The 72,089-nt window shown below is 35.9% G+C and overlaps 5 protein-coding genes and 1 pseudogene across 6 annotated transcripts in view; 2 read left to right on the forward strand and 4 right to left on the reverse strand.

The window, feature by feature from the left end:
* Positions 1-19,825: 19,825 nt before the first annotated feature.
* Positions 19,826-20,778, reverse strand: LOC143609194 (pathogenesis-related genes transcriptional activator PTI6-like). Its single transcript, XM_077084020.1, has one exon. It carries the CDS (start codon positions 20,619-20,621, stop codon positions 19,959-19,961), a length of 663 nt encoding a protein of 220 aa, XP_076940135.1. The 5' UTR covers positions 20,622-20,778; the 3' UTR covers positions 19,826-19,958.
* A 3,414-nt stretch (positions 20,779-24,192) lies between these two features.
* Positions 24,193-26,401, reverse strand: LOC143609195 (ubiquitin-conjugating enzyme E2 28-like). The gene is made up of 5 exons (XM_077084021.1): positions 26,234-26,401; positions 25,962-26,045; positions 24,780-24,907; positions 24,581-24,685; positions 24,193-24,495 (listed from the first exon to the last, which is right to left on the reverse strand). Exons 2-5 carry the CDS (start codon positions 26,029-26,031, stop codon positions 24,352-24,354), a joined length of 447 nt encoding a protein of 148 aa, XP_076940136.1. The 5' UTR covers positions 26,032-26,045; positions 26,234-26,401; the 3' UTR covers positions 24,193-24,351.
* Positions 26,402-29,555: 3,154 nt separating this feature from the next.
* Positions 29,556-33,304, reverse strand: LOC143609164 (26S proteasome regulatory subunit 6B homolog; annotated as a pseudogene). The gene is made up of 5 exons (XR_013149378.1): positions 32,852-33,304; positions 31,452-31,711; positions 31,224-31,376; positions 29,848-29,931; positions 29,556-29,736 (listed from the first exon to the last, which is right to left on the reverse strand). The product of XR_013149378.1 is annotated as a 26S proteasome regulatory subunit 6B homolog (transcript).
* A 7,013-nt stretch (positions 33,305-40,317) lies between these two features.
* Positions 40,318-45,470, reverse strand: LOC143609165 (root phototropism protein 2-like). The gene is made up of 5 exons (XM_077083995.1): positions 45,296-45,470; positions 45,073-45,142; positions 43,885-44,262; positions 41,940-42,677; positions 40,318-40,970 (listed from the first exon to the last, which is right to left on the reverse strand). Exons 1-5 carry the CDS (start codon positions 45,355-45,357, stop codon positions 40,482-40,484), a joined length of 1,737 nt encoding a protein of 578 aa, XP_076940110.1. The 5' UTR covers positions 45,358-45,470; the 3' UTR covers positions 40,318-40,481.
* A 13,823-nt stretch (positions 45,471-59,293) lies between these two features.
* LOC143609196 (putative LRR receptor-like serine/threonine-protein kinase At1g06840) lies at positions 59,294-67,666 on the forward strand. The gene is made up of 20 exons (XM_077084022.1): positions 59,294-59,600; positions 59,812-59,962; positions 60,059-60,130; positions 60,217-60,288; positions 60,376-60,519; positions 60,618-60,689; positions 60,780-60,851; positions 61,074-61,145; positions 61,869-61,937; positions 62,026-62,094; positions 62,186-62,257; positions 62,404-62,490; positions 62,792-62,860; positions 63,250-63,755; positions 64,613-64,774; positions 64,893-65,176; positions 65,313-65,364; positions 65,983-66,233; positions 66,609-66,743; positions 66,961-67,666. Exons 1-20 carry the CDS (start codon positions 59,522-59,524, stop codon positions 67,306-67,308), a joined length of 2,838 nt encoding a protein of 945 aa, XP_076940137.1. The 5' UTR covers positions 59,294-59,521; the 3' UTR covers positions 67,309-67,666.
* Positions 67,667-69,884: 2,218 nt separating this feature from the next.
* The window catches only part of LOC143609170 (large ribosomal subunit protein uL16-like), a 2,249-nt gene continuing 44 nt past the window's right edge, over positions 69,885-72,089 (forward strand). Inside the window, exons 1-4 of the mRNA XM_077083999.1 lie at positions 69,885-69,971; positions 71,132-71,633; positions 71,729-71,810; positions 71,930-72,089. The exon at positions 71,930-72,089 is cut by the window's right edge and continues 44 nt beyond it. Of these exons, the coding sequence (XP_076940114.1) occupies positions 69,962-69,971; positions 71,132-71,633; positions 71,729-71,810; positions 71,930-71,998 (663 nt within the window). The 5' untranslated portion in view covers positions 69,885-69,961 and the 3' untranslated portion in view covers positions 71,999-72,089. The remainder of the gene's footprint in view (positions 69,972-71,131; positions 71,634-71,728; positions 71,811-71,929) is intronic.

Consider the following 72,089-nt stretch of genomic DNA (forward strand, 5'->3'; position numbering starts at 1 on the left):
CATTCACTTAATTTGAGAAAATAGTATATTACGTTCAGTGTTTATTGCGTTTAGGTCATTGCGTAAAGTGTATTTTCTAGGTGTTTTACGTTTTAGGTCATTGTATAATATGTATTCACTATTGTGTTTTATGTTTCAAGTTATTGTGTAATATTTATTCATCATTGCGTTTTGTGTATTTGATACTTTTTTTATCATTATATATACACAACAGTGTTATTAGTATTAAAAATACACAATAATGAGTAAATAGACACATTGATGAAAAAAGACACGATGATAAATAGTAAGACACAATGACACAATTTTTGTTTTAAATTTTATATAACAAAGTCATACTCGTATTAAAGATTAAAAAGCGTTTGTTATTAATTATTATGATGAAATTTTTAATTAAAAAATATATCATATTAAAAAGTTATAAACGTTTTAAAATGATGTGGTAATTAATCCAATTGAGATTCAAGAAGTTTCAAAACTCTTCGATTTAAAGTGGAATCCTTTCCGTTCAATTACTTGGGATTACTATTGGAAGCAAACATTAACTTTGTAAATAACTGAAAGCCCATCGTAGACAAATTTCAATGTAGCTATCGTCTCGGAAAGCCAAGACAATTTCACTTAAGAGGTAAAGTAACACTTATGAAAGTCGTCTTATTAGAATTCTTCCAACTTTTTTAAAATTCAATACAAGTCATTGACAATTCACTAAGTATTACTCATTTTAGCAAATAAACACTAACGAATTGACCCAAAGCACGACATGGAACACGACATCCAAAAATCTATAAACCCTTTAGGTATACTGACAAGATTGACACCCATAGGCATGTCACCGTTTGGTTATTAAAACCAAGTCCGATTGTTCCACTGGTAAGGCTGCCGCTTTAAGCATCAACCCTATTAATATCCATGTATTTCAAGTCTTTACATATAATAATAGTTATTGGTGGTAGACCCAACCTCAACACTTAAGAATAGTACACGAGAGTTGGGATATTGTGTCTTGTATCCAACCTTCAAATCCACCTACAGAAGCTTCTAAGAGTCCCAAAAATACTCCTTAATTTTTTATTATGAGAAATGAACTATTTTCACATAATTTGGTTTTGTGCAGATTTTTTAATCAAGATTGTCCATTTGATAGCTTTTAGTCTTGTCAACCTTACAAGTGTGAGGATCAAACATGTTTACACCAATTTTTATTCAATTTAGTTTCTTACATAACATCTCCAAAATACTTATATCATTCATGTTAAAGCGACATCAATTTACAAGATCAAAGATGTGATCGAGTTTAAAAATTAGGATTATTCTTTTAATTTTTTAAAAGCTGCGAAGGTTTTCATGATATCATATATACCGCAAGAACAACTCATATAAATTACAAATATCTTTCATAACACACAACTTAAGTTTAGACACCATATCATAAAATATGAATAACAACTATTTTTAAGTATATTAGTTACATGTCCAAACATTATTCTTTGATACACGAAAACTAGTCTGTAAGATTAATTATCGTGATATCAGTTTTCTTAAATTGACTTACTAACAATGATAAGAGTTTTGTTTTGATCTAATTTAAACTAGTTAATTAATAAACTTAGCACTATTTAGACAAACATTTATGCGTATATTGATAGAAACATGAAAGTAAATATATGAAGGTAGATTATAACATGTTTGTCTACTACATATAAAGAAATAATAAGAAAAAGGTATCGGCCTGAAGAGGTAGGTCCCAGCAGAGGTGGTTAGGACCCGCAAGACTTCCTTAAAAGGAGACGTCTGCGCAGTTGAACACGCAAGACTCCTTAAACGGACGTCTGCGCAGTTGAACCCGCAGACTTCACCATAGGGACGTCTGCGCCGCGACCTACCAAACCCGCAGGACCCACCACGCTCAGAGTTGTGACGACCTCATATGCGGTACGCAAGCTGGTCCCGCAGGAAATGCCTCCCTATGGTTTCCAAGTATCCCCTGTTCCCGCAGGTGCGGATACCCGCCATTAGGGACTGGCCACCCGCGCAGCATGGCTACACGCATAAGGCTCAGACTCGTAATAATTCAGTAGTCACCTGAAGAAGGAATGAGCAAAGCCGGGAACACTCCCGCATAAAGGCGGGAGGGGGAAAACTCCCGCCTAAATGAGCCAGTCCGTATAATAATGGAGGATCTTTTGTGTGATACCTGACGAGGTATGGACAAAAGATCTGACCAACGATACGACAGCTCACTGACAGCAGCATGGCAGACAACACGCCACAGCACTGTGACCAATAGCCGCCGCCTGCTCACAAGCTCCTGCCATACCACGTGCCTAGCCTGTAGTTGGTGGAAAAGGAAAAGTGAACAGCACGTCTGGTCACTGTCAGCCGCTGCCTATCCACCAAATACCAGCAGAGCACGTGCGTAGGCCACAGTTGGCAGAGTAGTAGGCCGGCTAAACCTCCTTGGAAACCCACCTTCGGCTATAAAAGACATCAAATGGTAATATCATTTCATCATCTAATATCTTGTATAATTTACCTGATAACTGCTCTAGTATTCTAAATATACTTTTATATTCAAAGAGTAATATAGACTGATTCTCACGCCGGAGGGTGGTCACAAGGAGGAACCCCCCCCCCTTTCTTAGTGACGAGCTCACGGTGTCTGTTTTGCAGGTTATCGGAAGAACCATCTTGCCGGAATTAACCCCTCGTGGGAAACGTCTATCTAACCCTCAGGTTACTCGTAATCTGTTGGGGTTCGACTGGTGTTTCTTCACGGCCGGAGACAAATGAATAGGCATGAGTGAACGACTTATTTGAGTGGCAGGCAATTCATTTGGTGGCATTTATTTATTTATTTGTATTAATTTTATTTTTAATTGACTTGTCATGAAAACCAATTTGATTATGGTGGAATATTCTTAAAACTAAAGACAAAAATTCAACACAAGATCTAGACAAATAGTATTCTCAAACAAAAGTTGGACTTTGTTTTCCTCCTTAAATGTTTGAATATGTCGAATAAAGTTGGAAGTGGTCGATTGTTGGAAACCTCACACTCAACTTTGGCTAAGTAATGAGAGAAAATTCAATTTATTTGAATATTATATTATAAATAAGTGTTGATCGATTACCAGTTTGTTAGGAAAAAAAATTGATGCGTTAGTAATACTGTTTTTACTTGATCTTTTTTCAATCCGAGTAATGGAAATTCATGGATCTGTGACATCTTTCAGTAAATACCACAAATAAAAAGGAAAAAGAAAACATAACCTCGTAATTTATACCATGCAACTTTTTTTTAATAGATGTACCATGTAATTGACGTATTTAAATAGTAAATAAAATTGTTTAGGACATGGTTAACATGTTTACTAATAATAAATTAGTTTTAGATAACATCAACATGGAACCAAAGGATCTATTGTCATTTGTCAGTCATCGTGCAATGTCGTATGGAGAGCTTGATAGTGTATGTCAATGATGAACGGAACTAATGTTGTAAAGAAGATGAGAAGTGAGTATGTTATATGAGAAGTAGATTTAGAACACAAGAGGGAGTGAGTGACTACGAGCATGGTGAAATATTATGAATGAGTTGTAAGCAATGTGAAGCGACTTATAAATAAAATAAGGTGTATCAGTTTTTATTAATTTCAACTATCATCTTTTGGTCGTTGTTGGTTCAAACTAACAAATTGACTGCTGACGGTCTCATCTTTTAACGTGTATGTTTCCAATGGTTCGTTACTAACAGAATTCTAACATCATTACTTTTAGGTCGCCGGAAAAACATTTTTGGCCAGAAAAGTCACATTTTTTTCCCGGAAAACTCAATATTTTCGTCATAAACATCTTTGAAACCTTGGATCGAACCTTTAGGAACATGTTTCTAGCAAAAGCCTCAATTATTGAGGTCGTCGAAATCCTAGAACCATCGTCTGAATCAATTGGTGGTGGTGGTTGGTGGTGTTCAGGTACTATTCAAGTTGAGTTTTTCGACAAAAAAAAAGTGATTTTATCGGCAAAACTTTTTTTTCCCGCGAAATGCAAGTAACGGCGTCGTTAGGATTCCGTTAGTCGCGGACCGTTAGGAACAAATACTTTAAAAGATGGGACCGTCACTCAATAGCCATTCATTAGTTGAGACCACCATCGATCAAAAGATGATAGTTGGTATTAATAAAAACCAATATACTATAAAACAAAAATACCCCCAACCCCCATCACCAACAAATGTTTTAAGATTATAAAGTTCAATGATAATATAACATTTTATGGAAAAATAATTGACTTTAGGTTTTATGATTACACACATTTAATATTGTTAGCCCAACCATATATGATAGTTTAACAATATAATTGGACCACCGATAACTTATGTTCGACAGAGAGCATATGTGCTTGTATATCTCTTGCATGTGATGCCTTCGGTCTATGTTCATGTTAACACCATTAATATGCAAAAACATTAATTCAATGCCTTAATAAAACAATAGTTATGTAATGATTGAAGGATTAATCTTGAATATTAATAAAGTTAAGGGTTTATTGTGTTATATTTATTTAGTTATTTGAATTGTAGTAGGTTTAGAAAAGGTATGTCTTGAAGAGCAAGCTTAATGAGTCTATATATAGGGTCTAGTTTATTAGTTTTATGAGAGAGAGTTGAGAGAGAGTTAAGATAGAGAGTCAAGGAGTCTCATCTCCATGTACGTTTGATAAGTTCGTGAAGTTCGTTTGGTATGTTCGTTTGATTATATGAAAAGAGTCGAGGGTTGTCACCCCAATATCTCGTGTTAGTTTGTTTAATAAGTTTGTTTGATCCGTCTGGGCCAACAATTGGTATCAAAGCTTAGGCTCGTTGTTCGTAGGAGTTCGTGGGTTTCCTATTTGAAAGATTCGAAGATAGCTGCCTATCATAACAAGAGTTTGATCGTAGCGAAAAAGTGAAGTTGATCGGATCTTGACGGAAAGATTTGTTTGAAGTAATTAGAGGTGGTTACTTTGAATTCAAGAAAAAAAAAGTAAAGTTACTTTTGTCTTTTGCGAAGGCAGTATAACCGCCAACAATTGTTTGTAATTGTTTGCTGTGTGTTCAAGATACATACTGTCCATTATTTGATTGAGTGGTGCATCAAAAGTCAAGCAAGAAACCAATAAGTTGATTAAATTTATTTCGTTTATAGTGGAGATAAATTAAAAGGATTCCCACACTTAGATTTGATAGAAAAAAAAAAGTTCTCACGTAACAAGCAAGTTTAGTTCGATTAAGTAACAAGAACCAAGCAGGTCTAGTGCAACTTCGTTGTTTGTAATCAGAAAATAAAAGTTTGTGGTGATTGGTTATTTATTGGAGATTGATTTCAGATCGGGTATCAATTCCAACTGAAATAGCAAATCGGAGAAGAAAGTAAAGATAGGAAAGAAACGATGATGACGGGAGGACTTCCATTATTGACGTAATCGAACTACAAAGTATGGGTGATCAAGATGGAGGGATTTTTGAAAGAGTATGGCTTTTGGGACATTATTGAACCTACAGTCGGCGTAGCTGTAGATGAAAGGAAGATGTATACAACGTTAGGGTTCATATGTCAAACCCTACCGGAAGACATCTTGGTACAAGTTGGCATACTTATGAATGCTAAGGAAGTATAGCGTGCTTTGAAAATTCGATTTCTAGGAATTGATTATGTACGAAAAGTAGAAGATGAAAAAATAGCTCAAGAAGCCGCTGAGAAAGAAAGATTGGATAAGACCGTTGAGAAGGAAAGATTGGATGCTATTGTTCAAGAAGAACAAGCACGTAATGATGAAGCTCAGGAAGCTACAGAAAATGAAGAAGCTATGCAAGCTGTTTTGAGAAGTGAAGGAAAAGAAATGTTGAATGAAGAAATAGAAAGAATTTCTTTAGAAGAAGAAGAAGAAAAGATCGAGAATCTTAAGGTATGTTTTTATGACTCAAACAACCTTGAAGATGAGAAAGTTGATAAGATAAGTGAGAAGAAAGGAAGCAAGAAATCTGCTACTGATGATGATGAGAGGAAGGATATTGTACTGAATGAAAGGAATGATGCAGCTAACAGGTCTGTATATTTAGAGTCGTGTGTGAAAGTCAACAATCAAGCAATTGTTGATGGAAGGTTAGAACCGAATGATAGGTTCAAAAGAATTTTTAGAATGAAAGACCCAATAGTGTTTGATACAAAAAGAATGAATGACTCATCTGCAAGTTTTGATGAGCAAAGAATGAAAAGAAAAGTGAAAAAGAAAAATGTGGAGAATGAAGTGGTATGTGAGATCAATGTGGATGGTTTGAACGATGAACTTGAAGAACTTGTTAACATGTTTGTTACAAACAACTGAAAAGAAAAGGTGAAGATGAACCACTGATTAAAATTGAAGAGTTGAGAGCGTTATTGGGAATTCAAGACCTTGGTGGTACAAAAGAGATGGACAATTCAAGATTAAGGGGGTGAATGAAGGATTCATTGTAGTAGGTTTAGGAAAGGTATGTCTTGAAGAGCAAGTTTAGTGAGTCTATATATAGGGTCTAGTTTATTAGTTTTATGAGAGAGAGTTGAGAGAGAGTTAAGAAAGAGAGTCAAGGAGTCTCATCTCCATGTACGTTTGATAAGTTTGTGAAGTTCGTTTGGTATGTTCGTTTGATTATATGAAAAGAGTCAAGGGTTGTCACCCCAATATCTCGTGTTAGTTTGTTTGATAAGTTTGTTTGATCCGTCTGGGCCAACAATGATGCTTTTGTAACAATTTACTAGGTATGCGAATATGAGATTCAATACATAACATTTGAATTATGATATAAGGTTATTGAAAGTAGTTGGTTATAGCCAGCTCGGTAAGATATTGGCGCATGTAACCACATTTTCAATAGACGAGTTTGTGAGAATTCGTTCATATTAGTTGTAAATTAACCAAAATTTGTTCAGATCGGGTGTTATGGGCTAACACTCTTGTCATGTCATCAACATAAGGTGTCAACTACCAAAACAAGTAGTGTGGATGGGCGCCATTGACTTGGCAAGCGTGAGGGAAAGGGATGTGGGGCCAGACTCATTTCTATCAATCACGCCACTTTCTCAAAATATTTATAAAAAACAAATAATAATTGTGATGTTAGTTAAACCATTACATGTTTATTTATGAAAAGGTTAGTAACGGCCCAATGTCTACATAGTAACAACGTGACAGTTCATATTTCATTTTTTAGTTAAACAACGTCACACATAGCCTTATAAAGGGTTAATTGTAACTATTTGCACATGACATGATCAATTTGATTATTTTAAGCCATCCGTTAATCAAATAGTTGGGACCTCAAGCATTAAAGTATGTGATCCGACACTAAATACATTAATACAGCCAACTTAAAAAGCAACCTTATATATAAAATGTTTTAAAACATGCATAACACACATCAACAAGGGTTCATGAACACATGTCATATCTATGGCACATGGGAGTTGCTAAGAAATAGGATGTCTTTACAACTCTTTACCAACCCTATCTTTATGGTTCGTGTCTAAACGGCTATTATATCACAACATTCGTGTCACGACTTGCTTAGGTTGGACCAGAAGGTTTGTTGGGGCGACTCAATGACTTTTGTAACATGTATTATAATCACACTCTCAATTAGCCTTAGATCACTTAAACCCTTGTTCATGATTGACTTAACAGTTAACACTAAAGCTTCTTCAAAGCTCGTCTATTGTCATAGACCTAGCCTCGGGACTTCATCCCACACTACTTTCGTACGATTACTTCTTCGCCCGTTTCTTTCCACCTTAGCTTTGGACGAGTGCATTAGTACAAAACGACCGTACACTAGGGATGACAATAAAACCCGAACTCGATGGGAAAACCCGACATAAATGGGACGGGTAATACCCGATCCGTTAGGGTTTGTGATTAGTTTTGAAATTTTTCGTGGGGTTGGGTTTTGAGACGGGTATACCCAACATGTATTTTATCAAAACCCGATAAGAATCTCGAAACCCGATAGGAAAACCCGGCGGGTAATTACCCGATTGGTTTTGAGACGGACTTTAATAATCGGGTATAAGTTTGCGAATACCTAAACCCGATCAAACCTGACCCATTATCATCCGTATCATACACATGACAAATCACGTTACTTTGATTGTTCATAAGAAGCCAATTTTTTCCTCCTTTTAGTGATTGAAAATAGTCCACCAAGTGTGGAATAGTGAGTGGTGGCTATGGTGTTGACAACCACAGTTAGCCATAAGCCAATTAGGCAACGGTTACCTTCATATCCGGTAGGTAACCAACCAACCAGTGGGACCCACACTTGTACAAAGCAGAAAAAGAAAAATAAAAAGTTAAAAAACAATAAATATTAGTTTGTTTTGTAGTCCTTTTACTTTCGTCATCATTCGCCGTTGGTCCTTTTGCTTTTTCAAGTTTGCCAATGCCTCTTGGCCGCCTGAAGTAGTCAAATAACATGATGTGACTTTTAATTTTCTATTTTTGAATTATTATGTTATATTTGAGTGCTTAGTTTTAGTTGATGATAATATATTTATTTGGTTTGTTTGCATGAAATGCTCGTCTTTTTGTTTCATCTCAACTTTTTTTATGTGACAAGACCTTGTGATTTATTTGGTCTATCATCTTATAGCTTGTAACAGTGTTTGAAAACAATATTGAATAAGAAGTCGGACCATCAACCGCTTCGATTCAATTAAATCGTATTCTTTCAGACCAGCCAGTTGGAAGGTTGAACTAGTAACTTGGTTAGCGAGTAAAATTAAAACATTTGAAATCTTTATTGATTTTTTAAAGGTAAAAATAGATTGGAACCGAAGTCCAGTTTTTTCTTTACAGTTGGAGGCTTCAACCGATTGAGATAACACTTAAACATTATTATTAGTGTGAGCCCACGTGTCCATTTTAAATATCTAAAGAATGCCAGTATTGAACTACATTATTATTAGTGTAAGCCCACGAGGGCACCTGAAGAAACACTAAGTGACCCCGGCAGATTACGGATAATCTTAGGGTCAAGGAGATGTTTCCCACGAGGGTTAGGTCCGGCAAAGATGGTTATTCTTCTGATGACCTGCAAAACAGACACCGTGAGCTCGTTACTGAGAAGGGGGGGTACCTCCTTGTGACCACCCTCCGGCGTGAGAATCAGACTAGATTGCTCTTGAATATAAGTGTATATTAAGAGAAATAACTAGAGAGAAGATAATGTGTTGATACCATTCCAAGGTGTTGGAGTATTTATAGCCGAAGGTAGGTGTCCAAGAAGGTACAGCCGGCTGTATTATATTCCTTTTCTACCAACTGTGGGCTACGCACGTGCCGTGCTGGTGGTTGGTGGGTAAGCAGCGGCTGATAGTGACATGGCCGGCTGTGTACTATTCCTTTTCCACCAACTGCAGGCTATGCACGTGCCACGACAAGGGTTGGTGAGTAGGCAGCGGCTGATAGTGACATTAAGTACTAGAGCGTGCTGCTCGTCGTACTGTTCTCAGTGAGCTGTCGCAGCTTTGGTCAGATCTTTTGTCCATACCTTGGCAGGTATAGTACAAAAGGTCCTCCAGTAGCGTACGGACTCGCTCATTTGGGCGGGAGAATTCCCGGCTTTGGGCGGGAGTATTCCCGGCTTGCTCATTCCCTCTTCAGGTGACATTACTGAATTATTTGAGAGTTAGTGCCTTGTGCGTGTAGCCTTGCTGTGCGGGTAGCCTTCCCTGATGGCTAGTATCCGTAGCTGCGGGAACAGGCGGAGTACGTCACCATTGGGAGGCTTTTCCTGCGGGAACAGCTTGCGTACTGCGCGTAAGGACGTCGCGTCTCTGAGCATGGTTGGTCCTGCGGATCCAGTTGGTCTTTGCGCAGACGTCCATCTTTAAGGTGAGTCTTGCGAGTTCAACTGCGCAGACGTCTCTTCGAGGTGAGTCTTGCGGGTCCAACTGCGCAGACGTCCCTGTTTAAGGTGAGTCTTGCGGGTCCAACCGCGCAGACATCCCTGTTCAAGGTGAGTCTTGCGGGTCCAACTGGGCTCTGCTGGGACCTACCTCTTCAAGTCCCCCCAGTCCAATGTTCTTCTCATGAATTGTTAATAAGTGAGGTGAACTTTTGGACTTAAGTAAGGGGTTTTGAAAAGGGTTTAGTTTTAAGGTTTTCCATGGGGATTCTTCCCGCGGAAGTCCTAATGTCACGTGCAGAAATTCCCGACTTTTCTGCTTGATCTTTGGGTATGATGCGGGTAGGTCTGTAACCTCCTCGCAAGTCAGGAGCGTTGAGTTCCACTTGTGTAGATTCTCCATGAGGTTTTGGTAGTTTTAAACATAGTGATCAATTATGTTAAACAACCAATTCCATCTTGGAGCTTCAAACAATCTAGTTCTCAACGTTCCCGCTATGCGGGGATGTTATTTCCGTTTCCGCAAACATGGCCCAGAAGATCCTTCTTGGTTTCAATTCCCTGCGAGTGCTAAGTATGTGAAGGGTTTTGCCTTGACACTGTACCCGCACTCGTCTTATAGTTACTTTACTTCCAAGGTATTGTTGGCTTCAATTCCCTGCAGGTGCAAAGTATGTGAAGGGTTTTGCCTTGACACTGTACCCGCACCTGTCTTATAGTTACTTGGTTGCCAATGTATTCTTGGCTTCAATTCCCTGCAGGTGCTAAGTATGTGAAGGGTTTTGCCTTGACACTGTACCCGCACATGTCTTATAGTTACTTGGTTGCCAAGGTAAGGGGGTATAGTCCCGCTTACTTTTGAATCTTTTTGAATTTTTTTGAAATTCGAAGAGTTGGTGAAAGGATAAGAACAGTCTAACCGTTGAAGGGACGTCAGCGTGGTCTGACGGTTTCTTCTGACAGTTTCAGGACGTGCATGAAGTTATGGTGACGTGACTGTATATGGTCATTCCAGACGCTTTTTCAGGCGCGTGGGCGCGAAGTTTACGGCGCGCGTCCTGTCAACAGCTGTTGCCAGCTTGCTTTTTCCACGTGTCATAGTTTCATTGCACCTGCGCTTTTCCGTCTCTCCCGCATTAAATTCATCGCATTCATTGCGATGAGTATATAAAGGGAGGAGAGGATGCATCTCAATTCACAGTTTCACTTCATCTTCTAAGCGATTTCCGGCGAATACTCTAACTTTTGTCGAGCATTCTCCTGAAATCGTTCCTTTCCGTCCTCCGAAACATGTCTTCCATTCGTGATCCTGAGGCTATTGCCGAGGAGTTCGACGTATACATCGAGAACCCGACGTCTGACAAGGACGATAAGAGTACTGCTGGGGAGTGCCAGTGTGCTCTTTCCGTCGACGTTTATCAGTACATCGTCAGGAAGTTCATGCTCGAGCCCTTCGAGCTTGAGTTTCCTGAGCCTCACCAGACGGTGTACGATACCCCCAAGGGCAAGATAGGGGTGTATGCTGCATTCTTCATCTATGGGAATCTCAGGTTCCCATTGACGAAGTTTGTGTACCGTGTTTTGGAGAGACACGGTGTACACCTAACGGAGGTGCACCCGATGGCGATTGCAAAGGTTCGCCATTTTGAATGGGTGTGCCATATTCTGGGCGTTGAGCCCCGCGTCGACCGCCTGATGACCTTCTACTCCTGGAGGTGCATCCAGGGCTGGTATACCTTGGTCAATCGGATCAAGGGTTTGAAGATCTGCGCTACCGAGCGCAGTCTTCGTTCTTGGAAGCGGGAGTTTTTCTATGTCTCCGCTCGCGTCGTTCCAATTGCGATGACGTTCAAGAACGGGAGGGCGCTCCCTAGCCTTCACGCCTCCAATTACCAAAATGCGGAATGGTTCGCTAAGATCTCTCAGATCCAGACTCCGGTTTACCGCTTTGCGGAGTCTGGGATGGTGATGCTTGGGATGAGCCGGGTATGGAAGGATGTTGTGGCAGAGGCGCCACAGATTCCCATCATCCTCGAATACGGTTTGAACTCTATCCCTTACGGTATGCTTCATATCTTTTTGCTGATTTAGGGTTTTTCTTCTAACTGCTTTTTTGTTTATTTTCAGAGGGGAACAATTTGCAGTCGCTTCTGCAACCGCGTGAGAGCGGTGGTCCCGCTCGGCTGGGTACTCGTGCTCTCGACGAGAACGAGTTGCCCATCTTGGAGCAAACGGCGGATAGGTTCGTGGAGGTCTACCAGCCGGGCCACGAGATTTTGAGCGCCAGGCGGCCAGGTAAGGGACTCTAACCCTCGCCCTCTCAATGCTCAAACCTCTGCTGGAATTCCTCTAATTTTGTCATCTTCTGATGAGGAATCCACAGATGGTCCTTTCTTCGTGAGGAAGAAGAAAGCTGCCGGCGTGAAGGGCAAGGCGAAGGTTGCTTCCACTGCCGATCAGGGGAACCGGTCTGAGTCGGAGACCGAAAGTGAGGAGGCGGCGGGGAACCCTGGTGGTGGTGAGACAACTGTCTCGGAGGTTGAGACAGCTGTCACCTTCGATCCGCCCAGTACGACGACGGTGACCGGCGTGAAGAGGCCGGCTCCATCGGGTTCGTCCCCGCCTGTCAGAACCTTCAAGCTCAAGAAAACTCGTAAGTGTAAATTAATCTTACCCGCAATTCTTTCCGCCATTATTTTTAATATTTTGTCTTCATGCAGGCGTGGATGCTACCGCATTCCAGAGTGGAGCGGGGAGGAGCGTCTCTCGACCCATGACGGTAGGTCTGGTCAACCTACCCGAGGCGATGACCCAGGCGGCCGCGCCTGTTTCAAGTGTTGGTTCAGTTGCTCACCCGGTTGAGGCAACTGTTCCAATTGTGACGTCATCTCCGCCGGCTGTCAGTGCCATCTTCACTGCATCCTTCACTGAGCCAGCGGTGATTTTTTCTGCAGGCTCCTCCGCAGCGGCGGCCACGGTTGTGAGTTCACCTCCCGTGAGTTCACCTCCGATGGTCTCTACCGCGGCGGCTTCAACCGTGCCTCCGGCACCGGTGACTACCTTCCCATCTGGCCGGTTCAGCAGGTATGTTTGGGGCTTCTAGCCAATCTCTGCCTCCTTCCCATCTGCCTGACCTCTTGGATGGATATCCCTTAGGTTCGGGTGATGGGTTCGGCGGCTACCGGCCTGTTGTCGACCCTACAGGTGCGTAGGGTTATTTTGGCCTCTTTTTTTTTTATATCATCTTTTCCTAACTGTTTTTTGTTTTTACAGTGTCGGATTCCAATGAGGTGTATGTTCCACGATGGAACATCCGCCGGGGAACAACCCTTCGGACGGCTGTTGACTGCGTCGAGTGGGCGCGTCACGCGGCCCCAAGTGGCGCGTTGGGGGAAGCCATGTCTAGCTACCAGGAGGGTAGGCTGAAAAATGAGCTTCAGATTCTCTATGCCCGGATTCAGCCGCGCGTCGAGTTGCTTTGTCGTGAAAACGACAAGTTAAAGGCGACGCGTATCCAAGAAGTGGCTCAGGCGCGGGCCATCCGGGAGAAGAACAGGAGACTTTTCGCCATTGCTGCGGAGAAGGAAAAGGCCTTCAAGGCCCTCGAGGTTGAAGTTCAGGCCCGTCTCGAGGCTCGTTCCAAGGCTACTCAAGCTGTTAACGAACAGCTTAGGTTGGCTAAGGAAACTGCGCGGAACGCGACCGAGAGGGCCACCAAAGCTGAAGCTGTTGCTGAGCCTCTGCGCTCTGAGAATGAGGAGCTTAAAGCCAAACTAGAGAGGCTCCAGCAGGCTCATGATGCCTTGGCCATGGAAGACGCCAAGAAGCTCCAAGAGATCTTGGATCAGAGGGGTATGCTTGACCACACTGAGCGTAAGCTAAAGGGCGTTGAAGAGGCTGCTGCTAAGGAAGTGTTGCTTGCCAACCTTAATAAAAATGAAGCCGAACGCGCCCGTAACCAAGCTCAAGCTGCCCTCCAGGAGGCTCTGATCACCAAGGAATGGCTTCTACGAGAAGCGTTGTTGCAGGTGCGTAGCTTCATAATATCTTTACGCTTTTCTTTGTACTTAGAAAAGGTTTTGATACTTTGTATTTTTCCTTGTAGGTTGTGCATCGGATCTTCACGAACACATCTTATGACGATGCCATGAGCGCAGCCCTCAACGCTTCCCATGAGGATGGGGAAAAGGCTGGTTTCTTGCTTGGTCTAGGGTTTGTTGAGAAGGGCATCCCGCCTTCCAACTTCCCTCTTTATGACGTAGACACTGAAGCTGCCTATGACCAAGCAGTGAACCAGTATGCTGCCTTCCCGCATCCGGTGGTGGAGAAGGTGAACGAAATTGCTGCTGCTGATGATGGGCTAACCATTCTCAAGACTTTCCTTGAACCGCCACAGCCAACTGATGGTGCGGGTACAAGTGGGTTTGGAGGGAGTGGTCCTGAAGTTTGAACCTTGAGATCCCTTCCCACCGTTAGGATAGATTTATATTTCTGTAGGCGGGTAGATACCCGGCCATTCTTGTAATGTTTGAATTTTTTATGAAATATAAATGTTTGTGCGGGTAGGACCGCCAATTTCACTGGATGACTTGCTTTATAAACGTTATATGACTTGCTCATGCATATTATAGCTTAATTTGGCACTTGTTTTGCCGCATAAACAATATATGATTCGCTCGTGCATACTTTAGTTTAACAGCAATTTTCCAAGTGTTTTGAATAAGTTAACCGTTCGACGCGTGGTTGTCAATAGGTTAGTGTTCAGTTTCCTCTATCATGATTGTGCGGGTAGGACCGTCACTTTCATTTAGTGGGATGACCAGTCTTCACCTATAACTGACCTGCGTGAAGGTTTGCCGTTTTTTGTGTTTATGCGGGTTTTGCCGCCGTCCACACGCAACGACGTCTCCACTTATTTATGCGGTGAATACCGGCATATCAGTGTTTTGAATAAGTTAACCGTTCGACGCGCGGTTGTCAATAGGTTAGTGTTCAGTTTCCTCTATCATGATTGTGCGGGTAGGACCGTCACTTTCATTTAGTGGGATGACCAAACTTTACCTATAACTGACCTGCGTGAAGGTTGTCCTCATCTCTTACAAATTTTTGCCGTTTTGTGTTTATGCGGGTTTTGCCGCCGTCCACACGCAACGACTTACTTCCCCTCATATTTATGCGGTGAATACCGGCATATCAGTCGGGAAAGTTCATAAGTATAAATGTAAGACCATCAGCGTCAATGTGGTAAGGAGAATCATTTCCATTAGAAGTGGCTCTGGGCCTTTTTTTACAAGTTTGGAATTGATCTACATGCAACCTGTGTAATTGAACTCCCTTCCATGTTCTTGGGATGGGGGTGTCATCGAGCCTTTCGAGCCGGTATTCACCTGGTTCGGAATCTCGTTGTTTACGCAGTATGTAGTCTCCAACATTGAAGCTGCAGTTTCATTCGTGTTTTCCCCAACTGGGGTTCAACACGCATTAGCCTGCTCAGCATTCATTACGCCACGAGGTGCGTGAGCTTCCCATCTCTGACAAATGCTTCGACGATGTCCTTCAAGTCTAAGCATTCCTCGGTGGTGTGGCCTCTTGTCCTGTGGAAGTCACAGAATTTGCTTTGATCAGCGTTTGGATGCTGTCGGATAATTGGAGCCTCTGGCCATGGGAGCCTCTCGGTGGCGAATATCTCGGTGACGCTTTTGGTGAGTGGCGTCCATCTGGAGTTCCAGTTCGACGACTGCATGTTATCCTTTCCGCCTAACCGAGGGCGAGAGCTGGATGAGGTGTCAAAGTTTACCCTTGACTGCCAAATGCCTAGTTTCCTCTTTTTGTTTAGTCGGGCGGTGAGGACGTTGTTTTCTCTTGTTTTCTGGGTGTAGAGGTTTGTGCTCTGGGGAAGATCTCTACCCAGTTGCTTTTCCGTTTCCGCGAAGCGTTTAGCTGCTGTCATGATGGCATCCCACGTGGATGGCATGCCGTCTTTACCCGTTAAGGTGCGGATGAGCTCTGGGTCCTTCGCGCCCTGGATGAAAGCAGCGCGAACAAGATCTTCGCTAATAGTGCCCAGACTTAGCTTCTTTGAATTGAAGCGCGTGATGAAGTCTAGTAAAGACTCATCTTCCTCTCGGATGCAGTTGAGGATCGTCCATTGCTCTTCGGTATACTTTCTTTGTTGACTGAAGTGTTGGCTGAACTTCTGCTGGAAGTCCGCCCAATCGTAGATGTGGTGGACCGGTAGACGGTCAAACCACGCTCTAGCCGCGCCAACCAGCGTCATCTGGAACATATAACACCACGTGGGTTCCGTCCAGTTGCTGACGGTTGCCCCCGCTATGAATCTGTTCAAATGATCGTCTGGGTCGGATATACCATCATAAGTGCCGATGTTGGACATCTGTTTGGCACTTCTCGGGGCGATTGCTTCCGCAATGTCCCTTGCAAACTTGGACGTTCCCGCATTTGCAGCAGTTGGTCTAAAGGTTTTGGAGAAGTCACGTGGGTTTCCCCCCGCGTTCCTTGGTTTGAAGGTTTCTTCGAAATTCCTTCTCGGTTGGAAGTCCGTTTCCTTACGCTTCCCTTTCGCCCTATGGCGAGGGTTTGCGTCGGTGTCGGATTCCTCCCGATCATCGTCCGAGTACTCGCACTCACTGCTCATGTTGAGCTGTTTTCGAGTGCTTCCAAATTCGTCAGCCTGTTGGAAGGAACGTAAGCGTTCGTCCAACTCAGCTTGGAATTCCTTCTGACGTGCTTCCGCCCACGCTTTAACTTGTTCAAGTGTTTGGCGGGGGAGCCTCGTCTGTTGTCTTTCCACCTGGGTATCAATGAATCCCAGGGGATGATTGTTTACTGCACTTGCCCCGGCTTGGGTAACCGGGGTAGTGTTCGTAAAATTTGTGTACTCACCGGTGTTCCCCCCAGTAGCTGGGGTTGTGGTTACCGGCGTTTCTTGGTCGCTCGTTGGCCTTGGAAACGGAGTAACCTTAACCATCTTTCCAGAAGTTTTGAAAAAACTGAAAAGGAATTAGTTCTAGCTTTTATGCATGGATGGCGCCAATGAAGAAACACTAATCGACCCCGGCAGATTACGGATAATCTGGGGGTTAAATAGATGTTTCCCACGAGGGTTAGGTCCGGCAAAGATGGTTATTCTTCTGATGACCTGCAAAACAGACACCGTGAGCTCGTCACTGAGAGGAGGGGTACCTCCTTGTGACCACCCTCCGGCGTGAGAATCAGACTAGATTGCTCTTGAATATAAGTGTATATTAAGAGAAATAACTAGAGAAAAGATAATGTGTTGATACCATTCCAAGGTGTTGGAGTATTTATAGCCGAAGGTAGGTGTCCAAGAAGGTACAGCCGGCTGTATTATATTCCTTTTCTACCAACTGTGGGCTACGCACGTGCCGTGCTGGTGGTTGGTGGGTAGGCAGCGGCTGATAGTGACATGGCCGGCTGTGTACTATTCCTTTTCCACCAACTGCAGGCTATGCACGTGCCACGACAAGGGTTGGTGAGTAGGCAGCGGCTGATAGTGACATTAAGTACTAGAGCGTGCTGCTCGTCGTACTGTTCTCAGTGAGCTGTCGCAGCTTTGGTCAGATCTTTTGTCCATACCTTGGCAGGTATAGTACAAAAGGTCCTCCAGTAGCGTACGGACTGGCTCATTTGGGCGGGAGAATTCCCGGCTTTGAGCGGGAGTATTCCCGGCTTGCTCATTCCCTCTTCAGGTGACATTACTGAATTATTTGAGAGTTAGTGCCTTGTGCGTGTAGCCTTGCTGTGCGGGTAGCCTTCCCTGATGGCTAGTATCCGTAGCTGCGGGAACATGCGGAGTACGTCACCATTGGGAGGCTTTTCCTGCGGGAACAGCTTGCTTACTGCGCGTAAGGACGTCGCGTCTCTGAGCATGGTTGGTCCTGCGGATCCAGTTGGTCTTTGCGCAGACGTCCCTCTTTAAGGTGAGTCTTGCGAGTTCAACTGCGCAGACGTCTCTTCGAGGTGAGTCTTGCGGGTCCAACTGCGCAGACGTCCCTGTTTAAGGTGAGTCTTGCGGGTCCAACCGCGCAGACGTCCCTGTTCAAGGTGAATCTTGCGGGTCCAACTGGGCTCTGCTGGGACCTACCTCTTCAGCACCCTAGATGTCTAAGGTGGGCTCATAGGCTCACACTAAAAAAATATTGCCATACTTATATGTTACTTACATTTTGATTCATTTATATAACCTTTTTTTTTTGTTGAACGTGCAACGCAATAGAAATAAAGATGAACAGGGTTACACGAGTAAACAACCGAGATGATAAAACTACGGTTGATGTAATCAAATGGTATGAAACAAGCATCACCTAAGAAAGAAATTTGTAGAAGCATCATACAACAAATAGTATAAGGAACTTGTGTTTAAAGTTGGTAAACGAATTACACGTGAACACCTTTTGAATTTACATACAAGAATTACATGTGAAATAAAAGTTTAATCCATAAAATCACATCGCATTTATACTATGTTTTCATTTTGAATATTCACATTCACACCTACATATATTCATATAATTTTTTTTTAAAAGTAAATAAAAGATAAAATAGGTCATATTAATCTTTTAGGATTATATCATTATAAAGTTTAAATATCACCTATATTATCATATCTAAAGTAATGTATATGAATCGAAATCGGTAATTATGGTGGTCCATGAGTCTAACATCGGTGGCACAAAGATACCCATCCAAGTGAAGGCCTACAAAAACCACCAAAATAAATGGAGTAATATATCTTTTCCCTTTTCAAAGATTCTAGGCTTCACTTCCAAGCAATGAAAATCCGTGGTACATTTCCATTACATATATATCATATACAATCTTTCTTGACCCCACTTCATCCTATATTCTTCCACAACACTACAACTAGTCAACGATTTATTTACAAGTCAACACATTTATATAAAATAAATAATAATAAGAATAATAGTTTTATTTGAATAACTATCTTGTTAATCATATTCAAATTAAACAAATAGCAATATTGATCTTCATCACGGGTTATAAAATTGAAATAGAAAAGCTTGTGGAAGAGTTTATTCAAAAAGTTTTAAGTATAAGAAGACAAGGAAAAGTCAATTTTCTTCCCTAAATTAATGGTGACTTTCAGGAACATAATAATATAATTGTTTATAAAAAAAATCAATAGTATTTGTACAAATATAGATGTACAAATATCCCACATAAACCCATCATAAAGTTTATAACTTCATATTTAAGCTAAATGAGTGAGCACGTTTTGCTAACCATGTGTTGCTTCGACCTAACATATTTACTTTTATAAACTTTTTAGAAACTTTAGTAACAATATTTTGCATTGGTTAAGTATTTATTTCAAAACTTCATTTGTTTAAACTCAATTAAAAATCCAAAATCTCTAAAACACTTTTATCTAAAAACTAATAGCCAAAAGTGAAAGTAATATCCCGTTAACACACACTTTATAATTTTATAAACATTTCAAGAAGTGACATGAAAACATTCAAAGTCTTTTTTAACTTAAACAGCTTGTTAATATTAAGACTTTTCGGTTTTCGTTAGGGCTGTTACAAATCTAGCTCAACTTTAAAGTTAAACGAGTATAAAATCGAGCCAACGAACCGAGCCGAGCTTGGGACAGGTTTGGCTCGGTTACAAAAATGAGCAAACTTGGCTTAAGTTGTTTCAAATCAAGTTACTTTAGCTAGTTTTATTCGAGCTTTTATCGAGCGAGCCATGAGGCACCAGTTAGTTTACATACATCATTGAACAAGGTCAACAAAAAACATGGCAAGAATGAAAAATATGAAGCCTTAAGACACAAAACTTATCATTAATAATAATAATAATAATAATAATAATAATAATAATAATAATAATAATATCCTAAACTAATTAAATATCACACAAAACTTGCTTATACGGATTCAGCTACCTTCTCACCCACTATAATACAATATACCGTTCTACAATATTACAATTACATTAAAATATTAAATAATAATAATATCATTTTTCAAAGCAGGTCAACGAGGAACTCATCAAAGTCAAAATCACAAAACCCCTCGCCGTAATAACTCGCCGGAGCCGCAAAATCCGGATTATCCATCGGCACATCAATATTAATATTAAAATCAATATCAAACACCGGAAACTCATCGTCAAACGGAAGCACTGACGTCGGCGAGTTAACTTCCACTTCCGTCAGTTTCTCACCGTCACCAGCTTCAGTTAACGGAAAATTCGTAACGGCGTTAGTTCCTTTCAACATAACCGCAGCGTTATCGTACACCGTGGCTGCTTCCTCCGGCGTATCGAACGTCCCGAGCCATAACCGCTTCCGTTTACTCGGATCACGGATCTCTGCTGCGTACCGGCCCCACGGACGCCGGCGGACGCCTCTGTACTTCTTCACGGACAGTCCGGTGCGTGCCACGTCACTCACGTGAGTCACGTGACGACGGTTTTGGATTCGTTTAGGCGGTTGAGATGATGAATCAACGTTGATTTGGAACACGTGCTTTTTAATCCGTTTCTTCGTTGCTTGTTGTTCGTCATCTGAAGATGAATCGGTGGCGTATGGATCGGTCATCGTGATCCGTACGACTTTCCGGTGAAACGACGTCGTTGTTGGAAGCTTGTTCGTTGTGATCACGTGCTCTGTAAACTTAACCGCCATAACATAAATTATTAGGTCTTTTTTTAAACGGAATTCGTATAAACTGAACAGAAACTGAAAACAGAATTAGGTGAAAATAAAGTGTTACGGAGGGTTTTTTTGGCGGGAAGGTGGTTATGTTTCCCGCGCTCTTCTGGTGTGAAGTAACCAGAAGGGGGAGTGGTTGAAAGGAAGAAGAATTGAGGGAGTGTGAAAGTGTGTGTGTGTGTGTGTGGGAATATAAAGGAAGCAAGAAGAGTAGAAACAAACGCAGTGGGATCCATGTATGTAGAGGTGTATAAATTGGGTATTTTCTGAAACCGAAACCGGATGGATAGGAACTGATTTCGGGTATTATTAACAAAAGCTAAAACCGGGGCAGGTAGGAATCGGTTCCGGGTATAGTCAGGTATTTGACCGGGTTTTTCGGGTTCCGGGTAGGGTTGGGTCAGGTATTGGTGAACTGCTCCCGCGGATCCGGGTCGGTTCTAGTTACGGGTGAGTTCCAGACAACGGCAAATGTTAGTTAGGGGGGGGGCTGTTTTTTTCCGTAGTAGTGTAAATTACATGTTTTCGTCTGAATAATTTTATACATGGTGTAAATTTATCCATTCTCAGTCCAAGCTTCGCCATTGGTTCCGGCTTAGATATTTACAAAGTCAAAACCGGGTCAGGTAGGAACCTGTTCTATAATAGTCGGGTATTTGACTGGGCTTTCCGGGTTTTGGGTAGGAACCGGTTCCAGCGAATTCGGGTCAGTTCCGGTTACAGGTACATTTCGAGGGTTACCCGCGGTTAGAGTAAGGTCGGGTCCAGTTACGGATAGGAACCGTCGGGTGGGGTCTGGAACCGTTTTTTTCCGTCTCTACATGTATGCATTAAAGAAGAAACGGTGAATATGTATTTTGGTCCTTGTGGTATTGTATTGGTTACTTTATTTTATGAAATATCGGTGGTGGTGGGTTATGGGTTTCTTTGCATTTTGGTTGGTTATCTTTAAAATAATGTAGGGTTGCTTTATGAAATATCAGGAATTGTGGTTTCTTTGCATACTATACCGAAAATACCGGTATCAAGTTCTTCAAATTCTTAGTGTCGGTACTCGTATTGAAATATTTGATTCAGTACCGGTATAGGTATGAGTACACTTCGGTACAATTTTAGTATGTAAGTCAAAATTCAGAAAATAATAGTATAAAAAATTCACAACTTGGAACCGAAACCGATGTCGGTGTCGCCGTGTCGGTGTCAATACTTGTTTTTTACTCGTCTCTGTTTGGTTGTCTTAAGTAATGGAGGGGGTAAAAATTACAAACTTTAGGCTAGGTTTAAGTTGATTGTTGTGTTATAAATTATAACGGATAAGAGTGTTTATAGATGGTTAAAACTGCTAGAAACATTTAAAATAAAACAAGTTGGTCGATTTAGTTAGTTCGAGATCTAAATATTCTTTTCAAGGTTTGACAGTTTAACAGTTCGGTCTGATTTGAAACTTGAAACTAACTGTGATAACTAATCTATCTGGCTGTTCAAGTTTTATTATTTGTGTATGGATTATAATCTAAGGCATCTATATAATTTATTAACTTGTGCATTTGATGGGAAAAAAATAAGAAGAATAGATGATTATAATCACCAAACCAACTGGGTTTACTGATTTCCTTAGCTCGACTGATTTGATTTGTAGTTAGTGGTTCGACCTAGAATATAGTTATGACGATAGAATCACATTACTAAACAAGTATGCGTTTGATTTTTTATTTTTTTCATTTTACGACTTAGGACTCCTCTTGGTACTGTTAAAATGCAATACCAGCTACTTTTACTTTCTTTTTGTTTTTTTTTTAATTGATTCAAGTGTCTTATTTTGTGTGTGGATACTATCCACACATACATGGCAAAGGTTTTAACAATATAGAAGATGCATATACTTCAAAATAGATACAAATTTGATTGTGTTAAAGTCGATTTGACCATACAAGACTTTATGTTTCCTAAGCCACCGGAGACTATAAATGACTCGTGAAGACCATGAAATGTCACTACATTACTACAATCATTTGATTACGATGGAAAGAAGACTAATTACCTTGTAAAGAATACACTTAATTTGACTGGAAAGTTTAATATTATATTTGATTTAGGTCATTTGAACTTTCAAATTTCACGTATTTTTTATCGTTCCAAATATGTTATTATTTTTGTCAATGTCTTACCACGTGTTATTACCTTTTGTTATATAAGTACAACGTAAATCGAAATCACCATAAATTATTTAAAATAAAACATAAATGTTTTGTCATGAGATGTGGAAGAGTTTGTAAAGTTGAATTGTCATGAGATGTGGAAGATAAGTCACATTAAGCAAATGACAAACACCTTGTGGTGCTTATTGTTGTGGGAAGTGGACCTTTTGGGAAACTTCAAGGGAAACACATACATGGCACAATCATGTTGATGTGTAGAATTTTGTTCTTATTAAACATATTTCCAAAAAGTTGTACAATTCAATGAAATTGCAAGGAAGGCACATAGTATTGAGTCCAAAAAAGTAGGGGGAGAAGTTCTAAAGGGTTGGTTGAATAAAAAATAGTAATTATTTTAAAGCTAAAATAAGCCCAAATTAACAAGTGGTGCTAGATAAGAAGAGAGAGTTTCCCCTTTGTAAATTAACAGATACAAAAGGATTGCGATATCTTCAAGTGGTTGAGGGTTCTAATCCATTATGAATTAGTATAGATTTAGAAGTAGGTTTAAATAGTGGAAGTTAGCCATTTAAAAAAAATAACCAATGTTATTTAAGATCCAATCCTTTACATCAATCAATATTGCATCATTAAGAGTTAAAAGTTGGTTTTCGATTTGCAGAAACTCATCTTGATAATACTCTTGCACAACAACAAACTTGTAAAATTTCAATGAAATTGCAGTTAAGCATACAGTATTAAATCCAAAAAAGTAGTGGGTAAAAATTCTCGGCTTGTCAAAAAAAATAATAATAATAACACGGTACTCTTAAGATAATATATTCCCAAGTGGTGCTAGCATTAGTTAGTTTTCCTTTTGTTAGCTAACTAAGAGATGACAAAAAGATTGTGATATCTTTAAGCGGTTGCGGGTTATGAACTTATGAGCATTAGTGTTTAGAAGCAGGTTTAAAAGCGTGAATTAACCATTCTAAAATTAAAATATATTTTGAAACCAAAGTTAGTTTCGATACTGGTTTGACAACCTCTCCACCAAAACCGACTTGAAACCCGTTTCTAGTAAAACCGACCCTTAAAAAGCGTATTCAAACCCAAACCTATTTCAAACCATACAAGCTTGAAGAAAGAAAAACTGAGTTGCGCCCAACTACTGCAATCCACAGCCAGATTACTTGTTTTAAGGTCAAAACATTCTAATTTATAGTGTATATCATGTACCTACTGTAAATGTTCAACTTAGAACCTAACAATGTTTACTTTAAGCTTGTAAATAAAAACGTTTTTAATCTTTGGATCATCAGCATTTAAGAATGTAATGTATTCTATGATTGTTATATTTAAAGAACACTAAATCAATTAGTTGGAACAGATAATAGCAAACATAAAAAAAATAGAAAACCAGATGGCAGCTAAAATCATTTCAATATTACACAAACTGAGTCAATCTTAATACCATTTCTTCATGAGACATCCATGAATAAAAAGTGAAAAACTTAACATTTTTTATTCTTCCAACAATCAATTCCTTCAGACAAGACACTCAATTAACCCATGGCGTACTTCTGCGTCCAGCTACGAGCAGTTGCCTCGTATTTGGACTTGTCAGTTTTGTACATATGGGCAATTTCGGGAACCAATGGGTCATCAGGGTTCGGGTCGGTTAACAGAGAGCAGATGGAAAGCAACACCTGCCAAACACAAACGCACTTTCAGAACAAAGTATTCAAGATTTAAAAAGCAACGATATTTATAAGAATGGCATATAGATCGGACCTTTGAGATTGTTAATGCTGGGCTCCATTGTTCCTTGAGGATATCTAAACATATGCTACCATTGCTGTTGATGTTTGGGTGAAACACCTTAGTCCTAAATGTGACCTGAATATTCATAGAATTATACTCAAATGTTAACAAATCACGCTAAATTATCGTCTTTTGAGCATGTTTTAACAGAGTGGCTGCAAGTAACTACCTTTGGGGGCTTGAAAGGATAATCTGGAGGAAAATGAATGTTAACGAGAAACACCCCACCAGAGTATGGGCTATCGGAAGGACCCATGATGGTTGCTTGCCAATGGAACATGTCCTCAGCAACAGGACCTGTTATTTAAACGCAAAACTTCAGCAATATAATATGAATTGATAACTTGAAATTTTAAACGCTTGAATTGAATTATTACTCAGTTTAAAGTAACAAACCAAACAATAATTCATGAACAATCTTGATAAAAGGGTACAAATGCACACACTCGTTTACTATATAGGCATACCACACAACTTGATAACAATATAACATGAATTGATGTCTAAAACAGTCAAAACAAAGGTTGTTAACAAATACTTTTGAATTTAAACACTGAATTAGTCAAAAACGCCAACCCGTAATTAACGGACAATGACAAACTTGACTACAAAAAACTTTAAACGAACACGCTGAATTATAAATAACAAATAGCAGTATAGCAAACAGCAAGCAGCACATCACCATGCCCCTACCTAAAATGCATCCTCGGCATCAAAATAATACAATGAGTTGAGATCAAGCATCTTTATTGTTCAATCATTAAAGCCAAACTATTAATAACAAATAGCACACAGCAGGCAGCACATAACCATACCCCTACCTAAAGTGCACCCTCGGCATCATAATAATACACACGTGTAAAGATCACATGAGAAATTTCACATTTAACCACATAAAAATTAGTCAAAACTTTCGTACAACACGGTATAAAAACCGTGACTTAATCTTATGTCAAAGATTCAATATTTAGACCACGTCCGCATTAAAAACATATATTTGTTCAACAAACACCACCTACAATACTACAATCACACCATAAAAATACCAACAAAAAATACACTAAACATCATGTTCAATTCATCAAAATTAGCTCATCAATACCAAGAATGTAAATCAATTATCTTCATCATCCAGCAACTATTCACTCACTTAACAACCTAAAGTTCAAAATTCTAAACATAATTAGCTCATTACGCACACTAATATCCTAATTATCACCATTTAAGTCCCAAACCATAACCTAGCTACTTCAATTTTCATCAATTAACCAAATCCAGCCTAATTAACACCCTAATTACTAATCTAAATTCAATCACCACAAATCATAACACAATTAACAAATTATTATACCAGCACTGCATGACGTAGGCGGATCCTTCTGCAAATCCTTGAGTTCCTTAATGATACGCTTCGACGCCATCAAATCACCAAACTCTAATAATTCCAATCAAACAAATCCAGGTCAACGACAACATAAACCACAATAATCAAGTCAACTATCACAGATCTACACTTCCTTAACCATATACACAAACAACATCATCATCTACACACATCTATACATATTATATTACAAAAAGACATATATTACACAATTAGTTTGTATAGATCACACACAGTACCTGATTGAAGAGATACAGAGCCAAATCAGAACAAAAGCGTTGAATTTGAGAGACAATTGAATGGAAATGAAATTGGGGAAGAAATTAGGGTTTTGATTGGTTTTGTTGATATTTGATTATATAGAGGAGGTTTGGGCTTCTAGAATTTTCGGTGTTATTGTTATTATTATTATTATTATTATTATTATTATTATTATTATTATTATTTGGAGTGTGGGGCCTGGCAACTTGGCGTGACATAAACGCCAGAAAGGCACAAACTGGACTGCGTCCGTCCGGCCCAACTTGGACAGATTTTTATTTATAAACTTTTTTTATAAAGTTAAAAGGTTGGTCTAAGTGAAATGTACTTTATGGAGATGATTGTTTGTTTTTGTATAATGTGATTTATTCTTTTGTTTTTGAAAGTAATGAAGGTATTATCAACGTGATGAAAGTGTTATGGATGACTATTGTTTATTTAATTTAACGAAAAAATTCTTAAAATAGCCTATTACGGAGTATAAGAGAGAATTCATATTTGGCTCAAAAATTTTGAAAAACCCCAGAAGTCTCACTCAAAATTTACGGGGACGTGACTTTTGGGTTCGTGTTGTGAGTCTACGCTATCCAATAAAATCGGTGGAGGTAAAAGAATGGTAAAATGTCACGGAGAATATTGTTTTTCATGGAGACGGTTTTGGATTCGAAATTCATGAATCCGACGGATTTAGTTTAAAATCTCACAGCCCATGTCAGACATTAGACACGTGACACTATTTTATTCAGAGGCGGATCTAGTACGTAAGTTGCGGGTTCACAGGAACCCACTGAATTTCGGATTTTTAATATAATACCTATATAAAAAAATTGGACTGAGCCCACAAATAAAATGTTAAGTGACCCCACACACAAGTTTAACAATGGTTAAATGGCAAAGGCTCCTTCCTTTCTTTGAAAGAACCCGAGTTCGATTCTCCATCAGAGTGTGTATTATGGATTTTTTTTGTTCTTTTTGCTCATATGAGCATTTCAATGGACTTATGGAATGAACATATCCTCTGATATTATCTTTCATTCAATAATATATGGTATTTATCTTTGTAAATAACATATGTTAGGTGATGAAAAAAGATACGAAAGAGGAGCATAAGAGGCCGATTCAAATCAAACACCAAAGACTATGCTGTAACTTTTTTTAATGTTATATTTGATTCAAGAAAAGTCTGTATCTTTGTACATCAAGTCTTTATGGTTAATAAAGTCTTGAGTGGGAGGGAACAAGAGATAAGTCTATCGGCTTGTTGTTGGGAAATTGTATGCAAGTGATTACATAAACAAGTCATGCTGGCAATCAACTAACTTAAAATTATAGAATTTAGGAATTGTTAAATCTGTACTTGAAAGTTAATGTGAGACGGAGCCAGTATCTATTTAGGCAGGTTACAAGCAAAAGATGATAAATATGAACACATCCAACGCATTCAACTACTAAAAAGCATACATTGTTAAAAATGTGTTTTCCTTGTTTCTAATATGCAGGTTCTATAGTTTCAGATGAATGATAATGTTGTGAAGATGGTTTGTTTTGACAACAATATGTTTAAGAGTGTGATTTGTTATGTTTTTTTTATGCAAGTTTTGTTGCTGCAAGTAAGTGTTGATGTCTACAATTTCTCTTCATGAGTCTTGTATTTGGATCATGAAGTTACAAGAATGTGGTGGCTTTTGGATTAAGCGTTAGATGTCTACAATTTATTTTTGGGCTGTAAACATTGTTTTCTACAACGATATAGTGTTATAATTTCCCAATTAGGATTACCCGATCCGAATCGTCGAACTGAACCCAAATTTTTATGTATGGTCTTTTATGAAATTGAGCATTTAAAAACAGTGAACCCACTGAAAAACATTTCTTAATCCGCCACTGATTTTATTGGATAGTGAAAGCTCACGGCACGAACCCAAATGTCACGGCTCCGTGAGTTTTGAGTGGGACTTTTCAAAATTCTTTGGTCAAATATGGTTTTTCTCTTTAAATTGACTATTTTGAGAATTTTCCATTATTCGTTGGCTATTTTACGAATGGATGCAATATGTATTGTTGTTAATAATCAAAATGTGACTATTGGGAACATTCATTAAAAAGATTTTCATGATTAAAAAGTGTCGTTTTTTTCTAAATGTTTATTAGAATTTTAATAATTTAAAATTCTAATAAAGTATTGATGTGTAAATTTACCCAATTTTTTTTTAATATCAAGCACGGGAACAAGTTACTCAACTTCCATTATGGCAAACGTAAATCTTCTTACGTAAAATACATAATGTAGTCTTTGCATAGAATGTATATGATTTGAAAAGGGCATGGGCCGTCTTTGCACCTATACATAATGTAGCCCGACACCCCGCTAGGCCCGAATTATTTTTTTTCAAAAAAAAAAATTATATGTATTTTTATTAAAAACATGTGTATAATCAATGTTTTAACACAATTACATAACCACTAGCTTTGTCTAATGGTAAATGAGTATGACATCTAATCAAAAAGTTGTGGGTTCTAGTCTTCTTTGAGACAATTTTAAGCATATTTTTATACAAAAGTATTTTACACAACTTAAATCATAGTCAAATAAGCCCATTTATAATTAAATTGTTTAAACCCAACAAAATGTTTCTTTTACTTGAGGCCAAAAAAAAAAGTTAGCATTTGGCCCAAAAATTTTTTCGTCTTTTCGGAGCCAGCACTGCATGCGCAAAAACACAAAGGTATATGATGCTTGGAAATGCAGGGGGGGGGGGAAATGATCAATGTAAACACGTTTATGTGGGTCAAAAACAGAGCTGAGTAACAGATCTGCAATGGTGTAGATAATAAAAATACCCCCTCTAGTCAGCATCCACCAACTGCACCCACAACAATACACATTGACACTCGATGGTTGCTTTGGCTGGGGATCTCGACTTTTTGGTTTCGTTTGATAGACAAAGAAAGGCATTATCGAGGCAATTATTTTCACAAGTTAATGGGTTACATGGAAGACGAGAAATGAAGCGACTTTCCAAACCAGTGACTTGAAGAGAGATCTTACTTTTGACTCGACTGTCAATTATTCTTTACTTTGAATAGTCAATAAGAACAAGTAAAATTGACTTTCTTTGTCGTTCAAATAAAATAAAAACAATACACATATATATCATCAGAGTCAATATTGGTTTTCTTTCAGCATGCCATTTCATAACAAGGATCATCTAGAAGCATCAAAAGCTCATAATATTTTATACTGTAACAACTGTTGGTCTATAACACAACAAAAGATCACATTAACATCCATAGTAATAACTTTAAACAAATTGAGCTCTTTTATCATGCTTCCAACCACTAGATATTACTTGTAGAAATCAAAATCCGTGTCGGGCTTCTTTACATTTGTTCTGTAGCCCTTCTCAAAGTCCTTTGGAAGAATAACATATCGGTTCTTGCGCATGGCGTGCATACCGGCTTCTTGGCAAATTGCTGTAATCTGGATTTAACAAGCCATTCAAGTTAATAATAAATGAGTTGACTTTGTCGTGCTTTGTCTAAAGCGTGTCAAATAATTTATAAAATCAAAAACTGCATGAAAACGACTTACTTCAGCAGCACTGATCTTGTCAGGCCGAGAGACGTAATCTTCCAAGTCAACTTCGTCACTTAAATTCATTTTAGCAGTGCAAACCTTCATGATAAAAGTTAAACCAAAATAAAGTCAAAATCAACAGCATAATCATGTAACTGGGAATAATATAAGGAGAAAAAATTACTCACTATCTAGATTGCCTAGTGCCCTAGCAGACTAGAATTACCTAAATTGCTTTAATTAATAAAGCTAAATTATTATATCGTAATAATGCAGTTTTGTAATCATATTCAACACGCTAATTATCCATATACTTTAAAAAAGGGATAAGAATGGTGTTCATAAACCATATTTAGGCCTGTAAACGAACCGGACGTTCGGTGACTGTTTGGCAGGTAGTTCGTTTATGTACATTTAAAAAAAGAACGAACATGAATAATTTTGATTATTCATTTAGTGGAACGAATACGCTCTGCTTGCGGTGCGCGCATATAATGTATATATGTGTGAACCCTCGGGTGGGCAAAAGTAAAATTGCACTAATTTTGACGTTATTTTACTAATCTCGTGAAAATAACGTTAAAAGTGGCGGAAGGTTAATCAGGCATCATGTGGTGGCGTTGATAGCCGAAAGACAAGGGCACATGCACCGATCAGCCGGTGTCCCGATGATTGAGTGCTATGTGCCTTATGTCCAAGGCTTGATGCAAAACTACTATCGAGCCGGGGGTCTCACCGGAAGCAGCCTCTCTATCCCTATGGGATAGAGGTAAGGCTGTCTACATCTTACCCTCCTCAGACCCTACCATAGCATTGCTATTGGTGGGATATACTGAGTAAAAAAAAAAAAAAATTTAGTGGAACGAATCAAGTCATCAACATGAACACATCTCGTTCGTACGTTTACGTTCGTTGGTTTGCGTGTGTTTAAGTTTGTTTGTTTAGATATTCAGTTTTTTTTTGGACCCGCTACATTTAGTTTAGTTTTATAATTTTTTAGGCTCGACAGACTGATGTTCACGTTTAATTTTGATTGGTATTCGCTTGATTATGTATGTTCATCTATGTTCAGTCATATTCGTTCGTTTACAACTTTACATTCGTGAACTGTTCACTTGTGATATTAACAAACGAACACAAACACACTCATTTTCTTATCAAACAAACACGAGCAAGAAAACCATCTTCGTTTAATTGTTTGTGTTAATTGTTTGTTCGGTTAAAGTTAACCAAATAAACACGAAAATGTCCCGTTCATGTTGTTCAATTCATTTAAAACTTACCTAGATCGACATGCTTCCAGTGATTGAACACTCAAAAACAGGCCAACTTATAACTATAAAAACCAATTTAAAAAATAAAGATATGATTATGATCAATATACAAGTAACCTGAAAAACAAGTCTTTTTTGTCTTCTATCAGGCAAAGGAAATTCAATCTTGCGGTCAAGTCTACCAGGGCGAAGAAGTGCAGGGTCCAATGTATCGGCTCGGTTAGTTGCCATTATAACCTTAACATTAACTGTCTGGTCAAATCCATCCATCTGCAGAAAACCGAATATATAAATAATTTATTTCATAATTGGTTAATTCAACGTTTAATTAGCCACTCAATTCACCTGATTCAACAGCTCCATTAGAATACGCTGCACCTCTCTATCGGCTCCCGTCTGAGCATCAAACCTAGCAGTTGCAATTGCATCCACCTCATCAATAAATATAATTGCAGGTGCGTTTTCTTTCGCTAGACGGAAAACATCACGAACCATTCTAGGACCCTATAGATAACATAAATCTGTTTGTATAACTCGTGGTGAGTCAAAGGTAACTCAACAGCTTCACGTATTTCCTGTTTTTGAATGTCACATCCTCCAATATCCTGGAAAATCACATTTGCGAGAAACAGTATCATTAGCTTTGCAGCAACCACATAAATATCAAAAGCATACAGATATTTAAGCTAACAGACAAGTTTTAGATCGATCAATAATAGTGACGCGGATCAAACAGTGTAGCAATTAGGCATGCCTAAGAGCACATCAACAAAGGCTGAGCAAACCTTAACTGTTAACCGAAATTAACCGTCAGCCAAGCCGCCACCAAACCAAATTAACCAATAACCGGCAGTTATGGCTAAGGTTATTTGATTAACGGATTTATTAATAACGGTTATGGTTAAGGGCGTCCCATAACCGAACGTTAACCAACCAAAAAAGAACTAAAACATGCTTATGTCGAGATGGATATATGATTACACGTAGATATGTGAATATATGGATTGGGTATATATGCCAATATGTTGTAACGAAAAACCTTGAAAATATCTGAAAGCGTGTATATGTATACATTAACCTTCATTCAATTTCAGTTTGATGTCACCTATTCTTTTTCCATGTTCATTTAGTTAAATTTAACTCAAACTTCACTCGATTAAATAACCTAGCTTCATAACCAACTAACCAAAACCCAAGTTCGGTTATAGTTATGCTTAAAAAAATCCCACAACCAAAGCTAGCAATTATGTTTAAGAGTAAAAACCGAACCAAACCGCAACTCAGTTTTGCACACCTGCCTACCATTAATCCATCACATAATAATGTCAAATAAATAAAAATTTCGAGCTACAATTTGAAACAAACTAGGCATGGATGACTCAAGCTCGTGTGCATACAAGCAATACCTTAAACAAGCCAAAGCTCAGCTTGAGCTCATTAAGAAGTTAAAACTTAAAAACACCCTACAAAGCCCGAGCTCATGTTCGATAACTAAAAAAGCTTTATTTCAGGCTCGGGCTCAATAAGGTTGAGCTCATTTATCTATCCAATCTCGAGTGGCTCGACTCATTTATTTTTTCACAAACAAATTCACTTCGTTAACAAACGAAATTTCCCTAGGTTATCAATCCGTGAACCGTTTAACGAACTCGTATAGTTCTAATACAACCTAAAGTTAACAGAACCCCTAAAGTAACAAAGATCAAAATATCTAATTGATAACAATAACAATCCACATCACTCACATTATAAGTAACATCCGGTTTCTCCGACTGACTCAACAGCGAAATACTCGAATCGGCCTCGGGCGGCAACACATCAACAAGCGCATTCGAATGCCGATGCAACGCAACCGAGGCCGAGGGTTTCAACATCTCCCTATTAATAGTACTCAATATCCTAACGTGCTAATTAGACCCCGTGGTGGACCCCACAATCCCGTAATTCTGGTCAATCATCTCCATGAACTGTCCGATTACTAACGGCACAGGTTGGATCCGTTTAACCTCTTCCTGTGATCGGATTTGTTCGCGTTTTAGGTTTTTTAATTCGTCTTTTACGTAGTCTTCTTTGATGTCGATGAACTCGATTTGACGGTGGTGGGATTTGAGCCGAGTGTAGAGGTCGTCTTCGGTGGTGTCCAGAACCATCGTCGCTGCCATTGCTGGTGGTTTGTGGTGGTGGTGACGGTGGGGTTATTATTATTATTATTGTTATACAGTAACGGTGTCGTGGGCAGCAATTTACTATAGGTTTTGTTGTTTACAGGTTTTGACACAAAACTTTTAATTTTTTTTGGTTTTGGGATTATACCATTTTACCGAGATGAAAAGCATGTTTGAGATTTAGTTTGAAAAATACTTATTGACTTTTTGATGTTTTTAAAAAGCTAATAAGTCAAAATGTGTTTCGCAGTCATAAAAATCCTTTTTATTTTAGCTTTTTGAAAGAGTTAAAAAACAGTTTTCTAAAAGCCTCAAAATCCAGGCTTTTTGAAAAAGCGAATAAGCTAATAAACATTTTTCAAACTCAATCCCAAACATGCCCGAAGTATAGGTGTGCATGAAACCAAAGAAGATGATACAAAATTAAAAACCGGAAAATTCCCAAAATAAGCGTTTATGAAATTTTCAGGTTTTAGGTGTCATTTGCAAGAAATTCCTAAAATAGGTATTCTAAACTAGTCGTGACGAGTAGTTTATGATTACACCCGAGTAGTTTGTAGAACAAGTTAAAATTTGCCATGTGCCCTTAAATTAACCGTAACGAGCAGGTTCACTAATCATTTTACTCGTCACGGCTAAATAAGTTTCATGAAGTCGTTAAGTGGCAACGACTAGTTTACCTGGTTTACATTCCCTACACGAGTAATGTATTAGTAGTTAACTCATTGAGATTAATTTAACCTTACAATCTACTCGCCGCGACTAAAGAACTTATGTATTACTCGTGGGCGTTGATTACGAGTCATAAAACTTATTTAGTCATGACAAGTAATGGTTAGCAAATATGCTCGTTACGGTTAGTTTAAAGACACATGTCAAGTTTTAATTGGTTATACAAACTATTCGTCACAACTAGATTATAATATTTGTTTTGGAAATTTCTTGCAAATGACACTTAAAACCTGAAAAACATTTTCATAAACGCTTATTTTGGGAATTTTCCCATTAAAAACGCGGAATAAAATAAAACGAAAAAACAAAACCGAAGTAAAAGCGACGTTTTAATTTTATGTTTTTGAAAAAACCAAACCGTTGACCCGTACCAAATCTAATCCATAGATTTTTTTTTTTGAACGGTGACTTTCATAGTGGTTGAATAATCAGCCACAGCTCTCGGAGAGAGCCCCAACCGCCCCACTCGGGCCAAGACTATGTTGTCTTAACCGGGCCCACGCTTGGCATCCGAGTTTGGCTAGGCGTTCCACGATAAAATTTCGAGCCCCCTGCCACTTGACAGGAGTTGTCCGTCCACAAGAGCAAGCTTTCTGGGAAGGGACACTCTAATAGAAAACTCGTGTCGCCATCAAAATTCGAACTTGAGAGGCCAACCGGCATCAAGCTTTTACCCATCATTTGACTGGCCACTTAATCCATAGATGTTTATATTTTTATTTTATGTAATTAGTTAAAAATAATAAGTATGTAACTCAATTACTATAGAATCTAACTTAAACGACAATTTTAGTGCAGGACGATTGATGGTGGTGAAGTCATGTTAAATAGTGTAGATAGTTAAGGTAAGTACTAACTGTACTATGTAGGGTATTTGTTTTGGGTTTTGTTAGTTAACTAGTTTTTTAACCGGTCTTTAACCGGTAAGTTGACGCGAATTCGATTGGTTTTGGTGACGTGTGTTATTGTACTATAATTGAAACCAAACATAAAACAAAAAAGTATAAAAGTTGAGGCGGATAAATAGGGTGGTGTTAGTTGGTAAAACACGAGCATTGGTAAAACCCGAACGTTGTTGATCCCGGAACTAAAACAAAAAAAACACACAAAAAATTGACGTTCGCTCGGTTTTCGTTACATTCATTGCGACGACTGAACTAAACAACAAAACAAACTTTGCGGACCAGTTCGGTGCCGCCAAGGGGCCCAACAAGGCACTTGCGGCACCAAACTTTTAATTTGTTATATATAATAATAATAGTTAAAAGAGTTTATTGATGATAATCGATAATAATGTTTAATATGGCTACATGTATATGGTTTATCTTGATTCTAAGATCACCATGAAAGACGATCCATGTACTATTTATTATATATGTTTTATTGATTACATAGACATGTCTTAAATTGATTGATTCATTGACTAACTTTAGCCACAACTCACAATAGACAGTATCAACAAAGCATATAATACACTTCTAAATTCTTTACAAAGTAAATCGCACCCATAGGAAAGTGATAGGGACCCGTTGAATGGGTTAAACTCCAAAATAGTTAATCTATGTATGTGTGCTACAAAAAAAAATAAGAACGTGACAAGTTTTTCAACAATTTTTCTCTATTTTTACATTACTATGAGTCAACCTTTACACCAAAAAATCTAAACATGCAACCACCAGGTGGAGAACATGGAAACGTAAATGCAAATAGCAAAATACTAGAACACTAGGGTATAGCCCGTGTTACACACGGGTGGAAAAACATGTCAATAAACATAATAAATTTAAACAACAAATTCAAGCAACACAATACTTCTTCAAACGTTTGGACCAAAACGTTTAACCATTTACTTGTTCTACATATTAAAAGTTAAAAGTTAGAATAAGTTAATGTACATCGAACAACCAAAAAAATCAACAAAAGACATAAACATGTTCTTTCATATTAAACCATCATCAACTTCTTTAAACATTCTACCAAAAGAAACTCATTTTGCTTCACTACCTGAAAATATAATAAAACAATAGCATCCAAATTAAATATATTTAATAATGAGTAACATTTGAACATTAGTAAATATGTTTTTATTAAATTGTTGTTTTTATTAAAACAAAATAACATACAACAACAAACAAAGCAAAATGACAACATAAAACATCTTTCTAACTTAAACCATTAAACCGAAAAGATATATCAATAAAAATCTTTTTGGCCGTAATTGTATAGATAACAAATTTGATTCTCTTTTAAATAACCCGTTTTGAAATATTTCAAAATAGTTACAAAATATTTAAAAAAATGGAATTAGTCAACTTCAAAAAATTATGATTTTTTTTTAATTTTTTACCAATCTTGCAACAAACTTTTAAATCAATGACATTAATATTTTGTTAAACTTGAAAAACATAAAAACGTTTTACAATAAATGAATTTTCAAATGAATTTGGAAATATTAAAAAACTTTATGTTGACTATAAAAATATTTAAAGGTGAAAATATATGATACAAAAATATATATACCATATATACACGTATTTTAATAAAAATATATTAAAAACATGGAAATTAATTGTTATATTTAAATGAGAATATTATTAAAGACATTACTAACGAACGTATATGGATATCCGTAAAAACAGAAAATGTAATAGACACGTATTTAAGAAATTGACATTTTATGTTGAGTATATATTAAAAAAATGAATTAAATTAGAATATATTAAATGACTATTTAAGTTATAAATCTGTTTACCAAAATTTCTGGAACTATCAAAACTAATAGTCGGTCAACAATATTAAATAAAGTTACTTTAAAAAAAATTAGAAAACACCGACCCACATTATAGTCAATTCCAAAAATAAATAAATAAATTATACTCAACTTATTTATTTGAAATTCGAATTATTAATTTGAATACATGTAAAAAATAATAATTATAAATAATGACTTTCAACTTTATTATATGATTTGATTAAATTATATAATAAATTGTTACTTAAGTAATAAATCTGTTTACCAAAATTGTTAAACGAAATTTGTTATAGTCAAAGATCCTAAATACAAAAAATATTACAAAAACCATGGCATAATGTAACCTTGAAATTATTATTTTTTTAGGCGATCCATAACTAATATTATGTTATTACAATCTTTGAAATTTGCATTCAGTTTTGTTACAAGCTCATTATCATTAATTGTGACATTTATGTCTAATTATAAATTGGTCAAACGTATAAGATAGGAAGATTGTGGATATTGGAAACTAATATTCATAATAATATTAACAATGGAAACAAAAATTTTCCATAACCAATTTTAATATATCTTTTTTTAGAATTCAAATTCAAATAATATTTCGAATTTTTATAGTGCATTAATTGTTAATCAATTTCCATAACCAAATGATGACACTCATTAGCATTAATTGTGACATTTATGTCTCATTATACATTAGTCAAACAAAAAAGATGGAAAGTGTGTGAAAATTAGGAAATACTCAAAACTTAATCTTACTAATGGAGATTGACAATAATATTGACATTTGAGAAATATTTTTTGGAAGTGCAGAAAATATACATAAATAATAACAAAAATGTACATCAATATTAAACAAAAATACATAAATACATGAATAATAACAAAAATATACATCAATATTAAACAAAAAATAAGAAATCTTATCAACAAATTTTCAATCCATGAAATTAACTATATCAAGTTGGAGAGATAACCCAAAATGAGAAAATTAAATATTAATATTAATATCACAAAATAAATAAATTTCCAATTATAGAAGATTTGAATTATGTAAAAAATATTCTAATTGATAACCGGAATATTTGAATCGCGTTACCGGAAAAACGAAATAGGGAAAATCTCCATTGTATCTTCGATTTTGATACAGAACCTAAAGAGATTAATAGAAAATTATATAATAATTAATATAAACACAAACAAAAACGGAAAACAAAAATCTTACCGGAAAACCGTTATAACTTCAAAATATCAATTCAATCTTGGATTTTGATATACAACCTAAAGAGATTATTACAAAATTATATAACAATTAAAATAAATATCAAACCATATCGGAAAACCTTAGCGGAAAAGGATATCACCTTGCCGAAAATCATATAACATTGTTGGCCATTAGAGTATAATATATAAACTTACCGGAAAACGTTGAATTTGTGACAAAAATCTTACCGGAAAACCTTACCGGAAAACCGTCATAACTTCAAAATATCAATTCAATCTTGAATTTTGATATACAACCTAAAGAGATCATTACAAAATCATATAACAATTAAAATAAATATAAAACCATATCGGAAAACCTTACCGGAAAAAGATATTACCTTGCCGGAAAATCATATAATATTGTTGGCCATTAGAGTATAATAATATATAACCTTACCGGAAAACGATTAATCCCGATCTATATTACCGGAATATAGAAGATGGTGGATGGTGGAGTTAGTAAGTCGAGAGAGAGAGAGAGAGAGATTAAAATGATTTGGGTGAGAAATATTAAGGTTTAAAATTTAAATAAGTTTTTTGAGTGTTTGGTCAACATGACACATGACAGAATATTAGGGCACATGAGAATGAAAACATGCTGACTGGATTGCACATGTGGACAACCTAGAAGAAGGGCATGTGCCCACATTGTATTACTTTAATAGTATTTAAAGATATAAGCATGGGCACTAAATAAAAGGAAGTAATATGCATGCATGAGAAACATGATGTCCGTTAACTTAAATGTGTGCTGCCGTTTGGTAACGGTCGCGGGTCGGTCATCTCCATGCGTTGGGTACGTAGCATAAATCAACAATAACTCGTCCTACGATTAAAACAGCTAAACAATATAACAAAATATATACAGATCCAAATTTGAATAATTCAAATCCGTCTACTTCCTTCTCGATTAGGGTTGTTCACGAGCATAGCCGAACCGAGCGAAGGCTTGCTCGTTGCTTGGCTCGTTTACAACCGAACCGAGCCGAACGGATGAAATTCGAACCGAGCAAAAACCGAAACGAGCCAAAATCGAATCGAGCATTTTTTGATCGAACATCAAGCGATTTCGAGCATTATTTATTTCTTTTCCACTTTAAATTTTTCAATAAGAAACTAGTTTTAAGGTTGTAAATTATATATTTTAAAAATAAATTAGTAGATTTTAGACAAACATGTAATAAATTGTAAATTTTTATTAAAAGTAAGTTTGAAGTGAGATAAAATAAACATGTAAACGAACTTCTAGTATTCTAAAAACTTGAAACGAAAAAATAAAACTATAAAATTGACGGAATAGGAAAAATTTAAAGGGGTTAAAAAAATTGTAAGCTTATAGTTATGTGTTTTGTCTATATATTTATATATTTGTTCATATATAATTATATATAATATAAATTAAAAATATTCGAGTCGAACCGAACCGAGCAGACCTTTACTCGTTGCTTGGCTCGTTTGCAAACCGAACCAAGCAGAGTGGCTCGTTTACAATCGAACGAAAAAACGAGCGAGCATTTTCTGAGCAAATTCCGAGCGAGCGGCGAGCGAGTTCGAGCGACGAACGGTTTAGACGGCCCTATTCTCGATACTTATTCCAAATTGTTCTTGCAATGGGCTGATCCAGGCGAACACCACTTAGTTCCAACTTCGAACCTTAAATTGTTTTGTGGGCTCTTTATAACGTAATTTCAGCCCAGTTGATTTAACTCAACTGGCTTGAATTTGAAGTTCAATATTTGTCACTTGTCAGACTTAAATGTCAAAACAATTGATTCTTGATTTCTTGTTGGGGATGTGCTTCCATTTTCTCAAAAAGACATTGAAAACCTTACTGGCGTGCATCCAGTAGGAATTGAACCTACGAATTCATGTTCTGAGCAAGATACGACTTATCTGAAACGAAGTGTACAATTCATAAAACGAAATCTTTCGACGAACTTATGTGCATTTCTAGTTACTTATCATGGGCCTTTCGATACAATCCAATAGAAAGTCCCAAGAGCGTCATATTCTAGCAGAACAAACTATAAAAGATATTCAATCCGTCAGAACAGAAGTCAAAGAGAGTATTTATGCTCGGCATGTCCTTTATAACCAATGACTCCCATCGTATGAAAACAGTACTTTAATTGTTGAGTTAAATAGGTCATTTATCTTTAGACAATTACATCAGGCATACCATTTGAATAGCTACAACGTTATCATACTACTTATATAATAAACTGTTACAAACATTGATACTTAATTTTTATGTTACCTAATAAAAGGATATATATACAAATTATGGCATGTTCACAACCATTCTTTGATTTTCTACAAAACACACTCTTGTATACTTAAATAGTTACATACACTTGCATGAACGATAAACAAAAGACAAATTAAATCACAATTAATTAAACAATAATATATATAAAAATTCACACTCACACAACTAACCTAGCAAGATTATTGAGTTCATGAGATAGAGAAACGTCTCCTTCTAGGCTTAGTAAGATCAACCTCATTGCCTTCTTCAATATGTGAAGTATCCTTGGACCCATGTTTAAAAGGATTCAACTTTCCTAACTTCTTCGACACCGACGAGAAGAAAGTAGGCTTCTTGGGGTTACTTATTCTCGTAGACGTTGATCCTGGATGATTCTTGGTCTGTATATCCGATATATAAGCCTTCATTTGTAGCAACTCGGTTCTTAAGGCTTCGTTCTCTTTTGCCAGTGACACGTCAGCTTGTACCTGAGACCTCATGCTTAGAGCATCGGGCGTGGTCCTATCGTTTGTGTCACTTCTTACTTGTAACTGATCAAAGTAAAGCGTGTGTAGAACAATTTGCACGGGTAATCTTTTGTTTTGGGACGCGTGTACCCTGGCTTCGTAAGATAGTTTTAACGCGTCCATCACACTACAAACTTTCTCTCGCTCGATTTCGTCCAAGTTCGGATGAGCCTAGATAATATAACGAGCCAAAAATGTTATTTAACAAAGATATTAAATACTCGACTAGTTTAGGTTAAATTTTACTATCAGCATATGTTATTTGGTTCGGATTTAAAGTATATTTATATTTTATATAATTTTGTTGAATCTTAAAACATTTTACTTTATGTATGAGATTTTATATAATTATATCAAACAACCGTTCACAAAACACTCAATCAACCGTTTTAATGGCAAACTTGCCAATTATTTCATTTAAACAATATTTGGACACTGCTCTCACTATTCCGGGTCAAAATTTGAAACTTATTGGTTAAAACACGGTCGTTTAGTCAATATCCGTATGACTGTTCTAACTAGGGGTGCACAAGAAAACAAAAAAATCCGCTCCAAAACCGGATAAACCGAAAAAATTTAAACCGATCAAAAACAAAACCGATGATTTGGTTTTTAATCTTTTATGTTTTTGTAAAAATCGAACTAACGTACACAGTTTGGTTTTGGTTTTGCATTCAATAAAAACCCAAAAACCCAAACCGAACCGAATTTCTAGATTTTTACTTTTATATATTTTATTTTAAGTAATTTATAAAAATTTAATAAATATGTAATTAAAATACTTTTGGCCAAATGTATAACAATCTGTTAATTAACAGTTAACAAAATTATTTACACCTAAATTTATTATATTCGGCCAACTTCCTTTTCGTTCTAAAATTTTGAAACTCAAATGGCAATAACCGAATAACCAAAACGAAAACCAAAAAACCAAAACCGAATGGTTTCAAAAATAAAAAAACCGAAGTTTTGGTTTTCGGTTTAGTTTTTAACCCAAAATCGCATCACTCACACCCCTAGTTCTAACCATAGCCAATCAACCTTCGAAAACTTTTGGTTAAATGACTAAATCTGTCATCTGACCTCTATCCGGACGTATAAGATGTCAGACGATGTGTGTATTTTAATTAGACTAATTACCTTAAGATATATATCAATGGCGCGATACAAATCATCATCAACTTTACGTGCATTCTTCGGTAACAAGTTCGCAATCCCATTAAACTTGGAAATACTCAACTCGGGTATCGTCGCAATCTCTCCAAGGTACGCATCCACTGTCTTCGCAACCCGAAGCATTGCAGTGGACGCCACGTCTCGAAAATCGCCCCCATTAAACACCGAAACACTCTTCTCTTTCTCCACAAATCCAGATATTATTCTTCTTACACTCTCCAAATCAAACAGCCTCTCTCCGTCAAACGTATACGACAACACGAGCAAATCATCAACAGTTACATGCTCCAAAATCGCCGATATTCGTTTTTCTAACTGTTTTTTACAAACGTCGTCGTTTTCAAGGAATATTGCTGCACGGAGGAGGCAGCTGAGGAAGTTGATAGGGAACGAGGCGATTGCGCGTTGGTTTTCGACTGGGAGGAGTGCGACTATGGAGTCGAGAAGATCACGCTGGTGGACTCTGGTGGTGGAGTCGATGGAGATGGTGCCTTTGATGCTGTTGCCTGAGTGATCACGCACCAGGTCGGGTAATGCTCGTTCGGTGTAGGTTATGATTGCGCTGGCCATGGTGAGTGGTTTTGCGCCGCGTGTTTTCATCGAAGCGATTATTTTCTCGAAGAAGGTTATGTCGACTATTGAGAGCTCCTCTGTCCACCAGTTTGGAGGCGAGCGGCTTGGGAAATTCGCTTCGTTGCATGCCTGCAAAATATCGATTCAGTCTTCGTGTTCACGAACACGGTCTATTTGGTTTTTGTGAAGTGTAAATGAGCTGAGCCTTAGCTTGACTAGATTCGATCACAACTCGTTTTGACTTACAAAAGTTCGAGCTATTTGAATTGTTTTTACAAGCTCAGGCTCGGCTTTGTTTATTGTTTTATGTATGTTTTAAATTATTTTTATATATTTTGAAAAAAATCTTAAACAAGCCCAAGCTTAAATACGTGGAGCCAAAGTTTGTTTTGACTCGACTTTGCAGTGTAAAATTAATATACAGAAATTCAGAAGAGGTAAAAATTTGTAAAATTTAAAAATACAAAAGACTTGACGAGCCTAAACGAGTTCCCATACAACGCTCAAGCGGGCTCTATAACTAAAGGAGCTTTTGTTGAGGCTCGAGCTCGGCTCGTTTATTATTTATTAATTTATTTTTATACGTTTTTATTTTGGGAGAAATCTTAGATGATATAAGCTTGGCTCCGGCCCATGTAGTATGTTAAACAAGCCAAAGCTTGGCTCCGGCTCAATTAATACCAAAGACCCGTTTCGAGCTCTATTTTCAAAGCTCGAGCTCGGCTCGTTGACTATTTATCAATTATTTTTTTATATAATTATAATTCTTTTATATATTTTTTCTATTATAATTTTATGTATAAAAGAATATATATTATTTAGTAACTTTTCTTTATTTTTTCATAAAGTTATATTTATTAAATAATAATTATTAAATGTATATTTTAAAAAAATTATATAAATGGCAGGCTCGTTTAGGTTCGCGAGCCGGCTCAAGCTTGAAAAGTAAAGCTTGGGCTCTGGCTCGTTTATTAAACGAGCTTATTTTTAGGCTCGAGCTCGGGCTCGGACTCGATAAAGCTCGGCTCGATCAAGCTTTTTAACGAGCCGATCTCGAGTAGCACGCGAGCAGCTCGGCTCATTTGCTCCCTTACAAAAGAGGTAAAACTAAATAATACACCAGGCTCAACGAGTCTAAACCTGTTCAAGGCCTGAGATTGGCTTGATAACAAAACAAGCTTTATTTGAGGATCGAGCCCGGCTTGAAAAAGCTTGGCTCGTTTTAGGTTTTTTATCGATCCGAGCTCGAGCAGCTCGGCTCGTTTGCACCGTTAGGTTTTCATAACAATTTACAATATATGCAACTTTTTAGACTGTGAAGATATTATAAATTTACCTTTGCACTAGCTAACTCAACACATCTTTGAACAATATTGATCTGTTCAGCTATAGGTAGAAGATCTTCACACGATTTCAAAACAACAACCGCGCCCGATAGGCTCGTTAACGCTACCTGAATGAGAAAATCATCTGTCCGGCCCGCGAGGTTTCCATCACAATACTCATCAGTCATTTCCAGATACTCTGCAGCACAACGCAGAGCTGCCACGTTATGCACGGTGATTTCAAAGTTGACACCGTAGCAGAACTTGGCAGCTTTCTCGAATATCTCAGCTCCTCCTGGGATATTCGAGAGATCAATCCTAGTCGTGTCAGATTCTTTCGATTCGAGTATTAATCTTCTTATGTAGTTGCTCTTTGCTACTAAAATAAACTGTCATAACATGTTATTGTTATAGTCAGTGATCACTAATTAAACTTGTATAAACAACAATTGAATTAAACTTGTATAAACAACAAATGAATTAAACTTGTATACAAAACAAATGAATTAAACTTGTATAAACAACATTGAACTCAGGCCCAACTTGGAGAAGGCGAAAAATTTTTTGGGCCGAATGCGAAATTTTTTTTGAGCCTTAAGTAAAAGGAACATTTTGTTGGGTTTAATCAATTTAATTTTAAATGGATTACTTGGTTATGATTTGAGCTGTGTAAAAAAATTTTGTATAAAAATAAACTAAAAAATGTCTCAAATAAGAACAGAACCCTCAACCTCTTGGTTAGATGTCATAACTCTTTGTCACTAGACCAAGCTAGTGGTTATGTAATTGTGTTGAAAGTTAAAACATTGATTATACATATTATTTTCATAAAAATACATATAATTTAAAAAAAAATTGGGCTTATGGCCGTCGACTACCCTGATTGAACTTGTATAAATAACAAATGGATTGAACTTGTATAAACAACAAATGGATTAAACTTGTATAAACAACAAATGAAATAAATTTATATAAACAAAAAATGAATTAAACTTGTATAAACTACGTCTAAAAGCAGTCTCTCTATCCTCCTCAAGAAAAGGTTTGCTACATCCTACCTTTAACATATTAATAGTTTTGTTATTGGTGGAATTCACAGGATATGGTTGTGGTTGTATAAACAACTAAATAAAACTTATATAACCAACAATTAAATTCAACTTGTATAAACAAACTTATCAAATGATCAATCATAATACCTTGTGAAGAGGAAACTTAGCTTCACCAACTTGTACAATAATATCAGTTGGGATATCTTGAGAAAAAATCCTAATAAACAACATAACAAAGAAAACATTAACAAGCTTATAATAAAACTTAAGGTTAGTTTGTAAGTATTTTTTTTTTTGCTTGTTAGCTTTAATAATATTCATATATTAAAGAAAAGAATCCAATTACAACAGAGAGGTGCATAGTAATTACCACTGGCCGGTTCGCTCCATTGCCGGAGAAACTCTATGTGTATTCTTGGTGTGTGCAGCCATGGGTTGGAAATTGATTAAATGGGAGGATAATAATATGGTGATCTATGTGTTATGTATTTATATAAGGAAGATAGTAATGGAATAGTTGTGTATGTAACCTTTTTAAATCCACTTTTAACGGGGCTTTTGTTTGGGCGTTATATTAAATCGTGGTCACTCTTTTGGCCACATTCCAATATATACTTTACAACTCATTAAATATCAAGTAATTAAAGTTATTAAAGTTATCTTCTGTCAATTTTACCATGTTCACACTTGACTCATAAAGTTGTAGCTCAGAGAAAACATTGTAAATTTGATCTTTTTTTATTTTGATGTGAAGTGTCTTTCAATCAAATTTATTAAATTATACGTTACAGAAGCTCATAATTTGAGTCTGCCTAATTGGTTAAGTGATGTTTTGTCTTGATAAAGTGATCACATTATTATTTTTATTTAAACATGGAAGGTAAAACTCGAATCGAGATGAATGTGGTTTTCGTCTTCAAAGTTTATTCAACTTTGTTATACTTTTTCTAGAAGTTTTAAATTTGTTATTTTAGTCTCTACAATTTCCTTTTCGTTGCAGCTTTTGTCATTCTTCTTAACATATATTTTGGACTGAAATAGATGATTTTAACAAACCACATTGATGAAAATTGCAACTAAAATGAAACTTAATAGACGGAAAGAAATTTTTTTAGTTTTGAACTAAAATAACAAATTTGAAAAAACCATCGTGACGAAAACCACAATTCTCTCTTGAGTTATCCTTATTATAAACTCATTGAAATTTTAAAGATGAAATACAAAACTCAAACGTTAAGACCATGTGTTGGGTTGGTTGGAGGCACCACTTCTTACCACCTAAGCCAACCTTCAACCAAAACACCTATGACACCATCCTCTTTCTCCCTTTCTCGCCAAGCAATTAACACCCAACAACCACAACCAAAGCCTCGTATTGCCTGTAACCAAATCAACTATGCTATGTGGAGGGTGAGGGCCGTCAACGTCCTCACCATAACACATTAACACTTGGTCTAAGAAACGAAATATTCAATTAGAGAATTTGTTTCTCCTTAAGCACAAATTAAATTTGAGGATTTGAAACTCTTCCTCCTTCAACACCATTATTGACTCAATGTTGTTGTCACCACCGCCTACCATTATTGCTAGTTTTTTTGTCACCACAATGGGACCAAGGACGGATTTAGTTAGTATAGAGGTTCATCGTCTCAAATGCCAATATTATTGCCACCACCACTACATTCCAATTTCAATAATATATTTATGAACTAAACATGATTACGTTTTCAACTAAACATGGCCTTAATATACTAATTATACATTTTTTAGTGTGCTACTTAAATAATCAAAAGATACGAATGTCATATTCAGACAGAGAAGACTCTAGATTCATAACCAGATGAATACTTTATTATGAGCACAATACAATAAACGAAAGAAAAATGAATATTACTCAATGGAGGCTAACCTAGCAAAACACGAAGGAAACATTTAACTCGATACATAATATGTTATCCATTTTAACCATAGTACAAAATACATCAACAAGTCATGCACTTTACAGCTCTAAAGTTTGTCAAGATAATACGGTTAATACCTATAGCATTAAAACTTGTACATTGGTGATCATAGACATCTTGTTCATATATGTGTTGCCAACTCGGAATTATAACAATGACTTTTTGGTCGGACTGACATAATGTGGAGTGTGACTGACCATGTGATGGTGGTCGGGTTTACTCTCCACCACACAAATATGTGGCTGAGAGACATCTCTAAATTTGATTCAAATCTATACCATTTCATGCTGTTTTGTTGCAAGGATTATTCTTTAAGTGGGACCCACCACGGTATCCATTTATAGCAAATGATGGTGTTACACGTGGCTAGTTAGTCCCATATCTAATCTATTTCAAAGATAATATTTTATATTTATAATCATTTTGTCTAGCGTTAAGTCCCTTTTAGAAAAAGAAAACCGGGTCGGATTATAAAGAGGTTTTTTACTAGATGTATACTTTCTTGGTTAGTAATTTAATTTGTTATACGGGCGTATAGATTTGATATACGGATACATAGCTCTTGAATACCCTCTTGTGCATGGGTGTATACAAACGTATACAATCGAATCACATCATATCAACAGAGGTGTTGATTGGTAACGTGTGAGGTGTTTGATTAGGACGCCTTGCTAATTTATGTTTTGTTTTCAAGCTAGGATGCTATGATTTTGTTCATGACGTGATTAGACTCGTTCACTTAAGTTTGAAATAGGGAAAGATATGTCCTCATGTCAAGGTTTCATGGTTTGTGTAAATCTAAAAAAGTACAACCCCTAGGCTCCTTTCGAATTTGAAATAGGGAAAGATATGTCATGTTATGTTTTTGAATCAAGCGGGATTAAACAGAGAACCAAAACCAAATTTTGAATGAAAAAACAAACTATAATCAAGAGCTGAACCAAACATAACTGGTATCGGTTTGGTTTGATCCTAAATCAGGTTTGTGGTTTTGTTGGTAAAAGTTTAGTTTTAAAGTAAAAGCTTGTTAAAATTCTCAAAAGGATACTTTGTGGTGATTTTGATTATAGTTACATGAAATTTTAAATAATAATACATAATATCAAATATTTTATAATTTAATATAAATTTGTTATCTTTAGGGATATGCTAAACGTACCACAACTCCTCTTTTATATGTTGTGTTGTTTTTGTTTTTTACATTCAATTTGTCACATCAGTAATTTTTCCAATCTTTCATACCAGAAAACCAAAAAATTAACAATTAACTTGGTTGGTAGGATGTTATAAGGAAGGTATGTTAAAATTGGTAGCATTAAAAAGTAAATTAGCAAAAGTGCAAAAGCCCAACATGGATAGGTACCACGGGTCCATGGACCATGGCCATGGGTACTTGAACAATGCATCTACAACCACCTATTAAAGAGACGAGCAATAAAGAAATATGAAGCCAACTTTTTTTTTCTCTCAATTGAAAGGAAAAAATAATTGTATATACGCTTAAAAAAGACTAAATTTAGATTAAAAAAACTTTATTATTAACATCATATGAGGCAATTTCATTTATAATCATTAAAGCATATAAATTTAGACCATTAAATAAAAGTTTAAAAGTTTAACACAAATCAAGCTTTTGTTGTAACTTGTATCACTTGTATAGTTGTATCTATCTCACGGGTCAATGTATCTCCACCACATTTTTATAGTCAATTTTGTGCGTCTTAACACTTCGGGTTTTGTGATAAAAAAAAACTTATTTGACCGGCGTGCCTAACAATAAGATTTTTTAAAAGACCGATTGAATATATATATATATATATATATATATGAACAAACCCGATTAGGTAAAAATAGATGGGACAGAGAAAAATAATTACATGACCTAGACTGAACTTGTTAATCACTCGACCCAACCAATGGTTCTAAAGAATACACTGAGGTGTAGTCCTGTGATCATAAACACGATCAAACATGTAGTTTTTGTTACCATTAGCGTCTCTAATTGAACGAACTATGGATTAAAACTTATCGTTTCGGATTTATACAAAATTCATTACTCCATTGAAAAAAAAGGATTGAGGATTGGCTTGAGAGATTGTGACCATTGACAAATGCATGTTGCATGTTGCAAACTTGGCTTTTGTTTTAAGGAAAACGTCGTCGTTTGGTATCATATAGCAGCCATCATTTCTCATTATCCAAATAATTTTGTTGATTATTTGATTGGAGGAAAATAAAAATAAAATGTTTATATTTAATTGTGGTGGGGTGCTTTTATTATATCCATTGGGCAAGTCACCAATAGGCCCAGTTATTGAGCTAACTATTAAGGTGTGGATGTAATTCATTTGATATAATTCATTTATTTTGTACACTTTAATTCCAACAAAGGGTGTCACACTTATGGTCCTGGTTTATGCTGGCTGAAGTTACACGCTTTAATGGTTACGTTGATATTTTCATAGATATTGGTTACCATGACTAGACTCGAGTCGACACGATTGCAAAGGTCGTTTTGAACCGAAGAAACACCCTGTGAAGGACTGTTGCAAAACTCTAGTTTTATTAACGGCAGAGAGTTATATAACACATGGAACTGGTTGATAAAAGCTAACCAAACGATCGGACAACAAAATTACATGCAAATAAGAGGGTTTTGGATCCACTTGATTCAAGTTAATTTTGTTTTGTTTTTTGTTCCTATATACAATCCAAAGAAACGAGAAATGTAAAATAGACTCGAAAATAAGCTTTGTTTTCAAGTTGTCCAATTAAAATTATCCTTATTTCTAGCTTTTCAAATTACACACCACATAGTAAAAATAACTTCTTCTACAACGGATTTCTTTTTCTTTGATAAATGATTTTGATCCAGCCAACAATACAAATCTTAGGTTCCATAGTTGTCGGACTTACTAAATGAAGCCAAGCAAGCACTAACTGTCAAGCTTTAGAAGTTACCTCACAATAAATAAAGAAATGAAGATCTATTTAAGTGTCTCTAGAACAAAACAAGCATGAAAATAGGGAACATCTAGGGCTTTATCTGAAAGATTGACTTTAGCCGGTAATCTAGCAAGGAAAAACCGCCAAGCAAAGATATTTACCTTTTTTACTTTTTAGATACACTTTTATTCTAGCACACAATGAAATTCCCAGAAGAGACTTTTTTTCTATCAACTTATTTACTTTACCTCAAACGGCCTCATAATCCATTTGATTTTCATGGTATAATTATAGTAGCAGTATAGATTTTGAAGTAATATTATACATTATACTATTATAGCTATCATAAAGTTTTAAAGTCCTAAACATGATTAATTACAAATCCACCCGAACAACTTATTCTATAATCTCTAGTCACTGTTTGAAGTCCATTATTGATAACATAGAATTCCCTACAAAAAACCAGTGTGACACTTTATATGTAGGTCATATAATCGTAAGTTTTATGTGGAGCTTATTCGCTAGCATTTTATTATGGGTGGGATCCGTAAGGAAACCTGACATGTCATGTGTATGTCTTTTTATACTAACTTTTGTAAAACACTTATTCGTGAATAATATGATGAGCATTTCATATGTGACTTCTAATGCATTATGTTTAATAGGATATTTATTCATATGGGTCTTATTACATAATGAAACATAATGTTGTAGCGAATATGTTTTCACCGTTTGTGATAAAACAAATGGTAATTAACGAGTGTACATTCAAGCCAGGTTTGTTGTAACAAGTGTCTAATCACATCAACTATAAGGATCACGTTAGCAATGAAAACGTAGATGAAAGGCGTATCAGGGGTATATGAGTATGTGTGTTAGCGTTAACACAACGTGAGTGCATACGTGTTCTTCTATTTTAAGCGTTCATTATGAACCACATGTACTTGTATCGTTAGTAGGAATCCGTGGGGTATGACCAACATTTTTTAGCGTGGTCCTCATCGAAACTTTAACCAATACGAACCTCGTTAACATTACATAAAACAACTTAGATATATTTATTTTACAAAAATTGTTTATTGCCGCTTGCCATCCCTAACTTACTTACAAAGTTGGTTATATTGATCATTAAAATTATAGAAAAATCAACACATATTATATAGAAAATTAGGTAAAGTTCAACATAATATTGTATTTAAATAAATAATGTTAAATTAACACAATATGAACATGATGTTTCAAACATGAAGACACAACTATTTACTTACAAAAATAAGGTTGAAATTTGAGGTTATCATATTTTTGGTTTGGTGGAATGTTAGGTTGCAAAGTCACTATTCTAAAGGCAAATTATTATTATGTAGTGACTACACTATAAAGAAGACCAATTAATGCAACCTAAATGATTCAACTGGGATACCATAGACTTCAATTTTTTGGGTGAGGGTTGATGTCAGTAAATTGAATAAATAAATGATAAGCTCTTTTATATAGTATTTTGGGTGAGGGTAGATGTCACAAAAATAAATGATTTGATTTATGGCTTAAAACAATCCGGGTTTAAAAGTTTAAAACTTGGAATCATTCATGTAAAGCGAAAAGGTTGCATGTTTTTTATTTATTTTATTTTATAATTTTATCAGTTTTGGGATATGTTATGCATATGATATCTCCACAATATGCCACCTTCATTGTCGACAGCACCATCAAAACGCTTATCATCGTCGTTTGCCACTATCCCCCCCCCCCACCCGCGTATCTATGATACGTGCAAATTTCTAAAGAGAGAATAGAGTGAAAACGCCAAAAATATAGGTCACAAAACTAATCGATAGTCTCATTGATATTCATCAGTTGATTTAAGTACAAAATCAACTATTACAACAATTACAAAAATTACAAAACTGGCATCCCGACACCACCTAATAGTCATCCTCATTGTCACCGCCACTAGGGGCGATGCTCTTTGAGGACCAGGGGTGGCCCCCGCCACTGCCGTTTTCTCCGTTAATAGGGTAAATTTCGCGTTGTTTCTCGAAAATTTATATAGGTATTAAGCGTGGTCACCCCCAATGTATTTTCCCAAAATGCTATCGGTCACCACTGTTTTTTTTAAATATAATACCCCATCATTTGGTTAATTTCTAAAACCTTACAGTATTTATAAACAAAAGTTACAAAATAGTAGTCGAATAGTAAAATATTTATTTTTATAAATATTTTAGGTCTCTGCAATTCTTCTTCTAGGTATTCACTCTTAGAGATGAGGTACGGTACGGATACCAAAATATTCGGTTCAGTACCGGTATTGAAGGTAAAATTTGAGATATAGTGATATACTGGTACCGAAACTCAAAATTTTAGTACCTATTCGGTACCAAAGGTACCAAATCTGTACCGATATCGGTACCAGTACCGATATCGAATTTTCTTATCTCTGCTCATCATTCATCTCGCATTATCATGAATATTTTAGTTCTTTGTTAGTTAAAAAATTATTTTGTTTTTTTATTGTAAGAACAATTGTTTAAATAAATGAAGAAACATTAGATATATAGATGTCATATTGTTTTATCCGACCCAACCGAATCACCGACATGAACTGAATCGTCGACCCGAAAATTTTTGGGTCCGTGACTTCGCTCACTCCCGTGAGTAAGCCCAAGCTTCGCCACTGACCGTCACCACAACCTCCTCCACAGTCGTCATTAGCCACTATATATAATATATACGGGGTGATCTATCTAGATTTTTTTTTTCCCTAAAACAAGTAGTTTCAATCCGACTTTGTTTTGGTTAGAGCCCTTTTTGATCGAACCAAAATGATATTTCTTAGAATGCCCATTTTGACCCGCTCATTTTGCTAAAAAAACCCATATTAGCCCAACCTTGTTCTAAGTTCTAACCAGATACGTACCCACCATTCCCTCCTAGTACAACAAGTCAGTTATACTTCATTTTAGTTCTCTATATTTTTTGGATTGTATCATAATCATGCAATCATGCAACAATGATTCAAAATCAGATATTGGTATTTGGAAACGTAGTTATGGACCAGCCCAAAATCAATGTAGGTAGTTGGTAGTTTGGTATACTAGGACTTAGATATTGGCCCATTTTCCATGTTACGTTGATTCATAGGGAGCCCAAATAATTTTTGAAAGAATTATAACAGTAAACTTTTGTCATGTTAGATTTTAATAAGTCAAACTATGATTAGTTGGCCGATAATAATCTGCTGGTAATTTGACTGATAACACCCATAACTTCACGTTCGTTGAATTATTATCAGTCAATGTGTACGGTTTGAGTTTGGATTTTAAAATCCTTCACCTCAAAATTTATGATTGAATAAGCAGATTATAATTCAATAGTTTAGTTTGATAATAACACTCATAACTTTCACTGTTGTTGAATTATTATCGGCAATGAGTAAAATAGTTTGGTCATTGGATGACCCAATGTTGGATCTGAGACGAAGATGAATTACAACTTACAAGGCACACTCTTAAATTAACATGACACAAATTAGTTGAGCGGCTCCCAATGGCTAAAGGTAGCCCGAGCCGGCCACTAGTCCGGACGGATGGAGCCCCTAGCGGTCCACCTGTTGAAGGATTCACCGGATAAAACCCGACCCCCACGCCCGCCAAATGGCACGACAACGAGGAGCCGGTAAAACCGGGTGAGATCAGGACTCAAACCCTGGCAAGCCAGGGTCATCCTTCATATCTCCCATATAAATTGGTGGTAGTGAGGTTTGAACCCCCCCTACTTCTCACTAGTAAAGTGAGTGCTCTACCATTAAGCCACATCCAATTTATACATTTTAATGTATCTAAGTGGTCAAATAAAAACTGGTTTTAATGTTTAATAAAAATAAGATTTAATTCACATGTAAATGTATATGAGTGGCTAAATCAAAATTTCAAAAACGACCCTTAAGCGATGATGTAAAGTACACAATCAAATTGACATTGCCCACGCTATACGAGTGTTAATTAATTTACAAGAAGCCATATTCATTATAAATCATTCCAAGTTTTGTCCTCCCACATATGTAGTACAAGTTGACAAACTATATCCATTTATAGATGTTGCTACGTATATACAAGTTGACAAACTATATCAAAAGGGTTAGGTACCTCGAGCTACGTAGCAACATCTAATATTTTATTTATTATTGTAAACTGCATATGCATATTGTATCTTGTCGTGATCCATTTTCAATAGTGATGATCAATATCTAGACTTATCAAGTTCATTTATCTCGAATCAACAATTTGAACTTAGTGCAATTTGTCTTCTGGTTTAATATATGGGATTGATGATTAATGTTTGAGATCTTCTAATCTTAAGTTTGAAACCTGATTTAAGGGGCTCCAACAGTCGTGGTTTTCCTCATTGACGATGATCTTGAATAAGTTAGGGTCGGAGCATCAATATCAGTATGGATGGTTGACATTCCGTTTTTGAAAAGCTCGCTCTGGTATTGTGGATAGCTTCAAATACTATTATAGAAAAACAATTTGAAGCGAGTGAACGCACTCCAATGATAGTATGGTGTCATTAAAGGATGAAACATGGGTGATGGATTGATGATCTAAGAACTTGAGCTTGTATTTCTTCCAAGATTGTTGGATAACGATGTTAATTTGACTTTGTCTATTAAATCACCAACTTGTTTATTTTAAGATATTGATTTTCTTGGATATTGATATTTAGCGTTTAGGTTTTAGATATTGACGTAAGGGATAAAAAAACAATAACAGATTCTAAACGTAAAGTATTTTATTTCCATTTGCTTTATTTTATTTTGTTTGTGTTTGTTTATGTTGTGTAGCATATTGAAGAATGAACATAAACATACACGAAAAAATTTGTTTCTTGGCGAGCACACAAACAAGAAAAAAAAATGTGTTTATGTGCCCTTGTACGTTTTATTATTCTGTTAAGACACATGCTCATTTTTTTGGTTAAAATTAAACAGACATTATTAAGTCGTGTTCGTCATGATAAACAAACTACTAACAGAGCCCTTTGGGAGGTAGCAATGTTAACCATACCTTGCACTCTAGTAGACAACCATTAATCCATTATTGCTCTATTGCTACTTTTAATTTTGTTAAACGACAAATATTACTTTTTAGTCTAATTTACATTAGAAATCTGATATACGTATTTTTTTAGGTTTGAACATGAGAGAGACATAAAAGATTGATTTCTTGGTAACCAAGGATATAACTCCTCTACAAAAATTATGTATATTTGTTTATATGAATATAAAAGATTGATTTTTCTATAATGTTGTAAGGCCATGTGTTATGGCACGCGAGCGGCTGGCGCAAGCCACGTAGGCTGCGCACACTACAACACGTCGCCGCGACTGCACTCGCAACTCCGCAAGCGAGTGGCCGCAAGCCGGCTTAGGTGGCATGAAGTGAACTTTAGGACTAGGCTTATATTATATTAAAAAAATTAGAAAAATCGGTTAAGTCACCGTTCGTCTAAACCACAACAGGCTCAGGTGGCATCAACGAGTGTTCAGCCAACACTGCTTGACACAACATTATTAGATGAATTTAGAGGATGAATTCAATAACAACCCATAATCTTAGGGGTTGTTTGGATGAGATTTTAAAACATGCTTATTTACTATTTGTTTGTTGAAAACCAAAAGGTATTTAGTAAAGCTCATCAAAGCTTCAAAATAAAGCTTTTAAGCAGTGATTTTTTCTTTTCAAAAATCAAATAAATAAAAAAACATATATAAAAGCCACCCAAACACTCTGTTAGTAATTTTAAAATACCTACACTCTAGAGAAGTGTATGAATTTTATTGAAACAAAATTGGGTTATGCTCTCTTTTTTGTCATTTTTCCTTATTTAGCAATTTTTATATGTTAAACTTAATGTTGACTAACTTTATTATAAACAATAAATACATACATTGATTTTTTTTTCTTATAACATGTACCTAAAGTTGCAAAAGTTGGTGTATTGTTTTTTATAATAACGTTTTCACGTTTGTACTTGGCATCCAATTTATTCTAGATTACAAGATACACACTATTAACAATTTGGACATTTATGGAGATGTCATCATTAATATGGAGATGCTTACCACATGGAAGAAAAACTGAAGATTTTGGCCGCAAACCGAAGGTTTTGAATTTGAATCCGATTTCACCTAGGTTTGCCTTAGTGAGTCTTTAGATGAAGGGATTTTCCTATAAATAAAAGATGATGAGCTTGGGCTATCAAATACTATCTGCGATCGTAGACGCATGGGTCACCCTTTGTTATTGGTTTTCCTTGATCGAATAAAATATTGTCATGAAACAATCTTCCGTTCTGGTTTCGTAAGTTTGCAATTTTTACCCTCTGATTTGACACTTGGATACAAGTGGAAGTTTATCAAAATATCTCATTTGTGGTGGCCCAAAAACATCTCCATCTTAGGCTGAGGGGTGTGGGGGGCTTTAATGGGGGCTTTAACGGGGGCTCCAACCAATAATATTATGACGTGTGGCAGAGAGAGAAATTGGATAAGGGGGGTGTTGGAGCCCCCGTTGGAGCCCCTGGCCTTGGTATGGGGGGCTTTAATGGGGGCTTTAATGGGGTATAATTATATAGGAAAAATATTTTTTTTTTGGGTTTGGTCGGCTCCCAACGGTCAAAAAACCATCAAATCCCGTGCTTTTCTCTCTCTTCTCCCGCTAACCAGCTTGCGCCTGCATGTTTTTCCGCGCTAGCGCCCCGGTTAGCGCCCCGGTGGTGTGGTGTTAGCGCCTGGGGGCGCGAGCGGAGGGGCTCTAGTGCCCCCGTTGAAGCCCCACACCCCTCAGCCTTAATGATGAGATGGTGATAGATATTAGATTGGCAAACACGAAAGTGGTTAATGGTTTGTTTCTTTAATGTTACATTTAATGATTTTTAAGTTAGTATTCGATGTAAGAAACATATAATATTAAGGTAAAGTCTTCCTACATCTAAAATTTAAAAGCTATAAAGACGTAATAGATCGTAAAATATAATACAATATCGAATAAAATATAACACGATACTGAGTAATTTAACACAATATAGTCCTATATATAACACAACGCTTCTACATCACACAATCAAAATTAACAAAAGACACAATGATTTGAACAAACTTCTAAAATCCGAAGACTAGAAATTGAAAAGCGAGAACTTAAAATTTAATATCGTAGAGTTCGATTAGATGGTTCTAACGGCGTTACTTTGAGTTCAATCAAAGTCCGTTTGATACATTTTCTACAACTTTCTAGTTAAGAAGACTATAAATTTGAACCAAAGCTATAATACAACAAAATTTTTTCAAAAATAGTGTGTATAAAAATGTTGTTTCAAAAATGGTGGGGTTTTTTAAGGTTTTTCACAAATGGTATAACCGTGGTTTCAAACCACGGTTTGTTTTTTTTATTCACATACGTGTCAGGTGAGTTTTCAGAAAACAGTATAGTAAGAATAAAATAACACAAACTCCTGTTTCAAACCATGGATTAAACACAAAATATAACCTAATACCACTTATTATTTTTGAGATGGTTTTGATGTTCAAGCCGTGGTTTGAAACCACGGTTTGTTGTTTCTAATTATTATTTTTTGACAAGTACAAAAGCATGCATCTAGATATATTATTATTTAAAGTGGTCAAAAACATATCAAACCGTGGTCTTGAACCACGGGTTGATTAAAAAACAAAAACATGCATATGAATATATTTTGTACTTGCCAAAAAAAAATAATAAAAAGCATCAAACCGTGGTTTCAAACCACGGCTTGAACATCAAAACACCTCGCTCACGGACAACAGTATTAAGTTATATTTTAGGTGCAATCCGTGGTTTCAAACCACAGTTTGTATTATTTTATTCTTACTTTCTTATTTTCTTAAAAGTTAACTGACACACCTAAGGAAAAAAAGACAAACCGTGGTTTTAAACCACGGTTTTACCATTTTTGAAAATACCTGAAAAATCCCACCACTTTTGAAAATACTTTTATTGGAAGCACTACTTCTGAAAAATTTTCATAATACAACAGGCTATTGCACATCTTTGTAATATTTGCTTAGTAACTTATAAAAAATGTAATAGATGTTTTACCGTAAATTTAAACAGTGAGTTATATTAAAATAAAACATGTTTTGAAAATGTTACATCTAAAATAACACAAATCCGTAAATTCATGAGTGTTAGGATTTTGTCATCCTTGATTGAAACTAAAGATTTTTAATCTTTTAATCTAGTCATGACATATCCCTCTATTACCCCCACGAGCACGTTATCTTAACTCACCAGTGAAAATCACAATCGATTTTATTCTAACATTGACCATTAAAAATCGTAACTTGTCTTTCTTCAATCCTTCTTAATTGAAGAATTAATCTATATGCGCTCATGAATGATCATCTTCTGCGAGTCCGTTACCACTCGTCGAAACATCACCACTGCCCATTACTCATTAGTTCCTTTCTGTTACTTACAACACTTGTTTTCAAAAAACTGACCTAAAGTATTTTTTGTAAGTGATTGAGATCTTTTGCAGACCAAATCCTTTGTGGTTAGAGTTACCAACTCATAGAAACTTGAAAACGCAAAAACCTAGAATGTTTCTTTTCCTTTATCTTAGTTGTTCTCGTTGGATTTTAAACTCACCATCATTGGATTCGTGTTGCTGAATGTTTATAGTCACTTGAGTAAAACACTTGTTTTCAAAATGTGACCTAAAGAATTTTTGATGGACCATGACTCACCGTCATTTGATTCGTCTTTGCTTTCCATTTTTTTGAACTTACATGGTTTAACTCGTAATATTAAAACACACACAAAAAAATAGCATCAATTCGATTTGGTTAATGTACACATAGTTATAACCGAAACCGCTAAATCAGTTATCGGTTATACTTCGGTTCCGATATGTCGGTTGTGGTTCGGCTATCCATTCGGTTAGCTCATTCCGAGGTCCAATTTGTACTTTCACAAAATACATTGGCTATTCATGAAACCATCTAAAAAACATAATTGGTCCACGTGTCAAATCCTAATAGATAACATAGCCGCCTTCTTAATCTTCTTCTTCAATGTCACTGGGTCCCACCAAACAAACAACTACAAACATAGTCAAAGACACACAAAAGTCAACGTTGGCGAACACACCATACTATGATCTCCGACAGCGAAAACACACCTTTCACCCTCTTTATTTATAAATTATAAATTCAATAATTTTCAAAACTTGCAGTCGTCATCAACTTCATCTGCATCAGTTTACCATTTCAATAACTTTTTATCATTATTATTTGTATCTTGTTTACCTCTTCAAATATCATCATCTAATCTTCTAACCTATCAATTTTTACTGAAGTATTCAACCTCAACCACCCTCTTAATTGTCAACCAATAATAATTACACGCGGACCCTTATGAACACACACTGCAACCAGAATAGTTTTTTAATCCGGTCCATAAAGCTCTATGCACGCAACCTGTTTGATAAAATGCCTCAATGAATCAGTACCTTTTTTTCCCCTTTGAAACTGAGAATATTATTCAACTTTTGGGATTTAATTGTTGTCTTTTTGGGATATCTGGTTAACTACAACAAAGTACAAGCTGTTACCTTTTGGGGATAATTGGTGTCCACTTAACTTTATACAGATGTCAAAGTTATGGTTTTTGTGGGTTATTAGTTTGTTGCTTGTTGCTGTTGATTGTCAATCTACTCATCCTACAGAAGGTTAGTTTATTATAATTATAATAATATTAATAATAATAACAATCACTTTTTTTTTTTTTTTTTTATGATCTGTTTTGATGTACTTGGAAAAATTTATGTAAAGATGTTATCTTTTAACCATGAATAAGAGAAATATTGATTTTATTATTTATTTATGATTCAAGAATCAAATAGTTATGAATATATGATACTTTTGTCTATTGATATGCAGTGACAGCACTGCGACAAATTCGGCAAAGCTTAGTTGATGAAGATAACAATCTCAATAATTGGAGACGTGGAGATCCGTGTGCATCGAATTGGACCGGAGTCTTATGCTTCAACACAACCCTTAATGACAGTTTTCTTCATGTCCGGGAACTGTAAGTGTTGCTTGCGATTTGGACTCGTTTACTTTTGAATGAATCGGTTCGGTTTGTGTTTTATGTATAAAAGAATTTTGTGTATGAATTTTGCAGGCAGCTATTGAATTTGAATCTTTCAGGAACCTTATCTCCAGCGCTAGGCCAGTTAGCTTATATGGAAATATTGTAAGCCAAATTCCTAACGTTCACCGTTTCGTAAAACAATTACTTTTTTGAATATTTGCTCATGCGCGTATAATATTATCTTAAAGGGATTTTATGTGGAACAAAATAACCGGGAGCATACCAAGAGAAGTAGGCCAACTTATAAATTTGCAACTTTTGTAAGTTGATTCGTTTTTTTAAAGGTCATTTACGTGTATGATATATCTTCATTTAGATGATAATATTAGTGTTAAATATGCATTCAGGTTGTTAAATGGAAATCAGTTAACAGGTTCATTACCAGAAGAGATTGGTTTCCTCCCTATTCTGGACCGTATACAAATTGATCAAAACTTCATATCTGGACCGATACCAAAGTCATTTGCAAACTTGAACAAGACAAAGCATTTGTATGGATTTTGTTTCATTATTTTATAATTCAAGTTTGACTTTATGATGGTCAAGGTCACTTATCTGGATTTGTTGTTTTTGTAAAAATTTTGGACAGTCATATGAATAATAATTCGCTTAGTGGGCCAATTCCTTCCGAGATTTCTAGATTGCCATTGCTTGTTCACATGTAAGTTTATGGCTTGACTTTTTTTTTAAATGTTGACTTCACTCTGAAGTCTGACCTGTCTGGTATTTGCTGACATGGCGTATGTTGCAGGCTGCTTGATAATAACAATTTATCAGGCACTCTTCCTCCGGAGCTCAGTCAGCTTCCATCACTTCTAATCCTGTATGCGTTCTTTCTTTATCTGATTTGATGTTGATTTAGAAGGTGTCGTTTGACTTATTTTCCAAATTAAAAATTTAGAAGTTTGTTTCATTAGAATCATGAAAATAGAGATACAAAAGTTACTCATTATGCATTACTTACTTCTAGATGTACCATTTTTATTTTTATCTAATTTTGTTATATAAGTTTTATTATTACTTATTTCTTTCATTTCATTGGCAGTCAACTTGACAACAACCACTTTGATGGAATTATACCTCCCTCTTACGGCAACATGACTAAATTATTAAAGTTGTAAGTTTTGGTTTCTTTGATCATGTTTGCACTTTGATTCTAAAGAAACTAGATACTAGTCTGTTACGGTGTAAAGAAACGCAAAGGTGGCATTGTTGTTTACGCTGCGTGTCATATAAAAAGATTAATAATAAGTTAGCTCAAGGGGGATTGGGTTGAACATTTGAAATTTGGCTAAAGTGTCATTCTACGCACGTAACCTCTAAAATCATTTTATTTAGATTATTATTAGGGGTGTGCGTGGTGCGGTTTTCGGCTAAAACCAAACCGAAAACCAAAACTTCGGTTTTTGGAGTTTTTGAAACCGTTCGGTTTCGGTTTTCGTTTTCGTTTCGGTTCGGTTTTTTTCCGTTTTTGCCATTTGTGCTTGAAAATTTAGGCCGAAAAAAAAAGTTGGAAAAAACAATGAATTTAGGCATAAATAAGGTTGTTAATTGTAAAATAATAGACTATCATACATTTGATAAAAAATTTTGGAGTTACATATTTATTAAAGTTTTTTAAGTTACTTAATATAAAATATAAAAAAAAACAAAAATTTAGGAATTCGTTTCGGTTCGGTTTTTTTATATGCAAAACAAAAACCAAACCGTTAGTGCGATTTTTACAAAAACATAAAACGAAAATGTCGGTTTTTGTTTCGGTTTGGTTTTTTCAGTTTTTTCGGTTTCTTGCAAACCCCTAATTATTATAGTAATTAATTTTTTAAGTTGACTGTTACAGGAGTTTGAGGAATTGCACCTTGCAAGGACCGATCCCTGATCTTAGCAATATACCAGATCTTGCTTATATGTAAGCATGCAATAGTTTTTGGTTATTTTGAGTAATATTTGGCATCTACGTGACCGTTATCAATTTTTGTGAAAATTGTACATTTCAGAGACCTCAGTAATAACAATCTTAATGGATCCATACCTAACATGAGGCCTTCTAATGATACCACAACAGTGTAAGAACACTTTATTTTTTATAATCTAAATTGGATTTTGTTTGGTTTCTTATACATAAAATGAACAATTTCTTGTGATGAAATTGAGCAGAGATCTTTCAAGGAATCAGCTTACCGGAAATATTCCTCCCATCTTTTCAAGACTTCCTAATCTACAAAGACTGTGAGGATTCTTTAATCTTTCCTTTAACTTAGAGAATTTTGTGTATTTTATAAGATCCAATTTCTGAGAGAACTGAGAAACATTTATGATTTATGTCTACAATATCATGAATAAACTCGCTTGTCTAAAACGATTTACTCCTGCAGGTCTCTTTTTAACAATTCATTAAATGGCACAGTTCCATCCAATATTTGGCAAAACAAGACTTTAAATGCATCTCAACAACTTACCGTGTAAGACCTGAATCTTTCACATATACATATATACATACGTGTGTGTGTGTGTGTGCATCTGTTCTGGTGCACACCAATACACATGTATTGTATTGGAAAAATTGTCCTCTCTAGTTCACACCATTAACTATATTTATAATTTTACACACTTTTCTATGTAAACTACAACATTTGGGCCAATGACCGTCTTAAACTTTCGGATAAATGTTAATACATCTAAACATGATGTAATTGTTTTTGCTCATTAATGATATAAAGTGTCTAATTGCTCCCCAAACTTAAATCATCTCTTGTATTGCAGGGATGTGGAAAATAATAATATTTCAGGCGTTTCAGGCAGCCTTACTCTCCCTGCAAATGTGAACGTTAGGTTTGCTATTTGTTTATCCACATAATATATTTGTGTTATGTTTGGCTATATAGTGTGTTCGGATGTGCGTGATTACTTTCAGTGTTTGGAACTTTGGATAAGCGGACGATGTTTCTAGTTAACTTATCCTTTAGGGGGTCTAATAATCAGTTTCATACTAGCTTTAACAAAAATAACATATTGCCAAAAGGATTAAGGAAAATTATCAAACTACCGCTTCTTTTAACCACTTCGTTTTCAAAAGATGTCCTTTTTGGTCATTTCACACATCAATTTCTGAAACAATCAAAGTCCGCTAAACACTCAAAACAACAATGAACTCATTATGCGCACATCCAAACACCGTCTATACAGATTAATCATGAAAATAATTTTATTTACATTTTCAGCCTTCAAGGGAACCCTGCATGCTTGAATCCGAATGCCAGCATGTTAGCGTTTTGTGGATCTGCATTGTCATTAGTCAGTCATCTACAAAGCATCCCATCAAACTCAACTGATAACTGTCCAGCTGGATGTCCAGATGGTTATGAACTCGCTCCCGGGTCACCTACACCATGCTTTTGTGCTGCACCACTGTATATCGGTTACCGGTTAAAGAGTCCTGGATTTTCAGATTTTCAGGCATATTTCTACTCGTTTGAGGTTTATTTAACTAGTGGTTTACAAATAAGGCAGTTTCAGCTTGATTCTACTCATGAGTGGGAAAAGGGTCCTCGGTTAAAAATGAATTTGAAGATTTTTCCTGTGTTTGAGGGACCAAATTCTAGTGTGTTTAACGCGAGTGAATTACTTAGGATTCAAAGCATGTTTACTCAATGGAAGATTCCAGATAGTGACATATTTGGACCGTATGAGCTTCTTAATTTCACATTGCGGGGTCCTTACATACGATGTTAGTTTTCTATAATCCAAATCTTATTAATTTTCAGTTTTTTATACTAGTCATGATACTTTTCGTTAGAGGTGGCAAGATGGGCCGGTCAGGTAAACGGGTCAATACATGTTCAGGTTGAAACGGATCAAAACAGGACAGGGCGGGTTTGTTCTACCTGCTAACATTTTTAAAACATGATGAATTAAAGAAGTATTTACATGGTTAGTCCATGTGGTATGGTAGTATTGTAACTTTAGTTCCAAGTTTAGAAAATTACAGTTTTGGACCAACTGTTTGCACGGACGTAGCATGGATGGTCCCTAGAATGGATGGATGCTAAGTGTTCCGGTTAAGTATGTGTCAAATTACATTTTTACCCTTGTGTTTAAGAAAATAAACTAAAAATCAATAATAAGGGTAAATATGTAATTTTAAACGTACTAAGTGAGGCCCTACAATTTATTTTAAAATTTTCTTTTACTTTTTTTTTATCATAAGGGTAAAGACTTAATTTTAAACGTACTTAACGTCCATTCTAGGGACCATCGATTAAAGTTGTAACTTTTGATCATACCACCGGGACCATCCATGTTATTACATTTTATTATATTTAGATTGGCTAGTTATAATTACATAAACAATGGGCTACTTTCAACCCATTTGACCCGTTTGACCCATTCACCTTCTAGATAAGTTTTTATTTGACGAGCATAGCCCAAGTCAACTCATTCATAAAGAAACGGTCGAATTTGCCACGTTTACAGCGTTTGCCCATAGTTATCATTACATAAATTAATGATCTTGATGTCAGTCTACATCATTTCCTTATTTTTATTAATTGTTATGAATCTTTTTAATTCTTGTTTTAATTGCAGTTTTACCAAACCCCTCTTCTTCTTCTGGGATAAGCAAGGGTGCAGTTGCAGGCATTGTGATAGGGGCTATTTTTGGAGCAGTTATATTATCTGCAGGCGTGTCACTTTATATCTTAAAAGTGCACCGGAAAAAATATTATGCAGTTTCAAAAAGACGCCGCGGTAAGTAAACATTTGGACTTTATTATGTCATTATATTCTAGTTACTAATTGTTGGAAACGTATTGTTCTTATGAATTTGAAGTTTTAAATCGGTCATTTTGTACACATTTTTGCGTAGTTTCAAGGGCTTCACTTAAGATTGAAGGAGTAAAAAGCTTCACTTATGAAGAGATGAAACACGCAACGAATAACTTTGATGTTGCTAGTGAAGTTGGGCAGGGTGGGTATGGAAAAGTATACAGAGGCGTCTTTACTGACGGGACAGTTGTCGCCATTAAACGGGCCCAAGAGGGATCACTACAGGGTGAAAAAGAGTTTCTTACTGAAATTGAGTTATTGTCTAGATTACATCATAGAAATTTGGTATCCTTACTTGGATTTTGTGATGAAGAAGGCGAGCAGGTAAAAGTTTCTGGAGTATCTTTGGAATTTTATATAAATAATTAATGTGACAAATTCAAGAAATTCACACTTTTATAATAATAATATGTGAACAAATGTAAAAAAACATTCTAAATAATGGAATTTATGCATGCAGATGTTGGTTTATGAGTTTATGTCTAATGGCACTCTCAGAGATCATTTATCAGGTATGTTTTAATAATCCTCCTTAATAAGGGGTGCAAACGAGCCGAGCTTAAACGAGCCCGAGCCTGAGCTCAAGCCTAAAAGAAAGCCCGTTTAATAAACGAGCCCGAGCCCGAGCTTCACTTATCGAGCTCGAGCCGGCTTGCGAACCTAAACGAGCCTCTCATTTATATATTTTTATAAATATATATATTAGTATATACATATATTTAATAATTATTAATTAATATATATAATTTTATGAAAAAAATAACTAAATAACACATATTATTTTATATATAAAGTTATAATGTAAATAAATACACAGAAATAATTATAAATGTATAAAAAGTTAATAAATAAATATTAAACAAGCCGAGCCCGAGCCGAGCTCGATCTTGAAAAACTACGAAACGAGCCGAGCTCGAGCTTTATAAATAAAGATCAAAACGAGCCGAGCTTAAGCTCGAGCTCCGTATAAGTTAAACGAGCCAAGCTCGAGCCTGGTCGAGCTCGGGATCGGCTCGTCTCGTTTGCACCCCTACTCCTTATATCCATTTGTGTCATTTTATGTATTAATTTCTTATATAATCTCATTATCTGAGCCGAATATATTTGTGTATTTTGTTTATTTGTTACAGGAATGTATAAAGAATCATTGAGTTTTGGTATGAGATTAAGAATTGCATATGGTTCAGCTAAGGGCATTCTGTATCTACATTCTGAAGCTGATCCACCGATATTTCATAGAGATATTAAAGCCACAAATATCTTACTGGACTCAAAACTTATTGCAAAAGTTGCTGATTTTGGACTTTCAAGACTTGCTCCCGTTGCTGACATGGAAGGGATTGTCCCTGGCCATGTGTCAACAGTCGTTAAGGGAACGCCGGTAAGCATCATTTGTTTTAATACTGTTTGACTTTTAAGGTCAAAAGAAGTAAAACTTCAACTTCTAAATTGAGATAAAACATGTCTATATTTTTGATAAATTTGATGTTTTGTTTTTTAAATGTGGAAAAATTATTCAGAAATGAAAATATTGGCGATAAATTTGTTGCAAAACCATAAAATTTGAATATGATAATGTTTTGGCTTTGACTTCAAAAGTCAAAGTGTGCCTTTTGTTGTCCACAAGGCTATGCTAATTTCTATTAAACCGAAAAAATCAGCAGTTAAATTTAGAGTAACCTAAATCTAGAATCTCATGTTAAGTTAATCAACTTGAGTGACGGTTGATTTTATTTTATTTTATTTTATTTTGCAGGGTTACCTTGACCCGGAGTATTTCTTAACCCATAAACTGACAGACAAAAGTGACGTTTATAGTTTGGGTGTCGTTTTTCTTGAACTCTTGACAGGGATGCACCCTATCACGCATGGCAAGAACATCGTTCGCGAGGTATTGACTTCAACTTTCTATAGTTTGACTTTCAAGGTCAAAGTCAACAACATCTTGACACAATACCATACTACTTGATCCTAATAAATATGAAATGAAACTCTTTGCTTTTTGATGTCAAATCAAGAAAACTTAATCCAATGCTAAAATCATTAATATCAATACAGTTCTTGAATGAAAAATAATAGTATCATCTTTGTTTGAATCTTTTTATCAGGTTAATGTTGCATATCGATCAGGCATGATATTCTCGGTGATTGATGACAAAATGGGATCGTATCCATCTGAATGTGTGGAAAAGTTTGTGACTTTAGCCCTCAAATGTTGTCAGGAAGACACTGATCAACGACCGTCAATGGCCGAGATTGCCAGGGAACTTGAAAACATACGGCGCATGATGCCTGAATCCGAGTCACAAACCAACGATTACATGGTTACTGAATCAGGGAAACATGTGTCTTCTGATCACTCTTCATCTTCTACCACGAAAAACCCTTATGTTTCATCGGATATTTCGGGCAGTGATCTTGTTAGTGGTGTTGTTCCCTCAATTACACCTAGATGAACACATGCATATATATATACACTAAGTTTATATTTTTACAGTTGATGTTTTGTTTTAGGGGTATATTATGAACATGATAATTAGTGTTTGGTTGATGTTTTTGTTGAGACACATGTATGTATTGTGATTTTTTTTATCCGTGTATTGTAAATTTGATACGTATTGTAATTATTTATAATGAAAATATTATCTATCTTTTAGCGCGTCGACTTGTAAAGACATGCAATCATATTTCAGATGTGGTGTTGTGCACCACATGGATTTTTTAAAATACATATACGATTTAATCTGACTACTTCATGAAATTTAAACCTAGCGATGCAATAGAGATGAGCCACTGGAGAGTTACTCGAGATCGGATCAATAAAAAGTCCGAAAACGTGACAAGCCTTTGCGAGCCCGAGTCAAGCTTGAGCCTTAAATTAAGCGCGCTTAGTTTTCGGGGCTGAGCTCGAGTCTTGTAGGAAGATCGTTTAGACTTGTTAAGCCTTAACGAGCCTAGTGTATTTTTAAGTTTTAACTCATTTGGACTTCTATGTATTAATTTCACACTACAATGCGGAGTTCAAGTCAAGCTTTGGCTCGTCTAAGGTATTGTGCACGAGCTCGCTTGTTAAGTTTTTATTCAAAATATATAAAAATAATTATAAATGTATATGAACAATTTAATAAATAATATTAGAGCCGAACTCAAGCTTGAAAATGGCTCATGATTTATGACCAAACTCAAACTTTAGAAAAAGAGCTTGAAACAAGTTTGCACCCTGTAATAACACCGCCCCATGAACAATTAATTTGGATAATCCAACAGCCACCGGTCCACTATACGTGTTAACTTGTAAACCGAAACTTGTAGATAGATTAATTGGGTAGATTATTGAAACTTGTTTTTTTATTTGTGACAAAACCCGAACCGACTCGAAGTGAACAAAAATATACTAATATTTAGCGACAGACAACTGCCCTAAAAAAACTCCTTCCAATAAAAAGTTTTTTTTAGGTCCGCCGCCACCACATGTAATTTTGATGCATGTGTGACAGTCATTCTTTTTAACTATTAAACACGCACACCAAATTTATCAACTTCACCCAAAAAATATACACCTCAAAATACATGATTGAAGTCACGTTGATGCTAATTAGCCTAGGCGTTGCAGACTTTATGGAGGGGCAGTATCGTCTATGTCACGGGGCTTTAAAGCCCCAAACACCAAAACAGGGCATTATGGAGGGGACTTTGACCATTTACCGAGACAGTATGAAGAAAATGTGGTGGCAAATGCATTTATCACTCTCTCTATTCACACATACATATATAATATGATATAAGGGCTTTAAACCACGACGGATCTTCACGAAGGAACAGCACACAATCAAACAATTTAATCAGATATTATATTGCTATATAATAACTTTAATCACCAACAAAGGTTATAAGTTAGGGAAAATATCATAAAAAATCAACATACTTTCTCTTTTTGCTTATAAAAGTCCCTTAACAAATTTTTGCATGTTAAAGTCCCTCCACATGCTGATTTTGAACATAAATATGATATAATTATAATAACATGTTTTTTTTGCTTATGTGGCATACACATAAAATTAAATAACTGCCTATGTGTCAAAAATTGACATGTGAGCAAATTATATTGATAAATTTTTTTATATTGTTCCTTTTGAGTCTTTTGTAATGTGTTTATTGTTATTTTTATATTTTAATATTTATACTTTTATAAATATAATTATATGTTTATTATATGTTTATATTGGAAGATAGTTGTTTATTATTATTATTATTATTATTGTTGGATGATCAAATAAGAAGATATATGAGCTAGGGTAGAATAGTTATACCGGTGATTATAGTGATGGTCGTGGAATAGAACGAGCTGTGCACACAATATTGACAAGAGCATTAGAACGAGTTGTGCACACATTATCATCCAACAATAATAATAACCAACTATCTTATAATATAAACATACAATTATATTTATAAAAGAATAAAAATTAAAATATAAAAATAACAATAACCACATTACAAAAAAACTAAAAGAGAACTGTATAAAAAAATTATCAACATAATTTGCTTACATGTCAATTTTTGACACATAGGCAGTTCATGTTAACGTATTTAATTTTATGTGTATGTCACATAAGCAAAAAAACATGTTATTATAAGTTATATTACATTTATGGTCAAAATTAGCATGTAGAGGGACTTTAAAATGCAAAAATTTGTTAAGAGACTTTTATGAGCAAAAAGAGAAAGTATATTGGTTTTTTATGACATTTTCCCTATAAGTTATGACAACTAACAAGTCGAATATATTTGCTAATAATATCGAACAATCCTTTGGTCAAACACTCAAAAGTCAAAACACACAATTTTATATCAGTAGCATGTTATTTCACACCACCACCCCCAAACACATAAAATAACAAATATCTCGGGTCAGCCAAGTTGGACTATCCAGAAACCCACCGGCCCAAACTCAAACACGCAAATGACGTACCCCCTTACGTAAGCCCATAAAGCCCAACCGACTACACACATACACCAACCGCTATTTAACCAACTACCATTTCGCCCGTAACCTAATTAGGGTTCATCTTACAAACTTTACACCGCCACATCCGTAACAAATTCGCCATGGGACGAAGTATGTTTTCAATTCATTCTCAATATTATTATTATTAATCGTTTCAATTTGAGATTTGCATCTGTTAATTCACCGTTGTTTAGATCTGTTAATTGTGTTAATGATTTTTGGAAATGGATTGTTTAGTAGTTAGATTGATTTTAGGTTACTGTACGGTGTTATTAGCTTCAAAGTTGACCGTGTGTTAATTTAGTGATAATTTAGATGATGATGAATGATTTCATGAGTTGACTTTAGGTTTTGGATTGTTTAATTTGCAATTTTGTTGTTTGATAACTGTTTATAAGTCATTTTTCTGATTTAAAAACTATTTTTGTTGTTTTAAATTGTATATTTTTTTTGTTTAAAATGCTGTTTTTGCTATACATTTTGAACCAGATCTATGAGTAATTTTTTGGTGATTTAATTATTTATCTTTTCAATTTGGTATAACATGATACATATTTGTACTTATTTTTATCAGTATTTTTTTTATAGTAATTCATTTTTATAGATTTGTTTATTTAGTTTTGTAAATAAAAAAACTTAAAATATGCATGTTTATGCTTGTGAGCTGATTTGAGGTAACAATTAAAGTTTTGACTTGAGTTTGTTTATTTAGGGGGTGTTTGGCTTAGATTTTTTAGGTTTTTCTCAAAATAAGCTTAGCTTGGTGTTTAATTTAGCCTTTTAAGCTTGAACTTATTAGCTTATATGCTAATTTAAAAAAGCTTGTTTGAATATGGTTTTTAAGCTTATTTGAAGAAGCTTATTTGGGTAAGGAGCATAATCCAAAAAATAAAAGCTAGGCCAAACATCTCCTTAAACAAGCTTATTTTTTGGCTTTTAAGATTTTTTCTGAAGTATAGCTTGGTTTTAAGTTTTTAAGTTCTATAGTAGCTTAGTGCACCTCTAATTATTACTTATTATAGGGACATTAAAATGATTTTTATTATAAATGATTATTGGTAACTTCATGCTATGGATGTTGTTTGCTCAATCGTTTTACACTTATTTTATTGCTGACCAGTGTTTGAATTTAATTCAGATAATTATTTTTATTTTCTGTTATTTTAAGAATTTTAGTTTGTTTGTATTTGTTTGGAAGATTTAATTGCTGTTTTACCAAAGTTATATTCCTTTTTGTTTGCTGACAAGTTGTAACAACTTTTATCACCCAGGACCTGCTAGGTGTTACCGTCAGATTAAGAATAAGCCTTACCCCAAATCCCGGTACTGCCGTGGTGTGCCAGACCCTAAAATCAGGATCTATGATGTTGGCATGAAGAAGAAGGGAGTTGATGAGTTCCCTTTCTGTGTTCATTTGGTCAGTTGGGAGAAGGAAAATGTTTCCAGTGAGGCTCTTGAAGCTGCACGTATCGCCTGCAACAAGTACATGACCAAGTTTGCAGGTAAGGATGCTTTCCATTTGAGAGTTAGGGTTCACCCGTTCCATGTGCTCCGTATCAACAAGATGCTTTCGTGTGCTGGAGCTGATAGGCTCCAAACTGGTATGAGGGGTGCTTTTGGTAAGCCACAAGGTGTCTGTGCTCGTGTTAGCATCGGTCAAGTCTTGCTTTCTGTTCGTTGCAAGGATTCCAACAGCCCTCATGCTCAAGAGGCGTTGAGACGTGCTAAGTTCAAGTTCCCGGGTCGTCAAAAGATTATTGTTTCCAGGAAATGGTATGGATTTTTTTAACCTTTTGTCTTGCATACTTAAGTATTATGAATATTTATTTTAGCGAAGTGAAACTTAATATTTGTTTTGGTTATTGCAGGGGATTCACCAAGTTTAGCCGTACTGACTATTTGCAATGGAAATCTGAAAACCGTATCGTTTCTGATGGGGTTAATGCTAAGGTATTTTTTTACCTTATTATTAATAATTGTTTTTATTTATTATTTGTACAGTTTGTTTATTGTGATGGATTTTGTTTTTCGGTTTGGGTCGTTATTGATGATTGTTTATTGTATTGCAGCTTCTTGGATGCCATGGACCTCTTGCCAACCGTCAACCTGGAAGAGCTTTCTTGGATGCTGTTGCTTAATTGTTATATTTGTTTCAGTTTTATTATTGTCAGTTTTGTTAAATTCAAGATTTGTTACTGTTGGACAAGTTTTATCACTTCTCTTTTGTGT

Source organism: Bidens hawaiensis, unplaced genomic scaffold (genome assembly GCF_021521415.1).
Source record: "Bidens hawaiensis isolate Kalapana, Puna unplaced genomic scaffold, B.hawaiensis_p1.1 tig00419509_1, whole genome shotgun sequence".
NCBI lineage: Eukaryota > Viridiplantae > Streptophyta > Magnoliopsida > Asterales > Asteraceae > Bidens > Bidens hawaiensis.

Bases quoted from the DNA above. Each gene is read 5' to 3' on its own strand.
- LOC143609194 (XM_077084020.1), bottom strand. From the start codon at position 20,621: ATGGCGGTTAAGTTTACAGAGCACGTGATCACAACGAACAAGCTTCCA.
- LOC143609195 (XM_077084021.1), bottom strand. From the start codon at position 26,031: ATGGCGTCGAAGCGTATCATTAAGGAACTCAAGGATTTGCAGAAGGAT. The intron at 24,908-25,961 runs GTATAATAATTT...TTTAAATAACAG, and splicing joins GCCTACGTCATGCAGTGCTG to GTCCTGTTGCTGAGGACATG. The intron at 24,496-24,580 runs GTCCGATCTATA...TGTGTTTGGCAG, and splicing joins CAGCATTAACAATCTCAAAG to GTGTTGCTTTCCATCTGCTC.
- LOC143609196 (XM_077084022.1), top strand. From the start codon at position 59,522: ATGTCAAAGTTATGGTTTTTGTGGGTTATTAGTTTGTTGCTTGTTGCT. The intron at 59,963-60,058 runs GTAAGTGTTGCT...TGAATTTTGCAG, and splicing joins TTTCTTCATGTCCGGGAACT to GCAGCTATTGAATTTGAATC. The intron at 66,744-66,960 runs GTATTGACTTCA...TCTTTTTATCAG, and splicing joins GCAAGAACATCGTTCGCGAG to GTTAATGTTGCATATCGATC.
- LOC143609165 (XM_077083995.1), bottom strand. From the start codon at position 45,357: ATGGCTGCACACACCAAGAATACACATAGAGTTTCTCCGGCAATGGAG. The intron at 44,263-45,072 runs GTATTATGATTG...ATGTTATGACAG, and splicing joins CTAAGTTTCCTCTTCACAAG to TTTATTTTAGTAGCAAAGAG. The intron at 42,678-43,884 runs GTAAATTTATAA...GATATTTTGCAG, and splicing joins TTGAGTTAGCTAGTGCAAAG to GCATGCAACGAAGCGAATTT.